Genomic DNA, 72,089 nt, shown 5'->3' on the forward strand with positions numbered 1-72,089 from the left:
CGACGCATCTACTTCCACTTCAAAAGGCTTCGTGAAATCGGGTAGACTCAAAACAGGACTAGAAGCCAATGCAGCCTTGAGATATTTTAAGGCATTATCAGCTTCGGGACCCCACTTGAAAGCATATTTTTTTAGCAGGTCTTTAAGTGGAGTTGCAATGTCAGCAAATCCTTTAATAAAGCAATGATAATAACCAGCTAACCCAAGGAACCCCCGCAATTGTTTGGCGTTCATCGGCACTGGCCAAGAGAGAATTGCTTCAATTTTTTTGGGATCCATTTGAAGCTGCCCCTGATGAATGATGTGCCCAAGATATGTGATAGAATCTCGACCGAAATCACATTTGGATAACTTCAAATAAAAATGATTAGTTTGCAAACAACGGAACACCTCACGCACATGTGCAACGTGATCCCCCATTGATGAGCTATAAATCAATATATCGTCAAAAAAGACAATTGCAAATTTCCGCAGGAAGGGACCCAAGATAGAATTCATGGCTACTTGAAAAGTAGATGGCGCATTCGTGAGACCAAAGGGCATGACCAAGAATTCATAATGCCCTTCGTGAGTGCGGAATGCCTCTGGGTTGCCAACGATTTTCTTCTTGAATGGTAGGAGGTCTTGGGTTCCCGCGGTAGGTCGTGCGACATTCAGCCATTAATTCATTATAGCGAGCTTCATGAGCTTTGGCCAACTCGAAAGCTGCTAGAATGGACCTTGGTTTGGTTAATAATAACTCCTTTCGTATGTTCGGTTTCAGCCCTCCAATGACATAGGAAACCAATTGAGTCTCCGACACTCCTGTCACCTTGTTGAGTAATTTCTCAAACGCCGCTTGGAAGTCTACTACAGTTCCTGTCTGCATAAGTTTGGCTAGTTCGGCCAGAGGATCTTCAAAATGCGTGGTACCAAATCGGAGTTCAACCTTTTCCAGGAAATCGTGCCACCCAAAAATCATGCGATTTCATTTCATCCAACGAAACCACTTCGAGGCATCTCCCTCCAAGCAGAACCCAGCAATTTGCAACCGTTGGGTCTCCGGAGTTTGGTGGAAATTGAAATATTCCTGTATGTTGAAGATCCATTGTTATGGGTCAGCTCCTCCAAATTTTGGGATATCAAGCCTCATGCTACTGTGTTTCTGTACGAAGGCATTACCCTCCGAAGAACCTTCATCAGTAGGGGTGGTCCCAGGAGTTGCCCGGAATATTTGGTGACGTTGGGAGTGTGGTGTGGACGCCTCAAACTCTTGCTCCTGCACTGCTTTAGCTTTCTCATGTTGAGCTTGTGACTTTGCTTCCATCGAGCCCATGAAGGATTGGAATTGGTCCTTCCATTGGCATTTCATCAAACATCTGCTTAAGATTTTGCATGGTTACTGGAAGATCAGATGATTCTGACATCCTGCTTCGCTGTATCTCTCTCTCTCTCTCTCTCTCTCTCTCTCTCTCTCTCTCTTTTCACTAAGTATCGTACTTTTTATCCTCTCAACAAGAACACCAAATTGTAAGGGCGGTGTTTAATCCTCTCACCAAGAATAAACAAAGTACGCGTGCTGATAACGTGTTATAAATCATGTGATTGATCCTCGATAATGGGCATGATAATGGGCATTTATATAATAAGAGTTTTTTGCACTTTCTGTCTCACGACTATAGTGTCACTAACAACTTTGATCCACGACTTTTAAAACTTGTAGAATTGGTCCACGATTATGACTTTATTAGAAAATTTGGTCCTTCCGATGCATTTTTTGTTCAATTTTTGCCAAAAAATTTTACTCCTCATTTTAACATGGGTAATATTATCTTTTCTATCATACAAACTAATGAAATAAATAAATAAATAATTAAACACCGCCAATGGCACGGACAATTTTAGTCCTCTATAAAAAAAATTTGCCAATTTATGGCCACACTTATGGTAGACAATATTTATCCTCCCTCAAAATTTTCGTCTGTTAACCGTTTGAGAAGGGATATTTGCGTCAATTCAACCTATCTCCTTCTATATATTATATCTCTGCGTGTTTTGTTCTTGATTTCAATAAAAAAAAAAAATCTGATAATAAGAAGATTTATATTATAAATTGAAATCCCTAATTAATCTCTTTGGTTCTCTGATTTCTCTCATCGTCTCCATTTTCTGAAGGTGTCGGGGATTTTCTTGGGGTTGTCGAGTCAACGAAAACAATGACATTTTTGGTAGTCTGGGGGTTGACAGCGAGAGATAGAGCTTCGGTGGGGGACGTGGGGCGTTGGGAGTAGCGGAGGGCAGATTCAATGGAATAGCGGGTGAACTCGACGGTGGCGATGGCCTGAGTCCGGGGGACAGAGGCGGAGTCGACGTTGGAGCCGGAGTTTGTGGATAAGGTTTGAATTCCAGGTATGAACTGCAGATCTTGTCGGTTGTTAAAGTAGGCCGCCGCAGAGGTGGAGGTGGAGATGTGGGTGAGCGACGAGTCTTGAGTCTCTGTTTGGCTGTCGGAGTAGCTAACCAACACTGCCGCCGAGGAAATCCTCTAGCTGCTGGTGCGGATGTACATTATAATATGGATTAAAAGTAAAATAATATAGAGATTCTGGCTTGGAGTTGGGAGATATGGACTGTGTTGTACGTGCAAGTTTATGCTGACTTTCCATCTGTGGGCGAGTAGTATCCACCACAACACCCTGCAGAGTTGGGTGTTCATCTCTGTGTCTCTCAGCAGGCCTTTCCATTCCCTTTTATGGCGGGATCTTGGTCTGTCAGATTCAAACTTCACAGCATGCTCCACACTGGCAGGTCTTTCTTTGACCGATCACTCCATCAAGATGGGCTTCCTGTTGTTGAATGTACAAGTTTAAATTTGAACTAAGATGATCCCACAGCCTTTAACAAGATAATAAAACCATCAATGAGAATATAGTATTCAATAAGCAAGCATTGGAAATTACAAAGCTTTCATATATACAAAGCTCCTATATCTGTGTGTCATAGACTCGCCCGTACCTATTTCATATATACAAAGCTTTCAATATTATATGCAGTTGTTAAAATGGAGGAAACACTCCCTTAATTACATTGAATTTTTTGCCTTCATTTTTGAAAGGGTTGCATTATGTGAGGGGATCAAACTCTCAAGAATCACTTGTTTATTTTGCGAAGGAAGTCGGTTGTGACACACTAATTATTTTCTACAACGCACTTTCTTCTGCGCTTGAGAAATAACACATTAAATGACAGAAATGTCCTTCATTTAGACCGTCAACAGATGAAAATTTTTACGAAAGATCAAAATTGTCCTCGTCACAATAAGTATGGCAAAAAATTAATAATATTTGTTATGGAGAATTAAAATTGTCTAGTCCTATAAGTATAGGACAAAAAATATCTTTTACTGTTAAACATTTAGGGGACGTTTGGTTCAGGTTATATAACATAACCAAGGGAATGTGACATTCCAAAGTTCACATTCCGGTGTTTGGTTCATATTATCTTAGGGAATCTAACATTCCCAAGGAATGTCACATTCCCTCCACATAGGATTTTAAAGGGAATGTGATTCCCTTCAAAATCTTAGGTAATGTAAGATAACATTGGTTATGTTGGTTTATATATATATATATATATATATATATATATATATATATATTTGTAATTATATATATATTTTTTATTATTTTATGTTAGCATATAAAATAGTTTTATTTCTCAAGTTCAAGATTTTAGTTAATATTTTAAAATCATGTAATTATATATGATATCGTTATCTTATTTATTTATTTTAATTTTTAAATTTATTAAAATATATAAAAATATGTTAAGGATATTATAGTGTGTATAAAAGATAACCTAAACCAAACATGATTATATTACATACCCCAATTTTAACTAAACATTCCCAGCCATCTAACATTCACAGCCATCTAACATTCGCTAAGGTAATCTGAGATTCTGTGAACCAAACGACCCCTTAATATACAATGGAGAAACATTTATGATTTATTAATTATTAGTACTCTCACTTCCATTTCACAGATTAGTATATTTAGTCCGTACGACTGAGCAGCGAAAACGTTATTACGCTTCAAAGCTTTGAGGAAATCGCCGTTTAAGCCTTCAAATCCCCTTCAAAGTTCAAACCCAAGCACTCTCACTCAACTCATCTACAATGGCGGCTACCTTTTATCAGCCGCCATCTTCACTGAATCTCAATAGACTGAACCCCTCTATCTCTATCTCTTCTACAAGACATCCCAACCCTCCGCTTTGTTTACCCGCTCTTAATATTAGCCGATGCGGCCCACTGTTTTCTGCAGTTACTTCTTCCACCCTCGCCGTTTCTGACCCAGAACCGGTTTACGCCTCCGTCAAGTCTTTTGCTCCGGCCACCGTCGCTAATCTTGGCCCCGGCTTCGACTTCCTCGGTTGCGCCGTCGATGGCATCGGCGATTTCGTCACCGTCCGCGTTGATCCGGACGTTCCTCCCGGGCAAGTGTCCATTTCTGAAATCTCCGGGGCGGGGAATAAGCTCAGCAAGAATCCGCTCTGGAACTGTGCCGGTATTGCCGCCATTGCTGTTATGAAGATGCTTCGCATCCAATCCGTAGGGCTCTCCCTCTCCCTTGAGAAGGGGTTGCCCTTGGGGAGTGGATTAGGGTCCAGCGCCGCCAGCGCTGCCGCGGCCGCCGTCGCAGTGAATGAGCTATTCGGCAGCCGATTGTCCGTCTCGGACCTTGTCTTCGCGGGTCTAGAATCGGAATCCAAGGTCTCCGGGTACCACGCGGATAATGTGGCGCCGTCTATCATGGGAGGGTTTGTGCTCATTCGTAGCTACGACCCGTTGGAGCTGATCCAATTAAAGTTCCCCCAAGAAAAGAGCCTCTTCTTCGTCCTGGTGAACCCGGAATTCGAAGCTCCGACGAAGAAGATGAGGGCGGCGCTGCCGGCGGAGATAACGATGTCGAGCCACGTGTGGAACTGCAGTCAGGCCGGGGCTCTGGTGGCGTCTGTGTTGCAAGGAGACTTGCCGGGCCTGGGGAAGGCGCTTTCATCGGATAAGATCGTGGAGCCGAGAAGAGCTCCGTTGATTCCTGGGATGGAGGCCGTGAAGAAGGCGGCTATTCAGGCCGGAGCCTTCGGGTGCACCATCAGCGGTGCGGGACCCACTGCAGTCGCGGTTACGGATGATGAGGAAAAGGGAATGGAGATTGGTAAAAGAATGGTAGAAGCCTTTATCCAGGAAGGGAATCTCAAGGCCTTGGCTATGGTGAAAAGGCTTGATAGGGTTGGTGCTAGGCTGGTCAGCAAGAATGGATCCATTTGTAATTGATTCTTTTTCCAATTCAAGAATCTAATGTTCTTTCCACTTTCAAATTCCAGCAATGGATATGAGAGAGATCCCCACCTACCTTCCTCTAGTCCTTTATTGGGGATTTGTTAGTGTATTAGATGATTGGTAAATCCTCCTCATTCAGAAGCTGGACAAATAAATTCATGCCATGTTCTTTGTGTATGTCTCTCCTTTTTAACTTGCATTGTTTTTACTGTCAATCTTTACTATTTGCTATTATACTGGATTTCATGTAATTGAATCACTTTGAGCTAATCACCCAGACCTAGAGAAGTTCTTAAGATAGCTTTTCTAATTGCTGTTTATTATCATGTCTACCATTTTTTATGGTTGATGAGGGAAACCACAGTCACTACCCGAGGGTGTGTACTGGGTAAATCCCGCCTTGTGACCCTAGCCAGGACCACAAAGAGATAAACCAGCTATGAGATGGTGTTTACTGGGTAAACCCCGCCTTATGACTCTAGCCGACAAAGTACCACAAGGAGGTAAACCAGCCTAGATTGCCCAAAGGACTACAAGGAGGTAAACCAGCCTAGATTGCCCATAGCTGATCGGCTCTATGGCCTTGTGGTTACGAGTTTGTATGCTTAGCCATTTTGGCTGGGGTTACCCCATGTCTACCATTTTATATCATATAGGATAGGATTGTCTAAACTTGAATTCAAGGAATTGGGACTGTGACCTTGGGGTTCCTATACCTAGACAGAAATGCTGAAATTGAGAGACAACTGAGAAAATATGCTCTGGGAAATGAATCAAAGTCAATGGCAGGCAGTTCTGTTGTGACAAATTGCTTGATTTCTTTCTGCTGATTGCTGGGAAGCATTATAAATGATTGTAGTATTGCTACTTAGTTCTCTTTGTAGTTTGGGAGATAAAAGCTGTTCTTGATGTTGCAACAAATATCAAGCATTTAATTCTATTGTCAGGAACACTTTCTTTATCAAGGTTGTGTGAATTTTAGATAGTTCTATTTTAGCTCTGGTTTCTAAGTGCTTAAACCCTGTCATTTCTTTCCCATTCTTCAAGATCAATCTATCCGGTTTCCTGTAACTGTTGTCCTTATTGGGTATACTGTAAGTCTTCTACTTTTAATTTACATCCAAGTTGAATGTTTTCCCAGGTGCTATATGACATATTTCATCAGATAAATATGCTATGGTAACTTTCTGTCTTTGCTGTAATAGATTTATTTATTATTTTAATTATGAAGCTCTTTTTCCCTGCCCATTCTTTTTGATAATACATGATTTTTCAAGGCCAGGTTTATTTGGAAAGACTAAGGGTGTGTTTGGTTCGCACATAGGAATCGGAATCGGAATGGGTATCAAATACTCGGTAATGGTAATGGGTTTTGGTGAAAATATTTAACATGTTTGGTAATAGGGTGGAATGGGAATGGTTATTAATGGTAGTGCTTGAGAATGAATAAGGGAATGAAACCCTTATTTTATTTGGGTATGGGTTTTTTAATTGATGGGGTATTCGAAACCCATAGCAGTGTTCAAAAAATCTATCAACCAAACAACAACAATCACTTTCATACCCATTTCTATGGGCAAAACCCACCAACCAAATTTGCAAAGACTTACTGCTCTGTCGAACTTGTTCAAGGTTACCAGGGTAAGGCTTTCAATGAAGTAATTACAAAATACTCTCTATTTCTCTACAAATTTCTTTTCAATTAATCTGACCCTGTACTCTATGATTGGCATAATAAAGTGCTGATGAAGTTTGTTGGCAGAGCCTGAATAGAAGTTTGATCAACAATGAACGGGAAATATGCGCCACACAGGAAGTAAGGGTTGGGCAACAAATTACCTTACATGGTTTGTACTTCTACCCTTGCAGTGTTGGAAGATTATTTTGCAGTTGGAAACTGGTTTTTACCTAAAGTTGTCATGTTTTTTTTTTTTTTGGGTGTAGCTCAGGGTTTCTACCATCGGACAAAGTGACTAATCCCCTCGCTGAATTGTAGGCACCTCTATTAGGTGGGTCAGCTGGCCTGGAGATTTAAGGCTGCTCGATACCCAAATCCAAGGATCGAACTCTTGACCTTTGGTTAAGGATGAATGAGTCTCTTCCACTCAACCACACCCAGGCCCCAGGTTACCTAAAGTTGTCATGTTAATGTGTAGGGACTTTGTCATTTTATTATCTGTTACTCTATCATACAATGGTCATCTCTTATCTCTTATCTCTTATACTAATAAAGCTACAGGATTTTGCCAATAGAAATGATCTGTTTTCCCGCTCAACTAAACACTATTAACAAATATGTATTCAAATTTTTTTGGGCGATATTTTCCTTAAAGCATTAGGTTTGTTATCATTGGTTGGTTGGATTTTGCTTACCGATTTTCCAACTTCAAGCTGCAGTAAGTAGACATCTTTTAGAAGTTAAACAAGTTTTTTTTTTTTTTGAATGCTACTAGCTCTATTACATTGTAGTATCTGTTCATATACTTTCTCAACCTACTGAAACACAACGAGCTAATAACGCCTCCATTGAGGCTCGAACTTACAACCTTCCAAATGGAAGTCCAACCCGGGTACCATTAGACCACATAGTCCTGGTAGAAGTTAAACAAGTTAAATAGGTTGTAATCATTCAATTTACTACTAGGTCTTATCCTATTTGTTAGAGCATCTACATTAGAAGTTATTTGGGGGTTTTAGTCAAAAAAACTTGAATGGAGTTATTTAGAAATGTGGGTGGAGTTATTTGTGGAGTTATTTCTCCTGCAAAGGGTGATAGAATTGTGGGGTCCACACTAAAATAAAAATAAAAAGAAAGCCTTGGTGTCTCCGCGTGAAGAAAACGCAAGAGGCCACTCGGGCGCGTGCAGTGCACGTGCCCGAGTGGCGCACCTGATGCATTACCGTTTCATTTTCTTTTTAGAAAAAAAAAAGTTTTTTTGTTTGTTTTTTTTTTTTTTATATCTTTTTTCTCCCCCCTCCTACATTCTCTTTCCTAACCATTCTTAGGTCTACACTTAATCCCATTCGTCTATATATTTATTTATGAGACAGTAATTATGATACCGTCTCTTCGTTTTCATACATAGCTATTGTGTATGTTTATCATCCTAAGGCCATCTCCAATAGGGGAATTTTGCACAGATTTTAAGAAAAAAATGATGAGTTGGAAGAGAGAGGAGAGAGAGGGATGGGGTTGTTATGTTATTTAGGGGATTTTGGGGGGTTTTGGTGTGGGGGGTTTCAGTTTTTAATTTAATTTTTTTTTCTTTTTTTTTTTTCACTCATTTCTCTTTTCAAATCATACCTGCAAAATCTCTTCAAAATCCTACCACTATTGAGGATGGCAAATTATGCTATTCATCGATTCTGGAATTTTAGTTCATATGTTGTTGCTGGAAATCGAACCTGAATTTTTTTTTTTCGGTTCTAGTAGTTTGTTCAAAATTCAAAACTAAGCCGAATACAAATTTCAACATTAAATTTTCACTTCCGGAAATTACTAATTTATACATTACATTTCATTTCCGAAAATTACTAAACTAAAAAATAAATATATGAATAAACTTGGGCCGTAGAGTTACCATTTCTGAATAAACTAAATTACACGAATGACTTTGGAAGTGGAATCAAGTGTGAGTTGGGAAGCAAGAATGAACTGTCCGGCCATTGTAAATCCTCAAAAGGTTTAGGGTAAACTGATGTAAAAGTGAATGGGCTGTCTTACTTGCATGTATTAGTAGGCATGCTCTGTTTATTTATTTATTTATTTGGTATATCCAGGATTTTCACCATCAAACACAGTGACTAATCTCGTCGTTAGATTGTATGCACCTCTTTTAGATGAGACAGCTGGCCTGGAGATTTAAAGATGCTCAATTCCCAAAACTAAGGATCTAACCCTTGACCTTTGGTTAGGAGTAGGCATGCTCTGTAAGTAATCATGACAGCGCTGCAAAAATGAAAACATTATTAGGGCATCCTCAATGAGTAGTTATGCTGTGCATCCGTATGCACCATGCATGGTGCATACGGATGCAAAAACGACGTCGTTTTATTAAAAACGCGCGTCTCCCCTTAAAAAATAAAAATTTCGGTTCGATTCCCGGCAACAGCATTATGATGTGCATCCGTATGCATGGTGCATATGGATGCAAAAACGACGTCGTTTTATTAAAAACGCGCGTCTCCCCTTTCGGTGTAAACCACACACTGTGGTCCGGGTCTTTCTCTGTCCGTTTAACGGTCCAGGTCCACCCGGTTCGCTCCGAAAAAACATGATGTATACCGTACTTTTGTAATTTCCGGAAATGAAATTGTAATCTATCAGTTTCTATTCCATTTTGTAATAAAAAAGATGACAAAGCAAAAAGGCTCAATATATGTTTATTCTAGCTATATCCAATTGGTATCAATTTCGTGATCCAAGTAAAGCGACCATATCAACTTAAACGTATGATAAGGTTAACTTGAGTTGAAAGCAACCATTTTGTGAAGTTAGTTTAGTAATACTAAGTCCAACAAAATTATGTAAAGTCTCAAAACACCAATTTCTCATTCCTTAAAATCTGATGTAGGGGAAGGTTACGTCTCCACAATTAGCTTCCATGTAAAGCAAAACGTCATAACATGTATGTTCAAATGGAATTTCACAAAAATTTTATGCCAAAACATTTCTCCAAAAACTATGTGCAAAAACTGTTGAGAAAAACATGGTTCAACACATTTCAAGTCCTTACATTCTCTACAAAGGATTGTGTTCTCTGTGATTCTTCTCCTTTACTTTCCATACATACATGAAGTAAAAGACACAAGTGGTGCCTTTCTCGTACAAAGACACAAGTTGGCTCGGGTCACGCAAGTGGGAGCAGGGCTGTTTCAATAAAAATTGACAAATTATATCGTGCACCCGGGTGCATAATCGATTATGCACCGAGTTTGAAAATGACGTCGTTTAGTTTAATGAAAAGAAACGGCACCCATTTTGCGTCGTTCCACAAAAAATAACTCTATTATTCAGTTTCATTTTGTACATACTGCAGTGTCAGTTCAACACAACTACAGTTTCATTCGATATTTATAAACTCAAATATGTGAAAATGCTATTTAATTTTATTTTATATACACTATAGTTTCATTAAAACACAATTACATGATCATTTCGATATAATTACAGCTTCGTTGAACAAAATCCACTAAAATATGTGAAATGCTTTTCAGTTTAATTTTATATACACTGAAGTTTCATTTCACCACAACTACAGTATCATTTTGATATAACTGCAGTTTCATTTGATAATATATAAAATAATACGCGAGGCAACGTCGGTTTAGATACATTGTACTATTAGTTTAGATACACTGTAGTTTCAGTTGGTAATTAACACACCAAAAAATGCGCGCTCCGTTAATAGTAACGGTGCGCCTTTTCTTTACTTAAAGAAACGGCGCCGTTTTGACCGTGGCGCACGTGCACCGCGGTCCACGATATAACGACTGATAAAATTAGGGCCCTGTGTAATATCTTACTTTGGGGCCTTTTAAAAAAAAAAACTAATTTCTATATATAAATAATAATTGTTCAAAAAGTTGTATCAAAATATAAATATTGTATAAAAAATACATCTAAAATTCTGTTGTAATGAATTTCTCAAGAGCCCCCTTTTGAGATTGAGTTAATTGTTCAATTTTTTTTTAACGCTTCTTAGACCCTTATGAATATTTTCTAGAAGACATAATTATAAAATCCTAAAGAAAAAAAATATTTATTTAGAAACTCTATGAATAAATAATTAATCAAGAAACAAATTCTTGAATATATTATTCTGAAATCGGAATTATTAATTCATGTCAATAAATTGTGAAAAATACGTAATTTTAATTACCTGTTAAGAGAGTTGAAGAACTTGAGAGTTTGTGTAATCAAGAAGAATTGAGGAATCAGTTGAGCTACCGTGTGCGATCTGCCGAGCTGCGTTTGCCATTTGCGTGCTGCACTGGGAATTGCTTTAGTGTACTGTGTAGCCGTGTTGACTACAAAGAGAGCAAAAGGAGAACATGCTTTATAGAGAATAATAGATTAATATTGGAACTGCTAAACTATCAATTGCTAATTGAGAATTGGGATTTGCTTATTGAGATTTGAGAATTGAATTAAAAACTAAAACTAATGATAATTGCAAAGTAGTAGAAGATTCTGGTCGAAAATGCTAATTGTTATTTGAGATTTTGAATTGGGAATTGTCATTCTTAATTAACAATGATACTTGCCAATTGAGATTTAGGAATTGGGAACCGCTAGGAAAGTGAATCAAGGGATTAAAATATATATATATATATATATATATATATATATATATATATATATATATATATATATATATATATATATATGTAGCGAATCAAGAAAGAAGTACATCAAGGAGAATACTACAATGACTAATTTGTATAGGCGTGATGGATGAAAGTTTGATGAATAAATCCCAACAAGGTCTTAGGTTCGAAACTCACTCTCTACAATTTTATATATATGTAGGGATGGGTTCAGGTGCGGGAATGGCTTCCCGTGTGGTTGGACGCAGTCACACACCTTAATCATTTACATGGCGCATCTTAAATACACAAATCACTCACCTTAAGTACAAAACTCAAGCACATTAAGCACAAAACAAAGCACTTTGAGCACAAAACTCACACACTTAAGATTTTAAAATGTCTCACATTAAGTAAAAACCCACGCACATTAAGCACAAAACCCACGCACTTTAAGTATTAACTCACAGACCTCAAGTTTCAACAACTACTGGCATTAATCACTAACCTCACACACATTAAGCACAAACCCTACGCACATTAAGCACAAACTTCACTCACATTAAGAACAAATCTCACACACATTAAGCACAAAAGTCCACACTTTAAGTTTTAACAACTACTCACATTAAGCACAACCCCACGCACATTAAGCACATAACTCACGCACAAGACTCATGCATCTTATATACAAAACTCACGCACATTAATCACAACACCGCTCACCTTAATTTTGACCTAGATACAAAAATTACAAAATTGCCACCACGTTTTTTTTTAAAAAAAAATTGATAATCCTGGACGTTGATTTAAGCGAGATGAATGACCCAGATTAAACCGCACAACCGCACCACTTTTCTAACTCTTAATCATAAATCTAAACCACAATTATAATAAGCTAAGTAGCGGAATTAATAGCTAAAAAGATAATTAGTGGGAATGTCGCCGCCACAACGACCACTCCGTAGTAATTGCACAGGCTAGGGGGTAGAACTAGAAATAAAATAAATATCTAACATCCATAAAAAATATTGAAAATCATATGGGGGAAAAAGTCACCCCAAAAGTCTACATCATCAAAGTCTACAAATCATCATAAGTCTAAAATCTGGATAATAAGGTCATTAACAAAACATAAGAGTTTAGACAATCTCAAGGTACGTACAAGACTAATCTAACTCGATCACTTCTCACTGCTGGGCTCACCTGAAAGGGGTTTTGCAAGCAACACATAGACAAATAGGAAAACATCTGTTAGCACGCAACTAAGTATAACCACACTCAACCCTATAAAGTACTATAGAGTATACTTTGAAAACATTTGATTTCACTCGTAAACAACAAACTCATCTCATAGACAGCTTTAGATCTATCACATACTTTCTAGATGCTTGCAACCTATAATATCAACAGACATGCTTCGATAGATAAGACTTAACAACTTAGATACTTCAACATGTAAACTTCACAATAAACTTAACAAGCAACTCATGCTTACAAGTAGCATCATGCTAATAAACCATACAACATGTATTCTCATGCTCTCAAATTCTCATCACATAAACTCGATATACAAGGCTTCAAATGTAACTAAACAATCATACTTGATAAACAATCTTAAATCAACATTCTCGTTATGCAATCTCATGCGATACTCTACTCAAATGCAAAATTGTGCAATACCATACTCATATGCAATCATGTGCAATACTATACTCATATGCAATCTCGTGCAATACTATACTCATATGCAATCTCGTGCAATACTATACTCATATGCAATCTCGTGTAATACTATAAATATACTCATATACAATCTCGTGCAATACTATACTCATATGCAATCTCGTGCAATACTATAAATATACTCATACACTCATTGTAAAAATAGAGTACTTTCTGTGGAGGTCTCATTGAGTCATAAACGACTTGCTTTCTTTCTTTCTTTCTTTAGAGTCGCAATGACTCACTTCTTTCTCTTTGGAGTCGCAATGACTCATACTTTCTCTTTGGAGTCGCAATGACTCATACTTTCTCTTTAAATGAACGAGGTAGGAACTTCATCATAGTGTGAATGAACCTATCTGGGCACGACGTCTAGCCGACCTAATACTCTACTCGTCCACCGAACCACTATCTTCGTTCTATACTCATACTCTGTAGAATCAGGTATCGAACTTTTAGTGTGCACACCCCCTGACTAGGATTCCAAGACTGGTGGGCAGTTTCCAACCTCGTAACGTGGGAATACGCCGCGTTACATATACTGGGACCGCAATGTCCATAAAATCATCAGAGAGGACATAGTCCAAACGGGATCCTCCAAAACCTCACCGATTTAGATGATACATAAATATCTCTCTCATGCATCAATCTCATGTATGCAACAACTCTACTACTTCTCAATACATCAAAGAATGATATACCACATGCTTATGGCTTTTTGAAAATAATACTTGGGCTCACGTTGGCCCCTTATGCATTTTTGAAATATGACATATGTAAGATGCAAAATACTCTGTAACATGCTTCTAAACCATGTATATAAACCATAAAATACTCAAGGATATAATATCATACTCGGTTTGCAATATAGCAAATTCTATACATTTCTATCAACAAGATATGCTTCAATTCTCATTGAACAAATATCACATCTTAGTCAGGCTTTCATAACAAATCATACTCTCAAATGATCATGCTTCTCTACTCAATACAAAAATATCATCAGATCACATAGGCAAAACATTTCTTCTTCACAGTGAACTTAACAATATATGTATTGTGTAGCAATTTCTTCAATAAATCCCTCATAATATACTCATTTTTTATCAAAATTCAACGAAGTCAAAGCCAAAACGTGCGTCGAGACAATCCCGAGGTACCGAGCCACAAGGGCCCGTGACACCTGGCCCGAAATGACACGTAGCTGAGCCACAAGGGCCCGACCACTACACAAAAACTTCTCAGATTAATACTCAGGGACCTGGGGCAGGACTCCTCATGAGCCGCCCCATGAATCCCATTACTATGCCGGGCCTAGGCAGCGGCCCTCTCCTAGGGCCGTGCCCTAGGTTCGGGTAACCCCGGCTCTAGCTGGCAGTCCTCCTGATGGGCCGCGGCTAGGGCTGCTGGTCTGATCTAGTGCACACTGTGTACCAGATGGCATTTTCATCTGCAAAATCTATCCAAACAAGTTCAAAACATTTTCAACAACTCAAAGACAATTACTAGATCACTTCCAAGTATAAAGACAACAAAATCTCATAATTTCTACTCAGTATCAAAGGCTTCACAAAGCCAAAAATCAAGAGGCCGGGAGTCCATGGGGTTATACCTCTTGAAGCTTCTTCTTCTTGTATGGATCTCTACCTCCTCTCTACTCAAACACCACCTCCTTCACCACCTAAACATCTCAAACACAAGCCAAGACTAAGAAACCTCAGAGATTGAAAGCTAAGAGGAGAGGAAACCTTAAGATGAATGGAAATGAAGGGGAAAGCTTACTGCAATGTTCTCTTGCTTCTATCAGACAAAGCTTGGGGAGAGGCAAGGTTGGAGATCAAAGAATCACAAATGAATAGTGTTATTTATATAGGGTGCAAGACGCTAGGTAGAAAGCAAATGATTGGGTGAGGGCAAAATGGTAAAAGCTTGGCTAGATTATGTTCTCAGGCAAATGCTTCTTGGAATGATATGGTTCACCTAGCATCATGAACCAAGGGCTAGAAATGTTATTTTAAATACTTTGGGGTTGGAAATGAATTTTCTCAAAAAGTTATCTAGATGAACCCTTGTTTAAAGTCTTTTTGAATTCTCCCGGTTTCACTCAGATTTATTTCTCAATTTAAAACTTGATACGCGAAGTACCCGAAAATTTAGGATTTTGGAATAAAATAAGTTTTAGTGTCGAATTAATTTAAAATGTGACTAAAATAATTTATTCAAACACCAATTGATCGCAAAAATTTTTAATGGAGTGAAAATGGCTATTTTCGGAATTTCTTAAAATTGGTTTTATAAAATAAAATTTTGGGTTATTACACTCTATCCCCCTTAAAAGAAGTTTCGTCCCGAAACTTAGAAGAAACGAGTGGATCAAGTTCTCGAAGAGTAAGGTAGATATAACCAAAAGGTTGAGAATTTTCTGTTGGGATACTTTGGAAGGTTTAGGAATCTCTGAGTTTTCGCCTAACCTAGCAAAAGTCTAAACACCTATACAAACGAAACTATTATCTGAACTCAAAAGCTTAACTGGTTACCTAAATCAAAGCCTCCCGATGAACCACCTGGCAGCATGTAACTTGGATCCCACCCATAGGGATTCCATCTTTGTACATTCTCAATCCCCATTCTTTGTTCCATGACCACTGCCCGTTGATCAAAGTTGGCAAATCCATAGTTCACGTGGGCACTCAGATTGTCGAAACGGTTGTTGATCATGGCGTATAAGTCCTTGTAAGTAGGTCCTTGGGGTCTACTCATATAACCCTGTGGTGCTCCCAACGGGGTAGCTGTAACTGGTGCTCCCTCATAACTCATTCCAACTCCTGGATCGGTTCCCATTGCAATCCCTTCGCCACTAGCCTCAGCTATGTGCCCAGCTATATTTTAAATTTGATTAGAAAACAAGCACACATTTCTAAATTTATAGAGAGTTTGCAATTGTTTGGTGGAAACATGCTAAAGATCATTGATTTGGTCGAAAAAGCACCACCAATGATTGTAGACAATGAACTTATGAAGGCCTTGCAGTCTGTGGCTCACATAATACTTGGTGTTGGGAAAGAGGTGCTGCAACGATCTCTTTCACAAGAAGATGTTGAAGGAATGAGCAGCCACGACACATGGTGGGGAAATCCAAAGAATCTTGCTTCCAATGACCTTACTATACCAAGGAGGCAAGAGTATAGCAAGGAGGTATCTGTTATGCCAAGTTTCATCCTTGGATTGACTCCAACTCCATCAGGGGTTAGGCCTCGTCCTTGGGATGACATCATAGACATTGTTGCTCATGACAGTCCTGATAATGATGATTAACAGACTGCTGCAAAGAAGAACGAGAAAGGGAAAGTTGTTGCTGAAGAACATGAAGTTTCTATTGCAGAAGTTGTAGTACCTGCCCAAATGCAACATCATATTGAAAGTAGCAAGGCAACAGAAGTTGAAGTAGCTGCCCATGCCCTTGTTCAAGTGTGAAGCTGTAGCACAACATTAACCTGAAATGTGAAGGTAGTAAAAGTAGCAACAGCCCTAGTACAATAGCAGCCTGCCATGGTGTAAAATCCTGATGACTCAAGCACAACAGCTGTAGCCACACTACAAAAGCAACCTTTTGACTCCAGCAAGGACACTAGAGCTTAAAAAATATGAATCCAAAAAGGGTGCAAAAGCTCAAGCACCACCCCTTCAAGTGTAAGGACAGAAAGAAGTGACACGTAGATCAATAGGAATTTCAGAACCAAACAAATCTCCGTTTGTATCAAGACAAGTGAATATTTCTCAAGAATTCATAGCGACTGAGAGGGTTGTAAGCATTGGATTTTTGAAAGCAAGGATTTCGATGTGCAAGTTTTACTTAAAGTGCCTATCTGTTTTATGTTAAATGTACTTGTTAAGTGCACATTTTATTACTTTATTTTACACGTTTAAATGAATATTGTAGGACTGAGAATGTTTTTAAATTTGGGGAGAAATCGTTGATCATGGACCAGCTGCTGTCCTTGAAGTCGAATCAATATGTGGGTGCTGGTGTGCTGGATGTCTAGTCTGTGATTTTAAATCACATGGAGAAGTACAGACAAACAACTTCTCCTGTGAGAATCTTTTTTACAACATACTTAGTTGTAATTCATTTTTTAAGACACATTAAGTGTTAAAGCAACGCACATTAAGATATAGTTTCACGCACCTTAAGGCATATCTTCACGCACCTAAGGCATTCCTGTTGTAATTTCCAACTTGTTCCTGCAAGGCTTTTTAGATTTATTTTAACTCACCTTAAGCTCTAAAACAACGTACTTTAAGGTATAGTTTCACGCACCTTAAGCCCTATCTTCACGCACCTAATGATTTGTTGTTGTAATTTTCAACTTGTTACTGCAAGGCTTTTTAGATTTATTTTAACTCACCTTAAACGTTAAAACAACGCACCTTAAGGTATATTTTCACGCACCTTAAGGCCTATCTTTAAACACTTAAGGTCTTGCTTTTGTAATTTTCAACTTGTTCCTGCAAGGCTTTTTAGATTTATTTTAACTCACCTTATGCTTTAAAACAACGCACCTTAAGGCATAGTTTCATGCACCTAAGTCCATAAAATAGCATGAATTATTAATTAATTGTATAATTAATGCCTAATGGTATTTTATTTTTGTAGAGTTTTACTGTGGTGGATCTATTAGGCTCTAAGCAGAGAAGGTATGAGTGGTTTGAAAGAAGGCTTGATGACGAGATTGACAGCGTTATAAATACACTATACAGTGTTCAGGAATACACCATTGGTGTGTTTCCCTGTGGTGTGTTTTATTACACTATTGGTGCATGTTGTCAACACTGTTGGTGTATTTCTGGAACCCGGCCGCTATAAATGGCCACTGTAATTACCATAATACCCCCACTTACCAAAACGCGTTAAAAACCTCAAATCCTCAGTAATTAGCCACTGCCGTTAGATTAAACTGATCCAACGACACAGATACGACCACACCGCCACACCTAATGACATGACCACACATGAGCTCTCTTCTATATCAACTATACTAATAAGAGCCCAAGAGAGTTAGTCCTATAATGGGTAGAGAAAATGGCAGTCAAATTTTTTAATCAAATGAATGGCTCAGATGGATCAGATTTTAATTTTTCCTTAAGATTTCTTAATTTATCCTTAATGAATATGATTATCCGTTAACTTTTCCGTTAAATATTATCTTTTCCGTTAATTTCTGTTAGTTCACCTTTAACTTACTCATTGATTTCAATAAGAAAGGTCTTAGGTTCGAACCCCATCCCAATCAAAGTTGGCATAATTAGTACTCTATTTTACTCTTATCTATCTATACTAATATAAAAACAAAATCTTGAACTTTAACTTCCCGCCCAATTCCTAAAAAATCTCGCTTACTAATAAAATATATTGTTTTCTACTTTTCTATTCGTACTATAATTCTATGTTAAAATTCATATTCTAATCTATACCATCCATATCCATACTATATATAAAAACAAAATCCTAAATCTTTAACTTCCCGCCCAATTCTTAAAAAATCTCGCTTACTAATAAAATATATTGTTTTCTACTTTTCTATTCGTACTATAATTCTAGGTTAAAATTCCTATTCTAATCTATACCATCTATACTATTTATACTATATATAAAAACAAAGTTCTGAACCTTTAACTTCCTGCCCAATTCCTAAAAATCTCGCTTTCTAATAAATTATATTGTTTTCTACTTTCCTATTCGTACTATAATTTTTTTTAGGTTAAAATTCTTATTCTAATATTATAAAATAGTGTAATATAATTCCTATGTAATAATCTAATCTATACTATTATTAAAAACCAAATCATAATAACAATAATAATATGATTAATACTAATAATCTATACTATGTATAAAAACAAAATCCTAAACTTTAACTTCCCGCCTAATTCCTAAAAAATCTCGCTTTCTAATAAAATATATTGTTTTCTACTTTTCTATTCGTATATAATTCTACGTTAAAATTCCTATTCTAATCTATACTATATATAAAAATAAAATCCTGAACTTTAACTTCGCGCCCAATTCCTAAAATGTCTCGCTTTCTAATAAAATATATTGTTTTCTACTTTCCTATTCGTACTATACTTCTAGGTTAAAATTTCTATTCTAATATTATAAAATAGCGTAATACAATTCTTATGTAATAATCTAATCTATACTATTATTAAAAACAAAATAACAATAATATGATTAATACTAATAAATGAAATAATAAAAAAGTTAGCAGTACAAAATAAAAATAACAAAAAGTATCCCTAATTCACTAAAAATTATCCATTATCAATAAATTAAATAAGAGAAATAATTTCATTAATTATATTGTCTTTATTTTTCTCCAATATAAAAATTCTTTACATTCAAATTCATCAATTGAGTATTATTAACTAATTAGCTCTCTCTCTAGCGACGACTAGGGTTCCGATTTCTTCTCTAGGGTAAAGCTAGGGTTTCGACGTCTTCCGGTGGTTTTCTTTGGCGGTTTACGTCGACGGTTCATTGGCTTCGGCAGCGACAGCTGTGTTCGAACGACATGGCGGTGGCAGAGGCAGGCAGCGAGGTGGAAAGGCTGATGGAGAGGTGGGGCGATTTGGATTTGGAGGATGAGAACGACGAGTTCGTGCCGGAAGGAGAGGGTGTCGGCGTGCTTAATGATGATGATGAGGAGACCTGGACGGTTGTAGGACGTTTTCTAACGACCAAATTGGTCAAGTTAGAGTTCATGAAGCAAGTAATGACGTCCGTATGGCAGCCGGTGAGAGGTGTACAGGTTACGGAGATTCAACCGGGGCTATTTTTGTTTGTCTTCTATCATAAGACAGACGTTGATTATGTCTTAGAAGGGGGACCATGGGGTTTCGAAAAAAATACCTTGGTCTGCCGAGAGGTGGTGGCGGGAGCCGTGCCTGGGGAGGTGGAGTTGAACTCGGTTGATATGTGGGTTCAGTTGCATGGATTGCCTATGGGGTATACGTCTGACACGGTGCTGGAGCAGGCCGGGAATTTCATAGGAACGTTTGTGAAGCATGATGAGAAGTTTACGGGAGCCCCATGGCTCACGTTCTACCGAGTCCGGGTGTCTATTGCGGTTGGTAAACCGCTACGGCGTGGTATGAAATTGGTAAAGCGAGATAAGACGGTGTGTTGGATAACCTTTCGGTATGAACGATTACACAAGCACTGTTCTTTTTGTGGCATGATGGGCCACGTCCATATGTTTTGTTTGAAGGCACGAGAGAATCTGATGCCGGTGGAGTTGCACCCTTTTGTGGGGTTGCGGGCTGGGGACAATCGGGGTGCGTTGAGGGCGGTGGGGGAGAATTGACTGGTGCCAGTTGGGGGAAAGCCGAAGTCGTTGGTGAGGGAGGTGAGGGGTGGTGTGGCAGTGTGTAACACCCCGTGTTACGACCCCTAAAACCAATTAATCATCTAATCATTTACCCAAAAGAAAGAATTAAATTCCAGTAATTAATTAAGAAAGGTCCACCATGGTCCATTAGCCCTTAACCCAAAAACCAATCCCCTAGTCCTATAGGAAATAGAATTAGCAAACCCATACCACTTGGACCCTAATTAGGGCTCTTATATATATATATATATATATATATATATATATATATATATAGGGGGCCTAGGAGGCACTTAGAACCCACACCACAATAATCTCTCACCACACAAGAAGTTCCAAGAAATCCCCTCGGAGAAATCAAGAAAGAAGGAATCTTAAAGAAAGACCCTTCATAGCCAAGGAAATTAATTAAGGCTAAGAGGTAACCCATGTCTCAACAAAACCTATTTTCCTTGCTATAATTATCTTCTTTGGCCTCCTCTCTATACTTGTGTCTTGATGAATCGTTTATGATATTGATGATATGTTCTTGAGGATTGTGAGATGATTTTATGTGTGATCTTGATAATATTGATGATGATAAGAGGTTCTTGATGATTATGTGATGTTCTTGATGAATCTTGATGTTTTGGTAATTAAAAGGGGAACTATGATTTTATCGATTTGAATATGATTAGAGGCCTAGGTTAAAATTGGGAATTTCGTATTGTGTTATTCTTGATATAATTGGGTGGTATTTCGCATGTTCGGGTGTTGATTATGTTTTGAAGTCATGATAGGATATGTGCTATATGATTCTTGCTTTTGATCCGTTAAATTGTCTACGTGGTGTCATCAATTGCGTTAAAAAGTGTCTAAGCATGGTTTCGGGTTCCACAACGGTTCTCGGGACGTTTATTTTGATAAAGAGTCAGTGGGGGGTAGGGGGACCCGCCACCTACCCGCTGCCCGAGAAGGGCGTTGTCGGTAGCGGGCAGGCGACTGCCCGCCGGGCACCCACTGCCCGGAGACTGGTTGCCGACGGGCAGCCGACGGGTGGTCTTCCACCCACCGGCTACCCGCTGAAAATTGTCCACCTCGGGACTCCGGCTTCCCCGTTTGATTTTTTCCCGACCCTCGTGGTGTCCCAACGGACTCCGTTTATCGTGCCTAAGTCTAGTTTGATGTTTCGGGTACCGTTCGTAGGATAAGTGAGTCTTATATATCGCATGCTAGTGAATTGGTATCCCGTTGGCCGAGGTGGAAGAAGTATGAACCCCTTAGGATTATTCCTAGTATGTGGATGACCACGCACAGGTTTCATTATACGTTTTCTCCCCTTTCCCAATGTGTTAATATGGGTTGCATGTGCTTGCTATGTGTTATGTGTGCATGATACCCCAATTTGGTTGCGATCAAATTGGTTATTCCTGAGCTGCGGTTCAGAAGCTGGCTGCGGTCAGAATTACACTCTCGGGCTGCGGTCCACCGTTTGGTTGCGATCAAACGTTTTACATGAGCTGCGGTTCATATTCCTGGCTGCGGTCAGATGACTACTCTTGGGCTGCGGTCCACTGTTTGGTTGCGATCAAACATTATGATGAGCTGCGGTTCATCGGTCGGTTGCGATCGACCCCTTCGTATTGCGATATGAGGCAGGGTGCTGCGGGGCCGTGTCAGAGCTATATGCGCTGACCCTCATGTATGGGCATGCGATTGGTCCTGTGGCGCCACCAAAGTGTGCTTGTGTGTGATGAGATACGAATTGGAATGATGATATGAATGAGATAAAGTGAATCAGTGACCATAGGATATATGCTAGTATCCTTATATACTTGATTATAACTGTTGAATGTGCTTATCCCTATCTATCGAGTCTATTCTTGGTTTTAAAACTAGTGTCTCTTAAGTATATATCTTCCTGCTTCAAAATGGTTTTCGTATATATATATATATATATATATAATGTATTTCAACGCGTTGGAGTGGGTTACTGGCATCTCTCGCTGAACAGATATATTTGGCTTTCAGGCACAGATGAGTAGACACTGGAGCGCGCTAGAGACTTGGAGCATAGAGTAGATAGTTTCCCTTTCGACCTGCGTGTCATGCTTACGTATTGACATTATTGTGGATTTTAGTTAGTTAGCCTGTGCACCTGTGTCCTCTAGCTCAGGTGTGGCATAGCACCCCGTACTCTTATGTTATGTTTTTAATGAGAATTTACCTTTATCCTATAAATCTTAAAAGTTTTAAAATTTTGGGGTATTACAGTTGGTATCAGAGCCTAAGTTTGACCCTAGGATAAGACCTCGAAGATCGGACTTTAAGACATTAGGCTTGAACTCTAGGTATTTAAGTACATAGGACTTAGGAGACTTAAGACGCGTGGTGAGATTGTGAGTATACCCACCATCGCATATTTCCCCTCACTCTTGTTTAGATTAAAAGAACTTCCCCTCCGCTTATCGCACCAAGGTAAGGGTACAAAACTCTAACTCAACATTACTATAAAGATTGGCCCAGTAAAACAGCAGCATGGCGCCAAACAGAAGACAATCAAGGACTCCGGAACCCACCACACACGACCCCCTGACTCAAACTCTACAGCAACTAACACAAGTCGCCCAAACACTAAGCGACGTAGCTCTCCGCAACAACAGACTCCCACTACCTCCGTCAAACACGAACTTGGAAGTCGCCCGACAAGTTTCACGTCATCGACCACCCACGTTCTCAGGGGAAGAAGATCCCGTGATCCTTGAAGAATGGATCCGGACCTTCGACAAGATTCTAGGATTGGTAGAATGCCCAGAGGAACGTCGTGTAGAGATAGCCTCATCCTATTTCGGACACGATGCAGACCTTTGGTGGATCCACGAGGGGCCCACTTACAGGCAGGAACCAGGGTTCAACTGGGAAAACCTCAAAACACGACTACGAGAACGATTCTATCCAACACACGTAAAAGCATCCATGCACGAAGAGTTCCTCCACTTGAAACAAGGAACGACCACCGTCATGGAATACCATAAACGATTCCTCGAACTAGCACGCTTCGCACCAGAACTAGTCCCCACTGAGCCAACCAAAATAGAAAGGTTTGTATCGGGTCTCAACTTCGAAGCCCGAAAAGCACTAGTAGTAAGCAGACCCCGGACCCTCAACGAGGCTTACTCCAGTGCCGCAAATCTCTATCGGATCCAATTACTGCAACGTGGGGTCCAGGAACAAATTCGAAAAAGGAACACAGGAGGTGGAGCACCACCTATAAAAAGAACGAGAAACGACGCCAACAAAAGGCCAAGCAATCCAGTCGGCCAGAGGCCACCCCTAGGAAACAATGAAACTAACGCAAGGAGCTTCCCTTGCCCAAAATGCAACAAAAACCATAGAGGCAAAGATTGCATGGGCAACCCCTGGCGATGCTTCAACTGCGGGGAAGAAGGGCACAAGGCCTTCCAGTGCACTCAACCCCAGAAATCACGCCCCACAACCATGGGCCAACACGGGGGCACGAATCATCAAGGAAACTACGGTGCCCCCGGAAAGGTGTTCATCATAAGCCGCACCCAGGCCGAACTCGAGAACGAAAGCAACCTCGAGGAAGGAGACATGGCTCCAGGGGACGAGGACCACGCCAACCCACCAGAAGAAAACCAAGGAGATGAATTCTGTTTAGGATAACTGGCAAATCCCTTGTAACCACCCTCGTAGTAGAATTACTTGCTTAGATTAGCTATTTCGGAGTTATTATAAATAAAGAGCTAAATCAAAATTTATTTTAGCATAAGGGAAAAAGACTAGATTATGCACGTCAACAACAAAAGGAGACAAAACCAAATCTTCTACCACTAGAAGACGAAAGAAGGAAAAAGACAAGGAATACACAATAAGGAAGACTAATGTCTTCAAGGGGAATTGAACTCAAGACCTCCAATTTGTAAGCCCACGCACTTAACCACTACGCCATGAGTATTTCTTAAAACCTTAAGGGAACACTCCCTTCTTAAAGCCCTTGCAATCCCTAAAAATTCTCAAAAACCCCCAAATCAAAAACCCTTCTTCTTCTTCTCCCAATCACCCAAACTCTCTCTCCCCTTCCCTCCTAAGCCGCCATCACCACCCTCACCTCCACAACCCACCGTCGCACCACCATCCGCCGCCCACGACCGACGCTACGCCCCGCCAACACAACCAACCGGCGGCACCCCATTCACACGCCACCACCACAGCCGGCAGCCACCCGCAGCTCGCCCACACCGCACCCGGCCGCAACCCGCTGCTACACGACGCCGACAGCATAGCCAACCGCCGCCGCACGACGCCCCCCCCCCCCCCCCCCCTCGCCGTCCAAACCCAGCAAGAGCACCGCCCCATCGCCAGAAACTTTCACCGAGGCCTCGCCGGAGACTCGCCGGAAAACACCACCTAGACGAAAACCCAAAATGCCAAAAAAATCCCTCGGAATCTGCACCCCGAAATGGAGCAACGCCGATTACACCGTGATCGAAGGTAAAATCCTCGAACTCGATCAATTCTCTCCGGAATTGGTCGATATGCTTAATCACCAAGGGCTACATACCTCACCATTAAAGGGGATACGTACCCCGAATTGGTGAAGGAATTCTATCAACATTTGGTAGCCATCAAACGAGGTGATAAACTAGAAATCACCACTAAGGTCCAAGGCAAAGAAATCATACTTTCCGAAGGCCGCTTGGCCAAACTCTTGATATTGACCACCACGGGTGTGTCAAACTATGACCGGAAAGGGTGGATTGATACCCAAAATACGGGGTACAAGGACTACCTCGGGTACCTACTCGGAAAAGAGGAAGGGTTTACCTCGGCCACACGATCGAATAGGAAATGGCTAACCGTGGAGCAAAAGATATTGGTTATGATTGTGACTGACAGCCTTTTGCCCACAAATAATAAAAGCAAGGACGTGGGGAGTTTAGAGTGCACTTTCGCCTATCTCTTGAAACACAAAATCAAGTTCAACCTACCGGCCCTCATGTTGAAACACATGGAATTTTGCAAAACTAGCAACCGGCTTAGCCTACCCTACGGGATGATCCTAAGTTGGATCATGGAGAAGAAGGGGGTGAATCTGAGCCACACGGAGGTCAAGACCGCAAATGACATGGTTTTTAATGCCCAGAACCTCCATCGCAATGATATCTACTACACCGAAGGGGGACAGTACATCACCCTCGAAGAGATTTGCCTGAAACCCGACGAGGAGCGAAGAAAATTGGTTGACCGATTGGACATCTCCAACAAAAAACTTAAACGAGCAATGCAAGATTGTGGGGGACTAGAGGAAAGTGAGGAACAGGAAGAGGATAGCGAGCCTAACCCACCGGCACCCGCACGAACAGGAGGAAGCCCAAGGGGACAAAATGAAGAATCTGTCAATGAGCGCATCCTAGCACAGCTCACTCGGCAAAACCAAATCATGGACGAAGGGTTCTCGTCCTTAATCCACGCGACACGCGCTTTAGATCAGAGGGTGGCAGCAATCGAGACCATCCTGGGCACTCGCGGGGCATCCAGTTCCGGAGCAGGAAACCAAGGTAGACGCGAACTTTCCAATCACCACGTCACCAGAAATCTAGTCTACCCCAGCAAGGACAACACGTGGGGCCACGTTCCTAACCAGGAGGCCAAAAACACAAGGTGTCCAGGGGTGAAAGAATGGATTAACACACCGGCTTCGGGGACGAAGCCTCTTGTAAGGGGGGGAGAGTGTAACACCCTGTGTTACGACCCCTAAAACCAATTAATCATCTAATCATTTACCTAAAAGAAAGAATTAAATTCCAGTAATTAATTAAGAAAGGTCCACCATGGTCCATGGGCCTTTATCCCAAAAACCAATCCTCTAGTCCTATAGGAAATAGAATTAGCAAACCCATACCACTTGTACCCTAATTAGGACTCTTAAATAAATAAATAAATAAATAAATATATATATATATATATATATATATATATATATATATATATATATATATATATATATATATATATATATATATATATATATATATATATATATATATATATATATATATATATAGGGGGGGGGGGGGGGGGGGGGGGGACTAGGAGGCACTTAGAACCCACACCACAATAATCTCTCACCACACAAGAAGTTCCAAGAAATCCCCTAGGAGAAATCAAGAAAGAAGGAATCTTAAAGAAAGAACCTTTGTAGCCAAGGAAATATATATATATACATACATACATATATATATATATATATATATATATATATATATATATATATATATATATATATATATATATATATATATATATATATATATATAGGGGGCCTAGGAGGCACTTAGAACCCACACCACAATAATCTCTCACCACACAAGAAGTTCCAAGAAATCCCCTAGGAGAAATCAAGAAAGAAGGAATCTTAAAGAAAGAACCTTCGTAGCCAAGGAAATTAATTAAGGCTAAGAGGTAACCCATGTCTCAACAAAACCTATTTTCCTTGCTATAATTATCTTCTTTGGCCTCCTCTCTATACTTGTGTCTTGATGAATCGTTTATGATATTGATGATATGTTCTTGAGGATTGTGAGATGATTTTATGTGTGATCTTGATAATCTTGATGATGATAAGAGGTTCTTGATGATTATGTGATGTTCTTGATGAATCTTGATGTTTTGGTAATTATAAGGGGAACTATGATTTTATCGATTTGAATATGATTAGAGGCCTAGTTTAAAATTGGGAATTTCGTATTGTGTTATTCTTGATATAATTGGGTGGGATTTCGCATGTTCGGGTGTTGATTATGTTTAGAAGTCATGATAGGATATGTGCTATATGATTCTTGCTTTTGATCCATTAAATTGTCTACATGGTGTCATCAATTGCGCTTAAATGTGTCTACCCCTTCGTATTGCGATACGAGGCAGGGTGCTGCGGGGCCGTGTCAGAGCTATATATATGCGCTGACCCTCATGTATGGGCATGCGATTGGTCCTGTGGCGCCACCAAAGTGTGCTTGTGTTTGATGAGATACGAATTGGAATGATGATATGAATGAGATAAAGTGAATCTGTGACCATAGGATATATGCTAGTATCCTTATATACTTGATTATAACTGTTGAATGTGTTTATCCCTATCTGTCGAGTCTATTCTTGGTTTTAAAACTAGTGTCTCATAAGTATATATCTTCCTGCTTCAAAATGGTTTTCGCATATATATATATATATATATATATATATATAATGTATTTCAACGCGTTGGAGTGGGTTACCGGCATCTCTCGCTGAACAGATATATTTGGCTTTCAGGCACAGATGAGTAGACACTGGAGCGCGCTAGAGACTTGGAGCGTAGAGTAGATAGTTTCCCTTTCGGCCTGCGTGCCATGCTTACGTATTGACATTATTGTGGATTTTAGTTAGTTAGCCTGTGCACCTGAGTCCTCTAGCTCAGGTGTGGCATAGCACCCCGTACTCTTATGTTATGTTTTTAATGAGAATTTACCTTTATCCTATAAGTCTTAAAAGTTTTTAAATTTCGGGGTGTTACACAGTGGGTGGAGCAGGGGGGCGGGATGAGGGAGACGGGAGAAGGGGCAGTGTGGCGGACGGGGTAGAGCCGGGGGAGGAGGGGGTGGTGGCGAATTCCAAACGCTGCCGGTGGGTGTCGGGTGGAGTGGAGGGGGAGAGTTCGGAGGATGTGGTTATGACCGATGTGTCAAAAAACTTACGAGCGGCGGGAACTGGTACCCAGTCCCGCCCGTCATTATGAGTACGATAACTTGGAACTGTCGTGGCTTGGGCAATCCACGAACAGTTCGAGAGATTGTGGGCCTTGTGTCCGATAAGAAGCCAAATTTTGTGTTTTTAATGGAGACAATGGTGGAGCGAGTGCATGCGGAGAGGCTCCGCGTATGGATAAGGTATGAAGGGCTGTTTTATGTGGATAATGTGGGGACTGGTGGGGGGTTGGCGTTGCTTTGGAGAAGGAATAATAGAGCTACACTCCTGAGCTATTCTAAGAACCACGTGGATATTGAGGTACGAATGCCAGCAGGGGAAGTGTGGCGTATGACGTGCTTCTATGGTTTTTCGAAGCGTAACCAAAGACAGGATTCGTGGGAGTTGCTTAAATCACTGTCTGGGAAGTCCCAGCTTCCTTGGGTTGTAATAGGGGATTTAATGATTTCTTGTTCCAGCATGAAAAAAGAGGGAACAACCCGCATCCGGAGAGCCTCCTCCGTGGGTTCAGCGAAGTAGTAGATGAGTGCGGGCTAAGACAGCTACCTATGAGAGGGCATCGATATACATGGGAGAAAGCCAGTGGTACGGATCGCTGGTTGGAGGAAAGGTTGGATAGGGTGTTGGCAACAATGGATTGGTGTGATGTGAATGGAAGGGCCGAGGTTGAGAATATTCTTACTCGTAATTCGGACCACTCAGCTTTGTTTCTTGATATTAATGCAAACAACGGGCGGAGGGTTAGGGTCCCGAGGGCCTTCAGGTTTGAGATGGCATAGCTGCTTGATGAGGGGTGTAGGGAGGTGGTGGAGAATGACTGGCATGATGGGAGGGCAGAGGGGTTGCTGAATTGTCAGCAACATTGTGGGGATAGGTTTATGCGATTTGGGGGGGGGGGGGGGGGGGAGACCAATTCCATAAGTTTGGTGAACGCATCCGGCAGCTGCGAAAGGACCATGGACAGATCCGTGATAGGAGGGATCCGGCTACTTTAACTGAATTTTAGCTTTTGAATGATAAGATTTCTCAATTAGAGGCCCAGGAGGATGTGTTTTGGAGGCAGCGAGCGAAGCAACATTGGCTTTGTGGAGCTGATGCCAACACGAAGTTCTACCACAGGTATGCCTCTGCTAGAAAGAAAAAGAACTTTGTTGTTAAATTAAAGAATGATGAGGGGGTGTAGGTGGAGGGACAAGATATGAATGTTGTTGTCTTGAATTATTTCAATATGATTTTGCCACTAGTCATTCTGTGTGTGAGGACCCGCTTTTTGATAAATGTATTCCCCGAGTGACAAATGACCAGAATGATGCACTTTTACGCCCGTATGATATGGCTGAGGTCAAGACTGCTTTGTTTGCCATGTTTCCTGACAAGGCACCAGGCCCGGATGGAATGAATCCAGGCATTTATCAGCAGTTTTGGAATGTAGTAGGGGAAGATGTGGCTTCCTTTGTTGTTAACTGTCTGCATACAAGTGAGTTTCCTGCTGGTTTAAACGACACTAATATTGTTTTGATCCCGAAGAAAAATGATCCCCAGACTGTGGCGGATATGAGGCCTATTGCCTTGGGGAATGTGCTGTATAGGGTTATGGCGAAGATGATTGCTAACAGGTTGAAGCAATTTATGGGTGATTTGATCTCGAAATCCCAGAGTGCGTTTATCCCTGGTAGGCTTATAACGGATAACATTTTAGTGGCGGCTGAGGTGGGCCACTTTCTGAACCGTAAGCAGTGTGGGTTGACAGGATGGGGAGCCCTTAAATTGGATATGGCAAAGGCATATGATAGAATGGAATGACCGTTCCTGAGAAGGATGATGGAGGTTATGGGTTTTGATGAACGGTGGATTAAGCTAATAATGACATGTGTCACCACGGTGTCGTATAATGTTATGGTAAATGGCGTGAGTGGTGGCCGTGTTCAACCAACAAGGGGCCTCAGACAGGGAGATCCGCTTCCTCCATTCTTATTCATTATTTGCGTTGAAGGATTGTCTATGCTTTTACAGAAAGCGCTGATAGCAGGGTCTATTCATAGGTGCAGGGTGGCTAGGGGGGCACCTCCTATCTCACATCTGTTCTTTGCGGATGATAGTTTGCTGTTCTTTAAAGCAAATATTCAAGAGGCTAGTGTGGTGAAACAATGTTTAGCAAGATACGAGGAGTTGTCTGGTCAGTTGGTGAACTATCATAAATCAAATATTTGTTTTAGTAGAAATACTGGGGAGGCTATGAGGGAGGAGGTGGCGGCGTGTTTGGGCGTGGATCAGGCGCGGAATTTTGGGAAATATCTGGGGCTACCTTCTTTTATAGGGAGGAATAAAAGAGTTGTGTTCTCATATGTGGAGGACAAAATCAGGCAGAGAGTGACTTCGTGGAATAAGAAATTGCTATTGCAGGCTGGTAAAAAAGTTTTCTTGAAAAGTGTGGCCCAATCTATGCCAACTTTTTCAATGAGTGTTTTTTTTGCTCCCCGAATCGGTCTGCATATCTATACAGAGAACAATGAACAGGTATTGGTGGGGGAAAGGCCCAGACAAACGAATTGATTGGAAGGCATGGGACAAGTTATGTGTCCCTAAAAAGTTTGGTGGTTTGGGTTTTAAGGATCTACGGGCATTCAATCTTGCAATGCTGGGAAAACAAGCGTGGTGTTTTCTTACTGATCCAGGATCCCTCGCAGCAAGGGTGTATAAAGCACGGTATTACCCTAAAACCTCTGTTGATGCAACGATATGACATAATCCCAGTTTTTGCTGGCGGAGTATTATGGCTGCCCATGATCTAGTTTGTGCTGGTGTCCGGAGAAGAATCGGGAATGGTGCGACTACTCTTATCTGGGGACACCCGTGGTTGTAGGATAATCCTAGTCCGCTTGTTCAAACAATAATGCCTGATGCTTTACGAGATGCAGTAGTTGCAGGGCTGGTGGACCAGCAGACTAAAACGTGGGATCCTCATATTTTGACTGATCTGTTCAAGCCGGGTGATGTGGATCGTATTCTAAAGATACCAATCAATCCAGATTATAAGGATACATGGTATTGGCTCAATGACCCAAAGGGCCTTTACACTATTAAAGATGCCTATAGACGCCTAATGGGGGAATTTCAACATGGCCTTTACACTGTTAAAGATGCCTATAGACGCCTAATGGGGGAATTTCAACATACTACTGGGGAATTTGATAAATGGGTAGCATTATGGAAAATGAGAGTCCCACCCAAATGGAAAACTTTTTTGTGGAGAGCTGTGTGTGATATACTCCCTACCACAACCAATTTGATTATAAAGAGAGTTGATGTGGACCCAACATGCACAATGTGTGGCCTCACACACGAGAATGTTATGCACTCATTAGTATTATGTGATTATTCTAGAGCTGTGTGGAATGTTTCGGGGCTGCCCATTATGAATATTGTTACTCATTCTTTTGCAACTTGGCTTATGGCTGCTATGGATATACTCACAGGCGAACAGGTCCGGCATCTTGTAGCACTCCTCTACTACTTGTGGGCGGCAAGAAACGAAGCCGTGTGGGAGGGGGCATTGAGGAGGCCGGTAGTGGTCTGGAATCGCGCTGTCTTGTCGGAGGCAAGCTACACGGCAGTCCATGCTTGCGCATCTCGGGCAGCGCCCGCTGTCGCGGTGCCGGTTGCGGCCAGTCGGCCGAAATGCCACTTCGACGCTGGGTACGATCCGGTATCCGGCCAGGCAACGTACGGGGCTGTATTGATCGATCACGATGCATGTTCAGAGCTGCGGCCAACGGGAAGCTTCCGTGATGTTTTTCGCCACTCATGGCGGAGGCACTGGCCTGGAAAGAAGTCTTGTCCTGGCTTAAAAACCGAAACGAGGTTGAGGTGGATGTTCTGACGGATTGTCTTGTATTGAAGAATGTCATTTGCTCGGTATCTACGCCGAATTTATCTTATGTTGGGATCGTGGTAGACCAATGTAAGGCAGCTATCAGTAGTTTTGATTATTGTTCGCTCAGTTTTATTACTAGAACGCTTAATTTACATGCGCATGCACTAGCTAGATTAGCTTATGATCAGGATCACTCTATGTATTGGGACTTCATCCCTTCTGACTCTATCGTTCAGTTCTTGACTTAATATATTGGCCAAGCCATTTTTTTTAAAAAAATAAAAAATTCATCAATTGATTATATTCGCTACAATGTCCCTACAATGTCTTTATTAAAAAAAAAAAGTATTCATTATCAATAAATTAATTAAGAGAAGTAATTTTATTAGTTATATTGTCTTTATTTTTCTCCAATGTAAAAATTCTTTACATTCAAATTCATCAATTTATTATATTCACTACATTGTCTATTATCTTTTTTTGTGCACTGTTCTTTTAATTAAATATCAAAGTTATAATACAAAACAATGCTATATATTTATTTACCAAGTATTTTATTAATACCATTAAAAATTAAAAAAAATATATAATTAATAAAGCCAATCATATTAACTATTTGAGGGATTTTTTGACAAATAGAGTATTCAAATCACACAACAAATTGAAGTGATAACTATCTCGCAATGTCCTTGTTTGACGATCATCAATTAGCGGTTAGCGTTAGCGGATTATATTAGCGGATTTGACTAGCGAATTATATTAACGGTTGGTAAAAAGATATTTGAAAAAATTAGCTATTTAGATTAACATGTAAAATGACCTAAGGGTATAATAATAATAATAATAATAATAATAATAATAATAATAATAATAATAATAATAATAATAATAATAATAATAATAATAATAATAATAATAATAATAATAATAGTAATAGTAATAATAGTAGTAATATTAGTAATAGTAGTAATAGTAATAATAATAGTAATAATAGTAGTAATAATAGTAATAGAGTAAATACCACCTATGGTCCCTCCAGTTTGGTGGTATCGCCATCAATGGTCCCTAACTTCCGTAATTACCATCCGTCATCCTCCGAGTTGTCAAAAGTTACCTTCTAGCGTCCTTCCGTTACTTCCTCCCGTCTCAGCCGTCAAAATGGAGGGTAATATTATCATTTGACTTATACGAAAAGAGTTAATACCAGCCAAGGTCCCTCGAGTTTGGTGGTTTGGCCATCTTTAGTCCCAAGTTTCCATATTCCATTATTTTAATTCTTTCATATTCTCTTCTTCAAATGTATTATTATTACTATTATTTATAGTTATTATTAAATTCTTATTATTATTACTATTATTTAAAGTTATTATTGTTATTATTAAATTATTATTATTATTGTTATTGTTATTATTATATTATTAGCATTAAATTATTATGATTATTATTATTGTTATTATTATTATTATAATTATAATATTCATATTCATATTATTATTATTATTATTATTATTATTATTATTATTATTATTGTTATTGTTATTATTAAATTATTATTATTATTATTATTTATTGTTATTATTATTTTTTAAAATTATTATAACTATTATTATTGTTGTTGTTGTTGTTGTTGTTGTTGTTGTTTTTGTTGTTGTAGAAATGTACAAATGCTATTATTATTATTATTATTATTATTATTATTATTATTATTATTATTATTATTATTATTGTTATTGTTATTGTTATTGTTATTATTATTAAATTCTTCTTATTATTATTATTATTTATTGTTATTATTATTATTATTAAATTATTAAATTATTATTATTGTTGTTGTTGTTGTTGTTGTAGAAATGTGCAAATTCTATATAAGATGAGTGTATTTAATAAAATCAGAAAATTAGAGAAATAAAAATCTGGAGGAATGAAAAAATGGAAAACTGAAAAAATGGAGAAGGAAAACTGAAAAAATGGAGAAAGAAAACTGGATAAATGGATAAATGAAAAACTGGAAATGGAAAAATAGATAAATGAAGTAAACGACCCCTATACATTTGTAAATTTTCTTTAATATTGTATAGGAGAAGAGGGAGTTCGGGTTGGAAGTTGAGAAACCACCAACTTTCTTTAATATTGTTTGGCCATGTTTGGGACTAAAGATGGCCAAACCACCAATAATAATAATAATAATAATAATAATAATAATAATAATAATAATAATAATAATAATAATAATAATAATAATAATAATAATAATAATTTAACGCTAATAATATAATAATAACAATAAAAATAATAATAATAATTTAATAATAATAATAATAATTTTATAATAGTACGTAATAATAATACATTTGAAGAAGAGAATATGAAAGAAGGAAAATAATGGAATATGGAAACTTGGGACTAAAGATGGCCAAACCACCAAACTCGAGGGACCTTGGCTGGTATTAACTCTTTTCGTATAAGTCAAATGACAATATTACCCTCCATTTTGACGGCTGAGATGGGAGGAAGTAACGGAAGGACGCTAGAAGGTAACTTTTGACAACTCGGAGGATGACGGATGGTAATTACGGAAGTTAGGGACCATTGATGGCGATGCCACCAAACTCGATGGACCATAGGTGGTATTTACTCAATAGTAATAATAGTAATAATAGTAATAATAATAATAATAATAATAATAATAATAATAATAATAATAATAATAATAATAATAATAATAATAATAATAATAATAATAAAACCTACTATATAATAAAGCCATAAGAATTCAGCCAATCACATGGCTTCAATTTCACGCCCAAACAAAACTGTGCCGTTTTGGCTATGTAAACATTGCAGTTCAATTTTTCAGATTTATTGGCTAATAGAATCTAATAAATAAATGTGTTTGTATTTGAATTGAATACTAAAGCTATAATGAGAAACCCTTTTGGAGTCCCAATTTTCTTGAAATCTGTTTAACTGTCTATGATATAAATGTTACTCACAAAGCATACAAATATTAATAAAGCATACATATACATACATACAAATACAACTATTAATAAAGCATACAAATATATGGATAGATATATACATATATACATATAATATACATATATCAATTCAAATCTATTTTCAGCTTTTCAGATGTGTCGTTTCTTCTTCCCATGTACAATCATAATGTATCTGCAAACATGCAAGCACGATTGATTTAAATCTTCTGAATTTGCCTCTATAAATACTGGGTACGAATTCACCATTTCTCTAGCACCATTCCCCCTTTAAAGCTAGGTTTTATACAACTTTCTTTCATATTTACTCATTTTAAAAATCTACAAATGGCTCCACTTTTCATTCAAGGTAAAGACATAGGGATATCTACGTACAAAAAAGCAATAAGATTAAGGTTGGTGTATACCTATACTGTACCAGAAGGTCGCAATTCAAACTGCATCAAAAGCCAAGAATGTTTGTTTCATGACAGTGAGGTAAACTCTTTTTATATTGCAACTGAAAATAAAAAAATATTTATTGTTAGTAAAATCATTTTTCTTTCATGATAGGGCACATATATTCATGGAAATATTCCAAAAGATTGTGTCCAATAGTATTCTAAACTGTTAAAAGAAGGCAAGGTTTATGCTATAAAAGATTTTGCAATATTCTCACACTACTATCAGTACAAAACCACTGATCACACATACATGATTAGAGTCAGTCATGAAACTCATGTAGAGAGACGCAGACGAAAGGGTTTTCCCAACCTCATGTTTCGGCTTAAGTCTTTTTTGGACTTAATGTCTGGCAGTGTATCTGACAAGCACTTGATGGTATGATTTCTATTATTTCTATTATTTGTTTTCTCTATCTTATATATCTTATGTTTTAGTTTTGCACTTTATTCCTTTTTAATGGTCTTATTTTCATTATAGATGTAATTTGTAGAGTTGTGGAGTTCTACACTCCAAAAGAAATGGTTATAGCTGGATATCCTTCCAAACTTGTGGATTTTCTGATAGAAGATGGCCAGTAAGTTTCCTTACTTTTCTAATTTTATCTGTTTATTTTAAACCTACTGATTTAATGAAAAGAAACCTATTGATTTATACCCTATATAAACCTACTGATATTCTGATAAAATGGCCATATAAACCTACTGCTTTTCTGTTATTCATTTTACTGAAATTTGCTCTATTTTAATGAAATCTGCTTCACAAAAATACATTAAACCTAAACCCTAAAGCACATCGCATTGTACCAAACTAGCGTTGAATATGTACCACTTTATTCTATAGAATGTAACTTAGAAATTGTATGTTTACATATTCAAGTGCTTGTCAGATGCACTGCCAAACATTAAGTCCAAAAAAGACTTAAGCCGAAACATGAGGTTGGGAAAACCCTTTCGTTTGTGTCTCTCTACATGAGTTTCATGACTGAATCTAATCATGTATGTGTGATCAGTGGTTTTGTACTGATAGTTACTGCAAAATCTTTTATAGCACAAACATTGCCTTCTTTTAACAGTTTAAAAAACTGTTGGACACAATCATTTGGAATATTTTCATGAATATATGTGCCCTATCATAAAAGATAAAATGATTTTACTAACAATAAATATTTTTTTATTTTCAGTTGCAATATAAAAAGAGCTTACCTAACTATCATGAAACAAACATTATTGGCTTTTGATCAAGTCTGAATGGCGACCTTCTAGTACAGTATAGGTACGAACCAACCTTAATCTTATTTTTTTTTTTGTACGTAGATATCCCTATGTCTTTACCTTGAATGAAAAGTGGAGCCATTTGCAGATTTTCAAAATGAGTAAATATGAAAGAAAGTTATATCAAGCCTAACTTCAAAAGGAGAATGGAGCTAGAGAAATGGTGAATTCGTACCCAGTATTTATAGAGGCAAATTCAGAAGATTTAAATCAAACATGCTTACATGTATGCAGATACATTATGATTGTACATGAGAAGAAGAAACGACACATCTGAAAAGCTGAAAATAGATTTGAATTGATATATGTATATTATATGTATATATGTATATATATCTATTCATATTTGTATGCTTTATTAATAGTTGTATTCGTATGTATGTATATATATGTTTTATAATATTTGTATGCTTTGTCAGCAGCATTTATATCGGCTGAATAGATTCAAGAAAATTGGGACTCCAAAAGGGTTTCTAATTATAGCTTTAGTATTCAATTCAAATACAAATACATTTATTTGTTAGATTCTGTTAGCCAATAAATCTGAAAAATTGAACTGCAATGTTTACATAGCCAAAATTGCACAGCTTTATTTGGGCGGGAAATTGAAGCCATGTGATTGGCTGAATTCTTATAGCTTTATTATATAGTTGGATTATCATCATCATCATCATCATCATCATCATCATCATCATCATCATCATCATCATCATCATCATCATCATCATCATCATCATCATCATCATCATCATCATCATCATCATCATCATTATTATTATTATTATTATTATTATTATTATTATTATTATTATAAAGACCTATATAGGCTATAGAAGGTTGTCTGCTTAAATTTACCAGTTATATTATTGATGAATATCAATATTGACTAATATTCAATTTTATTTTAATATGGAAGAAAAGGCAGTTTGCTATTAATATTCAATTTTAGTTTTTGAAATGTTTTGATGTTCACAATTTTATAATTTTGAACATATGATTTGCTCTGATATCAATACACAAATTCTGCTATGATACCAAGCCAAAATTAATATTGACACAACTTTTACTCTGATACCAAACCAAATTTAATTCGAACAAATTTTTGCTCTAATACCACCAGTGTACAACTTAGAGTCTCCGAAATTGAATATTAAAGGATCTTCTCCACCACGTAGTTGCTTATTTTTTAACAGCAAAAAATCAGCAAGATTTTTAACCGATTTTTCCCCAATTCATGTATACAAATACTAGTTATAAAGACTATAGTTTTCTCCAATTCGCATTTATTCAAATACGACTTTACACATGTTCCTTTGCTATCAAAACTTCGCAATTGATGGAGGAAGGCAATCCTTGGGATTTTGACGATGATTATTCAGAAGTTCTCCCATTCGGGGTTGCGAATCCCTCCGCCCTCCGACAGTGCAGGCATAGTTTTCCAAATCGGGGTTGCCCACCTCCCTCCAACGGAGGTGGTGTAGGCACAGTTCCCCAAATCAGGCCTCTCTTTCCGACGGTGCAGGGGCAGTTCCTCAAATTCAGGGGCCTCGGAAAATTAAGGTTCATCATCACGGGGGTGTATTGAAAATCCTTTTTGCAGTGGACGCAACACTTAGGGATTTAAGGAATGTCGTCGTAGTTCGAAGGCATGCTATAACGAAAGATTTCTTGAAATTTTATTACTTTGATAAAGGCGCTGATTTTGTGTTGATAGCCTGTGACGATGATTTGAAAGAAATTTTCCAGTTTTTCGGCGCAGATACAGTGATTCTATGGTTGCGTTCATATCATTGAGCTCGTTTAGTATTTCAACTACGATAGAAAGTGAGGCAGGAGACCACAATAATATTAGACTTTGAACTATGGTTTCAAAAAATGAAAGCAAAATGGAGCTGTAATTGTAGATCTTGTTCTCACTATTGCATATTTTCATTTTCTATCAAATAAAAATACATCATTTTCTATCCGAAAAAAAAAATATCTTCCTCTTGGCATTTGATAGGGGCGGCAAACAGGGAAGAGCAATGCAATAACATTTGGAACTCCATTTGGATTAGAAGTAGAGGTAGGGCCGGGATATGTGATGTAGAGAGACGGCCGGATTGAGAAAAGTATCGAGAATGAAGAGAAAGGAGATTGGAAGTATCGTAGTAGATGAGTGTTAAGTTAAGAGCAGCGATAAAGTGAACTAACAGTACACGCTGGCCTCTATTTATGAATCATAACTAGCTAGCTAGGAGCATAGGACGGGGCAACCATTGCATTAATTTCAAAGTTCTATTACATTTACTCTGATACCAAACCAAATTTAATTCGAACAAATTTTTGCTCTGATACCACCAGTGTACGACTTAGATTTTCTGAAATTGAATATTAAAGGATCTTCTCCACCACGCAGTTGCTTATTTTTTAACAATCAAGAATCAGCCAAGATTCTTAACTGGTTTTTCCCAATTCATGTATACATTCTTAACTGGTTTTTTCTCTATTTTTAGCTCATATGTTTACTTTATTTGCTACATTTACCTGTATTTATGGTTCTGCAAGTGCTTAATCTAGATAATAGAGCTTTGGAGATTTGAAACTTCAATCCAGATAATAGAGCTTTTGCCCAGATGTTTCAGAGGTGAAAAATTTTGGAGTGCTATCTAAATTTTTTGAATGTTATCCAATTTGAAAAAAATTCGTAAGAATTACCTTTGAGGAAGATCCTCCCAGCTATTGCACTACTCTCAGATCTTCTGGATTTCTTGTCTCCCTCTCACCGCAGCCTAAAATCGAGAGAATGGAGTGAGTGACAAGGGGGGAATTTGACAGTTAGAAAAAATTCAAGGAACAAACTTACCCTTTTGTTTAAAGATGATGGTAAGAGAGAGAGAGCGATTAGTGAAATTTTAGGGTTTTATTGTGCATTTGCAGATGCCGCCGAATTCGAAAATTTTACAATACAATATGCACAGTGTTCAATTACTAATTAAATTTAAAAAGATAAATAATTGTAGAATGTAAATTTTTAATATTAAATTATCAAAATATAAAAACTTAAATATAATAATTACAATTCATGTATACAATCACTCCGCCCTCAGGCAGTGCAGGCGCAGTTTTCCAAATCAGGGTTGCCCCACCTCCCTCCAGTGCAAGCACAGTTCCCCAAATCGGGCCTCTTTACGACGGTGCAAGGGCAGTTCCTCAAAGGCAGGAGTCTCGGAAAATTAAGGTTCATCATCATGGGGATGTATTGAAAATCCTTTTAGCGGCGGAGGCAACACTTAGGGATTTAAGGGATGTCGTCGTAGCTTGAAGGCCTGCTATACCGAACGATTTCTTGAAATTTTATTACTTTGATGAAGGCGCTGATTTTGTGTAGATTTTCTGTGACGATGATTTGAAAGAAATTTTCCAATTTTTCGGAGCAGATACAGTGATTCTATGGTTGCGTTCATATCATTGAGCTCGTTTAGTGTTTGAACTACGATGGAAAGTGATGCAGGAGACCACAATAATATTAGACTTTGAAGTATGTTTCCATAAAATGAAAAGCATATGGGAGCTGTAATTGTAGATTTGGAACATGCATGGCTATTGGAACTGCAAATATGTGTTGATAGTTACACAATTGTTCTATAATTGTAGATCTTGTTCTGGTTATTCCATATTTTTATTTTCTATCAAATGAAAATACATCATTTTCTATCCAAAAAAAAAAGATCTTCTCAACGGCGTCTTATAACGGCGTCGATTGGAAGTAGATGCTGGGCTGGGGATATGTGATGTAGAGAGACGGTCTGATCAATAAAAGTAGCGAGAATGAAAAGAATGGAGATGCGTCTTATAGCACCGTCGATTGGAAGTAGATGCTGGGCTGGGGATATGTGATGTAGAGAGATGGCCGGATCAATAAAAGTAGCGAGAATGAAAAGAATGGAGATTTGAAGTATCGTAGTACATGGGTGTTAAGTTAAGATTAGCAATGAAGTGAACTAACAATACATGCTGGCCTCTATTTATAGATCATAGCTAGCTAGCTAGGACCTTAGGACGGAGCAACCATTGAATTAATTTCAGAGTTCTATTACATGTACTCTGTTACCAAACCAAATTTAATTCGAATAAATTTTTGCTCTGATACCACCAGTGTTCGGCCAAGATTCTTAACCGATTTTTCCCCCAATTCATGTATACAAATACTAGTTGCTAAGACTTTAGAGTTTTCTTAACTTCACATTTATTCAAATACGATTTTACGCTTGTTCCTTTGCTATCAAAACTTCGCAATCGATGGAGGAAAGCAATGCATGGGATTTCGACTATGACTATTAAGAAGTTCTCCCATTCGGGGTTGCAAATCCCCCTCTACCCTCCAGCAGTGCAGGCGCAGTTTTCAAAATCGGGGTTGCCCCACCTCCCTTCAGCAGAGGCGGTTCAGGCACACTTCCCCAAATAGGGTCTCTCTCCGACGGTGCAATTGCAGTTCCCCAATCGCAGGGGCCTCGGAAAATTAAGGTCATCATCATGGGGATGTATTGAAAATCCTTTTAGCGACGGAGGCAACACTTAGGGATTTAACGGATGCCGTCGTAGCTCGAAGGCCTGATATACCGAAAGATTTCTAGAAATTTTATTACTTTGATGAAGGCGCTGATTTTGTGTTAATAGCCTGTGACGATGATTTGAAAGAAAGTTTCCAGTCTTTCGGAGCAGATACAGTGATTCTATGGTTGCGTTCATATCATTGAGCTCGTTTAGTGTTTGAACTACGATGGAAAGTGATGCAGGAGACCACAATAATATTAGACTTTGAAGTATGGTTCCAAAAAATGACAGCATAAGGGAGCTGTAATTGTAGATTTAGAGCATGCATGGCTATTGGAACTACAAATATGTGTTGATACTTACACGATTGTTCTATAGTTGTAGATCTTGTTCTGGCTATTTCATGTTTTTATTTTCTATCAAATGAAAATACATCATTTTCTATCAGAAAAAAAAAAAGATCTTCTCTACGGCGTCTGATAGCGGCGTCGATTGGAAGTAGAAACTGGGCCGAGGATATGTGATGTAGAGAGATGGTCGGATCAATAAAAGTAGCGAGAATGAAGAGAATTGAGATTTGAAGTATCGTAGTAGATGGTGTTAAGTTAAAATCAGTGATGAAGTGAACTACCAGTACATGCTGGCATCTATTTATGGATCATAGCTAGCTAGCTATGACCTTAGGACAGAGCAACCATTGAATTAATTTCAGAGTTCTATTACATGTACTCTGATACCAAACCAAATTTAATTCGAATAAATTTTTGCTCTGATACCACCAGTGTACGACATAGAGTCTCCGAAATTGAAAATTAACTGATATTCTCCACCACGAAGTTGCCTATTTTTTAACAGCCAAGAATCGGGCAAGATTCTTAACCGATTCCCCCCAATAAATGTATACAAATACTAGTTTCTAAGAATCTAGAGTTTTCTTCAGTTCGCATTTATTCAAATACGATTTTACGCTCATTCCTTTGCTATCAAAACTTCGCAATCGATGGAGGAAGGCAATGCGTGGGATTTTGACTAAGACTATTCAGAAGTTCTCCCATTCGGGGTTGCGATTCCCCTCTACCTTCCGGCGGTGCAGGCGCAGTTTTCCAAATCGGGGTTGCCCCACCTCCCTCCAGCGGAGGCAGTTTAGGCACAGTTCCCCAAATCGAGCCTCTCTCCGATGGTGCAAGGGCAGTTCCCCAAACGCAAGGGCCTCAGAAAATTAAGGTTCAACATCATGGGGATGTATAGAAAATCCTTTAAGCGGCGGAGGCAACACTTAAGGATTTATGGGATGCCGTCGTAGCACGAAGGTCTGCTATACCGAAAGATTTCTTGAAATTTTATTACATTGATGAAGGCGCTGATTTTGTGTTGATAGCCTGTGACAGTGATTTGAAAGAAAGTTTCCAGTTTTTCGGCGCAGATACAGTGATTCTATGGTTGTGTTCATATCATTGAGCTCGTTTAGTGTTTGAACTACGTTGGAAAGTGATGCAGGAGACCACAATAATATTAGACTTTGAAGTATGTTTCCAGAAAATGAAAGCATAACGGAGCTATAATTGAAGATTTGGAGCATGCATGGCTATTGGAACTGCAAATATGTGTTGATACTTACACAATTGTTTTGTAATTGTAGATCTTGTTCTGAATATTGAATATTTTCATTTTCTATCAAATGAAAATACATCATTTCTATCAAAAGTAAAAAAAGATCTTCTTCACGGCATCTGATAGCGGCGGCAAAAAGGGGAGAGCAAAGAAATAACATTTGGAAATTCATTTGAATTGGATGTAAAGGCAAGGCCAGGGATATTTGATGTAGAGAGATGGTCGGATCAAGAAAAGTTGCGAGAATGAAGAGAAGGGAGATTGGAAGTATGGTAGTAGATTGGTGTTAAGTTAAGAGCAGCGATGAAGTGAACTAACAGTACACGTTGGCCTCTATTTATGGATCATAACTAGCTAGCTAGGAGCCTAGGACGGGGCAACCATTGAATTAATTTTAGAGTTCTATTACATGTACTCTGATACCAAACCAAAATTAATTCGAGCAAATGTTTGATCTGATACCACTAGTGTACCACTTAGAGTCTCCGAAATTGAATACTAAAGGATCTTCCCCACCACGTAGTTGCCTAATTTTTAACAGCCAAGAATCTGCCAAGATTTATAACCGATTTTTCCCACAATTCATGTATACAAATATTAGTTGCCAAGACTCTAGAGTTTTTTTCAGTTCGCATTTATTCAAATACGATTTTACGCTCTTTCCTTTGCAATCGATGGTGGAATTCAATATGTGGGATTTTGACTTAAACTATTCAGAAGTTCTCATTCGGGGTTGCGAATCCCCCTCCGCCCTCCGACAGTGCAGGAGCGGTTTTCCAAAAAGGGGTTGTCCCACCTCCCTGCCACGGAGGCGGTGCAAGCATAGTTCCCCAACTCGGGCCTCCCTCCGACGGTGCAGGGGCAGTTCCCCAAACGCAGGTACCTCGGAAAATTAAGGTTCATTATCATGGGGATGTATTGAAAATCCTTTTAGCCGCAGAGGCAACACTTAGGGACTTAAGGGATGCCGTCGTAGCTCGAAGGCCTGCTATACTGAAAGATTTCTTGAAATTCTATTACTTTGATGAAGACGCTGATTTTGTGTTGATAGCTTGTGACGATGATTTGAAAGAAAGTTTCCAGTTTTTCGTCGCAGATGCATTGATTCTATGGTTGCGTTCATATCATTGAGCTCGTTTAGTGTTTCAACTACGATGGAAAGTGATGCAGGAGACCACAATAATATTAAACTTTTAATTATGGTTTCCGAAAATAAAAGCATAAAGGAGCTGTAATTGTAGATTTTGAGCATGTATGGCTATTGGAACTGCAAATATGTGTTGATACTTACACGATTGTTCTGTAATTGTAGATCTTGTTCTGACTATTGCATATTTTCATTTTCTATCAAATGAAAATACATCATTTTCTATCAAAAAAAGAAAAGAAAGAAAAAGATCTTCTTCACGCCGTCTGATAGCGGCGGCAAAAAGGGGAGAGCAAAGCAATAACATTTTGAACTCCATTTGGATTGGAAGTAGTGGTCAGGCTGGGGATATGTGTTGTAGAGAGATGGCCGGATCCAAAAAAAGTAGCGAGAAATGAAGAGAATGGAGATTGGAACTATCGTAGTAGATGGGTGTTAAGTTAAGATCAGCAATGAAGTGAACTAACAGTACACGTTGGCCTCTATTTATGGATCATAGCTAGCTAGGAGCCTAGGACGGGGCAACCATTGAATTAATTTCAAAGTTTTATTACATGTACTCCCAAATTTTAGTCCCCCACTCTTACTCCACGATGTGGCAAACAAGGATAGGATAATTTCATCACCTGGGTCCCAAGAAAAAGTGTCTACATAAAGGATTTGCATGAGGTTGTATAAGTTTGGGGTAAAAAGTGGGAGTGCACGTAGTATTTTCCTATCAGAATATTTTGAAGTAACTAAAGTGGAATATTAAATGCTTGTATATATATAAAGCTACAAGTTTCCCATGTATGGAGCATCTTAGAATTCCTCTTCAAGTGCCATATATATATATGGGAGGGAATGATGAATTAAATGACAATACTATCTTAGAATTAATCATTTAATTTAGTTATTATTAAGGCGAGGTAGATTTAGGGCGAATTCTTATATAATCTATTAAAGGTAGATCAAAAAAATCTCTTCCATATTCAATCTTATTCAACCTAATTTTCTAATAACATATTTGAGGGATTGATAGCGTTTATTATGTGTCAAAAAATAGGAGCGTTTATTAAATAATTGTTAGTTGATTGCGTTAATGGGTTCGACTAGTATCAAAGGTGCCAGTCAAATATGCTCTTAGAAGCATAACTGTCCAAGTCCCAACATGCTGGGAAAATCATCCTAAACAAATGGTGTCATAGGAATGAGATTTCAAATTTCAAGGAGCATTAAATGACTGGTACCTTCTTGGCAGTACTAGAAGACAAAAAGGTAGTTTACTTTTTGAAGACAACGGCTACATAGTACAAACCGTATTAATTGCTCCTTACCCAGCGGACAATATGATAAGCCTCAAAATATGCTAGGTTTCCAGTAGTTTTTGTAAGGAGTTGTGCACTAGTTTTGACTTAGAAGTCGTGTTTTATGAGTAAAATATCTTTAAAGTACAGTTTAGCACAGAAAGACCTTCCCGATTTTATTTCATCTATTTTCAGGTATTTATGGACAGAAAACGTGGTGAAAAGGCCAAAATAAGCAAAGCCGAGGAAAGCGCGTGAACGAGGACCAAACACACCGGGACTACGCACGAGAAGAAGGGCAAAATGGGAATTACTTCCCATTAACACCCCTCCTCACGGCGTGAGGACCCCGTGAACGGGAAATAGAAGCGGCCGAGAAAGCTTCAATACGAAAGGCTTATAGCCTATTCACGCCGGCCTCACGGCGTTTGGCCGTGCGTGAATAGGGTGGCGAATATAAAAGGCAAAAATTCAGATTTGGTGGAGGGGGGCTTAACAATTTTTAGCTTAGAGTTCAACATTTTCTACAGAGAAGCTTTAGATTAGGGTTAGATTTTATTTTCTCTTTCTAGGATTTTAGCGAAGATCTAGATGTCTTGCAATGAAGCTTGAAGATTTGGAGAGCTTGTAGCTTGGATATTCGCCTTCTACAAACATTGGAAGGGATCTAGCTTCGTATTGGGTGAAATCTAATCTTTGATCTTTATTGTTTAAATCTTGTTCATCCATTTCATAGTTGTTAGATCTTGCTCAGTATCATGTTTGGCTAAAGTTCTAGGGGCTTGGATTGATGTGTATACTACTTTGTTTGATTTGATTTGCGTTTTGTGATTCCTATTTGTTGTTGGCTTATTTGTCTTGTTGGAAGTGAGTTTTTGTATACTAGTGTGTGAGGTGCGCAACTCATCCATTAGAGCTAGGATGAGTGCATTGGCAAGAGATTGTGATGCACTCTAGCCCTACCACTGGCATTTCCTGTCTTGCGATCCGAGAGGGACAAGCCCGGAAAGGGATGTAGGCAAGATGATTGATGTAGTGCCTCTTAGAGAACAAGAGTTCCTTCAAGTGGCGTTTAGACCGAATCAGCTATGCATTAGCAGTACCATCCCTCTTGACTAGAGTTTCTAACACGTTGAATTCACTTAACCTTTGGTATGGCCAACCACGCAAAGCAATCGAAGCACAATCTGAGCCCGTTTTCCTTTTCCTTGTTCTACCCTTCTTATTTCTCTTTCACGTTGCTCTCTCATTCTACCACAACCTGTTAATGCGATCTCTTAACCAAGGACCTCAAGTTCAAATACCCTTACATAACACTCTCTCAAAACTTTCAAGTTATCACTCCTTGAGTACGACACTCGGGGTAGTTCTCACTCACCCCGTTTTAACTCATTACATCTTAGATCTTTACACGACCATATCACATCTAATCTTTTGACCACACTTCCTAAAAGGGAACCGTAACCTACAAGCGTATCTCGTTGTGTCAAAATGGCGCCATTGCCAGGGAGTGGTAAACGGTATAGTAGTTTGTTGAGTTTGTAATATAGTAAGGAAATTTGATGTTTTGAATCTTGAGTTAAGTTTTCTTTTGTTTTATTGTTTTAATATCACTTGTTTATCTTGTGTCCACCAAAAGTTTTTCCAAATTTTGTGATCACAGGAAACTTGAAACGATGAATTCTCGATATCACAATTTTGGAAATCCTTCCCATTACTCCTACCAAGCTTACACTGTACTCTTTTCACATGAATACACCCCACCATCTTCTCAAACATATTTTCAAAGCAATTTTCCCCATGACCCCTATTATCAGGATTATCAATACACCCCACCACCTTCATTCTTATATGAACTCCAAGGCTATAGTCCACTAAATGATTACGGTTGTTGGAATGAGTCGATCTACGCCACTTAACCATCATTTGTGTATGAAGAAGAGTATGATTGCTTCGACAAAAGGATTGATAATATTATACACGAAGCAAAACACGATATGGAAATCCTTGGAGATTCTATAAGAAAAGAAATGAAAGATGAAATGGCGGCCTACCACGAAGAAACGATACAACCATTAAGACGAATGGAGGCCACACTCGCTAGTCTGATCGAAGAAGTTACAAAGAGGAACCAACTAGAGGCACAAATAGTTGTATCGCACGATGTAAATATGCCTCCGGTTCCCGTTTCAACTGACGAGGTCATTTCAAACAAAGGAGTGGAGGATGTGTCACAAACTGATGAGGACGGAAGGCCCAGTACTCTAGCAGATGTTCAACATAATGAGCCCATATCCGAACATCAACCCCAAATTCTTCAATACCAAAAGGGCAAGGAAAATGTTTGTTTACTAGATCTAATATTATGATTCATATCTCTTTCACTGATAGATCTCCTACACTTCTAGTGTCAAGGAGTATCAATAGATATATTTGGTCCAAGTTTGGGGAAGGCATATGTGACCTAGTCACTCTTTTTATGATCAGTATGATCAATATATATATTTGGCAAATTATTTGCTAATTTTCGCAAATAGATTATCTTCTGAACTTCCAGTCCAGTCTAACTAACACGTAGATTTAAATAGTGAAGATCTTTTCATTTTATGAAGTTCTTGTCATTCTATTAAATTTGGGTTAATATCACCCCCTAATGCCGTGAACCGATCTTCATAAAGTATGCAGTCAGCGTACCTTAGTTTATTACTTATTAACCCCCTATCATGGGCTTTGAGTATATAGGTAACAGGCGGAGATTGATATAATCAACATAGCCCTAGATGTACGCTATGGTGGTGAACTGGTGATACAAGAAATCAAACTGCATAGTAATATTAAAACGCAGATAGGGAAATGGTAGATTTTAGACCACGTACTTGGTGTATGGGGAGAAAAAATATGATATGCAGTGAGTAAGATTTGGACTCAAAAATATAGTATATGAAATTGAATGTCCCCAAAAAATAGATCATTTAAAAATTTGCTTCAGGCTAACTAACATGATGTGATTCACTTCTAAACTTTCAAGCAAATTTTATGTAAAATAATAATTATATCATGTAATCACATCGCGACAATATTATAAACTATTTTTGATAGAATAGCATATCACTAAAGATAGGAAGTTAAAGACTTCTTCCATGAGTTATGAGTCATGAGTCATCAGTCATCCAAAGATTATATAATCCTCTTATGAGGTCTTCTAGACCTTTATTAGGAGAACAGTCCAATTACAAGTCACATTGTCAAATAGAGAAGGCTAAGAACTAGTATATTCCCACATAACTAAGTTTTAGATGTATCTTTCAAAATGCAATGACACTCAAAACTTAGTATAGTTTTGTTATGTACTACTACTGGAGTACAAGATGACTAGCCTTGAAGAGAATGAGACTTACACTAGTGCTATGAATTCACCTTCAGGGCAAAACTATAGTCAATATTCATACTAGATATCACGTACAATATTCAGACTCATATAATCTAATTGATATCACAAGATTAAACTAAGGTTTAGCAACGACAAGTGCAACCTAACAATGAAAATCGTATTGAGAATTCATGCTATTGTCTCACTTATAAGTTGTGTGATAAATCACAATAGCTATGGCCTATAGCAAATAATTAATTGCCAACAAGAGAAATAACAATTTCTCTTATATGAGCCTAATGTGATATAATTTTCCCTTATGTCTTGGACACCAAAATCTCAATTGAGCCATGCACATCCATTAAATAAAGAGTATCATGTTTGGTACACATAAGGCATGACATGACAAGAGATATTCTATTAGTTTATAAATTAGAAAATAAAATGAGAGAAGTATCGTTTGCCGAAGGATAATTAGCACATGTTCGCTGCCAGACCCATTCATTCCTATTTCGGGGAGTCAAAAACAGCACTTTCCAAGCAAGCTCTCATTTTATCTCATAGTTTCATACAAACATCAAAACAACACAAAATAGCAAGATATAAACGCTAAACTGAAACTGGCAGAAAATTTCAGAATTTTGACCTGGATTGCAAGATTTACTGTGGAAAAAAGGTAACACATTTTGACACAAAATTTTGCAGATATGTAGTTCAGCAAGTTTAGAACCTACATAATAATTTTCAAGTGAATCTAAGGTCTAGAAGTATTTTTCGCGAAATTTTTCCCAAAACCGCTCCAGACAGAAAATTAACTGGCAGCATATTGCCAAAAGTTTACAGAATTTTCTGGGATAACTGGAGCATATTTTCAACAAAATATTTTTACAGAACTCAAATATCACAAGTCTAGGTTCTCTAGGAAAAAATTCAGGCCAAAAGGAGTTCAATCGGTATTTTTCACGAATTTAGTTTACGCCAATCAAAATTTCCAGGCAGTGATTACTATGTGTAAAAAAAATTTATTCAAAATTTGTTTGCTTCATGCAAACCAGCATGATGTGAGTCAATTTTAGCTTTCATGAGTCATTAGTCACCCAAATACTCATAATTGAGGTTTTAATCCAAAATGAGTGACATAAAAATTAAAGGATTAGTGCTCTTAATTTACCTTCTAGTAAAACTATATTAAAAATTAAACACTATTACTTTGTTTAAATACTCGGATTTAAGATTTATTCTAATGCCCAAGACTCATGTGAAATAATTGCTATAGCAAATTAGCACCATCAATTAACTTTTAAAACAATACAAAGTCAATTTTACATTGGGGAAACCGCCATAGTGTTGTTATTTCTAATTTTTGCTATGACTTGTTGCCTTCTGGGCAATGCTATGTTTAGAATTTCGGCTATAATCACTTGTTGATCAAGACGATCCTTCAAGGATGGTCATATAATAAGTGCTTCATTTCTAGGCAAATACTACATGCATTTATGCAAGTTCCCATTAAGATTTAAGAAAAATCTCATCATCAAATATGGCCTATAGCAAATAATATTCAGTTTAATATAACAAATTTCTTTTGGTAATAGGTAAGTTCAAAGAATGCACAGCTCAAGCAAAATAAAGCATTAACTTTGACTAATCTGCAATCAAGGTGGCAAATAGCAAGTTCATAACAAAGTGCACCTTTTACGATATGATTATCAATGACAAATTGAGGTAACTCATATATATTGATAGGTAATGACAACAAAAGCCTTATCAACTGACATATTTGCATAACTATTGAGAAAATATTTAGATTTAGTGCATGCAAAAATTCTGGGAATAATGCTTGAATATTTAAGTCCATGCATAAATTGAAAACATCAGCAAAGCATAGCAATTATCTTAGCATTTAAAAAAATGGGGAATTGAGAAAAAGGACCTGATTAACAAAGGAAGAAGATGAGGTTGTACTTTGTAAAGCATCCTCTGTTCTGTTTGCACGTATTCAACATTATAATCGGTGTCGCTCCAAGCCGGCGATGAGGATTCTCGAAGGTCTAATGTGGTCGCCAACACCGAGGGAAAAAAAATTTACACGCAGATGTAGAGAGTAAAGTGCTGATAACGTGTTGTAAAAATAATTATTATTAGTAGTAGTAGTATCTTACATGAAATATTGTGTGACTTATGACTTAGCCCCTTAAATGAAAAATTTTAAGGTTAGGGTCAAAAAAACATTTATCTCAACCAAAAATCAGTCTGATGCTCCGAATAAAGTAGCTTGATAACCCGAGCCACTTAAACAACTATCCTTTCTTTCATAATTGAAGTGGAACAAAGTATACGGAGAGTATATATGTAAGCTCATATTTAATATTTTTTTTAAAAAATGTGTAAATAAAATTATAATAAATTTATTTCAAAATAATATTTTTAATTGATTAGCTTAATTGATACCCCTAATTGCATGGATGCATATGGGAATATATTGAAACAACTAAAGTCGATATATATTAAATACTTATATATATATATATATATATATATATATATATATATATATATATATATATATATAAGATCATATGAGAACACTTGCTTAGGTGAGAACGTAAGATCAAATCGTGTGCATCCATCTAATATTTTTTAATGGTCTAGATTAGATTAAGTGTGTGCGAACGCGATTAAGTGTGTGCGAACGCGATTAAGTGCGTTTGCACACATTTAATTTGCGTTTGCACACACTTAATCTAATCTAAACAATTAGATGGATGCACACGATTTGTTCTCACGTTCTCACATAAACAAGTGTTCTCATTGAAACCCTAAAGCAGCCATGCAAGTTTCCCATATAGGGAGTAGCTTAGCATATGTTTAGGATTCCTCTTCAAAGTCATGTATATATATATATATATATATATATATATATATATATATATATGGGATGGATGGGTGCTATCCTAGAACTAACCATTTAATTTTGTTATTATTAAAGGCAAGAATTTTTAGAGAAAATTCTTATATTATTTATTAAACGTGGATTAGAAAAATTCTTTCTCGTATTTGCTAGTGGGGTTAATTCAACTTAATTCGGTAATAACATATTTAACGAATTGGATGGATATGAATCGAATGGAAAAATTTAAATTTATAAAATAAAAAATAACAATAACAAAGCACAAATCTATTTAAAATTACTAGTAATTCACTCGCGCGATGCACGGAAAAAAATTATGTTATTATAAATATAAATAAAAAAATAGAAAAACTAAATTATTTTAAATTATTTAATATAATAATATTTTTGAGCTTCCATTGGTCAAGTATTTATTATTTTTATAGAATACAAATTTACAATTAAAATTAAAATTAAAATTAAAATTATAATTTTGTATGGTTAATATAATCTCTAATTATGTGCATATTCAAATAAACTTATAGAGATAATTTACATAATTAGATTGATTTATTCTTAATTGTATTTCATCTATATTATAATTTTCACAATACAAATAATAACTAAGATAATTACATTTGGAAAGCAAATTTCAAATTTTGTATGTGTAAATTTAAACTCTAATTGAACATATTTTTTATATGATTATATAATATATAACTATTTTATTTTTCAAAAGTATATTTTTTATATAATTATATAATATATAGCTATTTTATTTTTTAAATGTTGTTTTTTTTTTTTTAATAAAGAATGTTGTGGCATTAATTGTAACATTAATTATTTTCCAAACCATATAGCTTTATTATATAAAGGATTATCCATGGTATTCGTTATGTGTCAAAAAAGTTAAATATTTACCTAGACATGCCAATAATTTCATAAATAGTAAAAATTTAGCTCATAAAAGGAGTGGGTAGTTTTTTTTTTTTTTTAATAATAATAATAATAAACATATATAGCCTTATTAATAAGCATTTTAAAGATATTTATGATTCTAATAATTTTATAACTTACGTTTATTATTATTATTATTATTATTATTATTATTATTATTATTATTATTAGTAATAATGTATTTAATATTTAATTATACACTCTTAAATCGTAATTGACCCAGCATCATCTAATCCTGGCTCCGCCCCTGTCTGGGAGGCATCCCATGGAAAAGACTACCCAATTCACCATTAAATTCAGAAAAGAGATTCAATGAATCAACAAGAAAAGTGCGCAGAACTCAATTGACAACCGCTAATGACTTAGCTTGATTGAATTCTCAGTTTGGTGAACTAGCTTGCTATCTCCCGATCTTCAGAATTGAGGCTCCCCTTCAATTGCACCTTACTTTGACTCCCGTCAATTCCATGTGAATTATCCGCCCTTGACCAATAAAGGTGTTGGAGATAATGAACCACAATCGATTTAATATCCGTAAAATAATATTTATATATATACACACGAAATATATATAAAATATTATTGGATATATATATCCGAAATATATATATACACACAAATATATATAAGACGGACCCAACGGTTATATATAAATGTATATCTACGAAAAAGATATACCAATATATATCAACCAAAAGAAAATATAATCCTTAGATTATAATTCCAATTTAACAAGAAAGAACGGATTTTTGCTTAAAAGCATAATCCAAAACAAGAAAGAAGGAGAAGAAAGAAAGAAATGTACGAGTTAGGCAAAGTGCCTGTCTTTCCTTAAAACCTTATTTGCCACCTCCCAAAAGTGCTAGGAGCGTTGTGGCCTAGGTTTCCCAGGATAAAACGTACAACGGTTCGACGTTTGAGCACCCAAACGAACGAACCTTGCAAACTAGAGCACGGGCAAAACACAGTAGCAAGAAAGGTGTAGGAGCAGAGTTTTGGAGCTTGGAAAAATAGAATTTTCTGTGTTGTGTGTGTTGTTCTCCCGTGTAGAAACACTGTTGCTACCCTCCTTCTTATATAGGGACGTAGGACATCAAATAGCATTTAACTAGGCCATTAACACCAGCCTTGTAACATCTGAAACAGCTGGTCTTTAGTGCAGATTTAATTCAAAAATCAAATATAGAAATTAATTCTGTAACGGATGAATTAAATCTCCAACTGTCCAGAGACGTATCTGGTAGACCGAAGTTTCAACCTCGCGCTGCGCACGAGAGCAACTCTCGAGTTGCTCTCGGCCAAGTGAGCACGCAAGCAAGTAGAGACTTGCTCTCCGTGCGCACTCAGCTGTCAAGTGGCTTAGAGTTGGGAAAACTGATACCGAAAGTTGGCATAACTTAGCCCGCAAGGCCAGCCAATTTTCGGACGACATTCGTGCCCGCAGGTGCCAGCGCACACGAGCTCGGGCTTGAATCAAGCCTTTTGATCTCGTTTCTAGTTGGAATTTGATTTGCACCCCCCCCCCCCACCCCGCGCGCGCGCGAGAGAGCCTCTATGCTATACAATTCTACAAGCTCTAAAAAAGCTCTTGTATAAAAGGGGGGTCAAATCCTCTTTCCAAACCAATGTAGGATAAAAACTCACTTTTTCCCTTCATTTTTCCAACTCAATGGGTCTACTTTGAGAATCAATATCTCATTCACCCAATATCCGTTTTGAGCGTACAATATATCAATCTCTTCGTCTCACTACGAAGAATCCGAATCCACTTTGACCCGATCCAAATCGGAAGTGGACTCCACTGATAATTGTACCACAAAATAGCCACTTAACATGTCATTATATGCCATTTTAATGCTATTTTTTCCAACAATCCCCCACATGAATAAAAAATTGATTTTCAGGGTATTTTAAAACCGGAAACAAACTGTGTTCAATGGTCGATCCCTGCATAGGATAGGTAGGGATCACTATACCCTTTGAACCTTCCCTTGTAAAGATATGTTTACTCTACTGGCTGTACGGTAGAACGCGATGTCTTTGAACCGACTGCCGTTTGTGTAGACGATGACATATCTCACACAGGAACCTCCCAACCATGCTCTGTTTTCATGAGTATGCCCATTTTGGTCGTGGGTCACCGTCCAAGTTCTGCAAGAGTTTGTGAAGAATTGTGCCCATCAATTCTCCTTTGAAGCGACCCTCACTTCTCTCTCACATAGGTGATTCTTTCCGAGTATCCTGCATACTCACACATGTCAACCGACATTCGAATCATTAAAGCATCAACATGCTGACCTTGCGCGGGAGTCACTGTTTCTAACGTGGAGTGGTAGGGAGTCTGAGACCCCCACAGTGACACGCTCCGTTCCATAATTTAGTTGTCCCATTGAACCTAGGTACCAGCTAGGTTGGGTATCCACTATAGAACTTTTAGTCCAAGGGCTTTAGACCAATTCCTCGTTCCAACTTCTCCACAACTATTTGCTTACCCTCGGGTTAGCGAGTTAGCGGCCGCTACGTTATCTTTTGACATCACGTAGTCAATCGAGATAACCCCGTTGTGAGAAATTGTTTAATGGTATTATGTCTATGACTTATAAGTCTAGACTCACCATTCCACATCTAACTCTGTACTTGGCCAATTTTGGCTTGACTATCGCAATGCACACAAATTGGAGGTATGAGCTTACCACTAGGAACATTTTCAAAATAATGGCATAGCCATTCGGCCTACTCGTTCGCGACACGAGTGTAAAGCTCTCAGCTTAGATCCCGTCGGATCTTAGCTATCACAAATCATTTCGAGAATTTCCATTCAACCGACTGCACTGGCCTATGTAAAGACGTAGCCTTTAATGGATTTATCATCCTTTGATATCCCGTTAATGTGATATACTTTCCAAGTACAACTAGATATCTACACGTAGTGCAGTCCAAAGTCACGAGCATACCTCAAGTATCTCATAACTCTCACTATTGCCTTCTAGTGCGCATCACTAGGGTTACTCGGATGTCTACCAAGTTCGTTAACCGCAAAGGCAATATCTGGCTTAGTACAACCCATTTGATACAATTAAACTACTAATAACCTGAATGTATTCTCCACGAGAATTACAATCTCCATGATTATTGGCTAGTTGTACATTAGTATCTAACGGTGTCCAAGCCACTTGATTATCATCCTTGAAAGGATTCAATTAAGTCAATGAGATTGGCTTATCACGAGACCATACGGTCTTCTCACAATTTTAATCTCAAAGATTAAATTTGCCAAGCCCCCATCTTTGATCGCATGTCAAATCTCAAATTTAACATGTTCTCGGTAGAATTGATCATATGATCGTCACTACTCACGTTGAGTTTATCGTGTATAGACAAATAGTGATAACCTCGTCTATCGTACGCATTACGTAGACATTTATCACATTTGTTTATACTAAACTCGTGACACATCATTGTATGATAAAACTTACATGCCAAGTACTAAGGCAATTGTTTCTTCAAACCAAACAATGATCTGACCAGTTACACACTTTCTTTCCATAGCGCGGAACCACGAAACCCTCGGGTTGTTGCATGTCTATTAAGAAAGCGACACATCCATTTCGATGAACTTCCAAGTCTCGCTAAACAGCTCCTTGGCAAGTATCATTCTAATGGATTCCATTCTCATCACAAGAATATATATCGAAGTAACCGTGGCACTCGCATTACATGTAACCTACAATTACAAGTCCGGCCATTTTACTTCAATATAACCAAAACCGGTTTTATCTTCCGACTAGTGATCCACTTAGGATCCAAAGGTTTTACAACCTGAAAGAAGATCAACCAGATCAAAGTATGATTCTCTAAGATAGAATCTACTTCACTTTCGGTAGCCTCTCTCGGGTTGGTCCCTTTGTAAAAGTCACTACTTCTACATATGTTCGAGGCTCGTTTTCTAACAACCTTGTCAGAAAATCCAAATTATTTTCTAGTAAGCAAGTTAGAATATGCGCATCACATTCTAACACGTACGTCAGAAAATATGGACCAAAGGATTTTTCAATCCTAGCTCTCTTGCTACGTTTAGCTTTGAGCTCGGGTTCTCTTTCATACCCTTCAACCATAGCTACGTCGAAATTTCATTTCAACGTGCTAGGTCCGATATTGAACCTTCTCAGAAATGCATCTTCTAAAGAACGATGAATTTCTTGATTCAATTTATTGTGTTCTTATGTACATCCAAACCATAGGATTCGTGTACTAAGAACCAATACACACATTTGGCAAGACACCCCCACATTTCAGGCATTAGTAGGAAAGCTTCCTACGTATCCACAATTCGTAAGAATTTCGTGCGGGTAACCTTATTTAAAAGGTACTTACTTGTCCAAAGTATTGTCTTACCCCTCACACTTTGAGGTAGACCCGAACATATCAACGTCTTGATATTTATGTTCGGCAACAACGTTTGATTGAGGTGAATATCGTACCGTACTCTCGAGTACAATACCAACGCTTGCGCCGAAATCACCAATAGGTGTTTCACGTTCACCACATCGATCGTTCATAACCGCATTAATTCACAATTAATTTGGTTATCCCTTTTATTCATAAAGAATAATCATGTGTTACACGTTAACACATCTCGTAGAAGCTAACAGATTAGCCTTTACATATCCATTCGGTTTTTGACCGAAAGGCCACAAACCCGAATCAGTGCTTCCGAAGTTAAAGCACGAATCAGTGCTTAGTAGTGAAGCACGAAACATGCTACACAAAGCACGAATCATTGTTGCCAAACTAACGCACCGATTCCAAAGCAATCCCTATTGCTTTATAAACTCATAGCAACCTTCGGTTGCTTAATTTATAATTCCAGTGCTACTTAGCACTAGGATTATTAGTTAATTACACAATTAACCAAACCTCCTTTCGTGCTAATCACATAACACTTTTACAACGCTAAATTTAATTAGCCACATACGAAAGGTTTAAGCTAAGTAGATTAGCATTAAGACCAATCATAATCTAGCACCTTTATTGCTATTACCAAAGCACCAAATGCTTAAGTTTTCAACACCTAAAGGTGCAGCCACCAAGTGGCCGAAAGTGCCTAATTAAGCACTCTACCTAGTGCTTAATAGCACTATTGCAGTGTTTTAATTTGCACTTCAAAATGTCAAATTAAATTGCACTTTCCATTAGTGCTACAAAAGCACTATTCACCAAAACACAATTTGTCTCAAATTAAATATACTAGTATAATTTGGAATTTTTGATCAAGTTAATTATAACACAATTAACAAGAACAAATCAACCAAATTTTCGACTAGTTGAATCAAACTTATATAATCGTTCTCAAAATATTAATTAAAATATTCAACAATTGAGCTGTGACGCTCACGATTATATGGCTATCTCAATTTTTGACAAATTGATCCTTGAAATCCTCATCGTTCTACATGAACCAGGACCGTAGTCCTTTTACGGGATTTCAAACATGTAACACGATTGTTACATTTCGTTCCGGCTGTTAAGCCATTTTAGCATTTTTCACATAATGCTCCGTGATGCACTACGCACCCTTATTGAATCTTATATATATTAAAAATATCACACAAGAATATTTTAAAATATACAAAGTTCAAAACACACAAATGGAACAATTCATTTTATTCAACAATAAAATATATCACAAGGATACTACAACATTTATTTAACAAATAAATAAATAGGAAAATTACATTGGAAATTAATTTCCATTATTCCTATTTCGTAGTAATCCTTCAACCCGTGTGCCTTGTTCCATTCTCAACCGTCCACTCCACAAAGGGTGGTCCATAGCGCACAGCGGGGGTACCTCGGTTGTGACCTCACTCGTCCAACCATCCACATGTCTTAAACATAGCGAAGTTGTCCTCAACCTTTTCACCAGGATGACGGTTCGCTTCATAGTGGCATTTTTCCTTCTTCTCGTAATCTTCTTGAAAGATAAGCTTCCGCTTGAGTTTCCTTCGATTACGGTTGAAGTCATTGGTAACACTACCATAGTCCTCAGACCATGTAGTCATTACACCATCATAGGATCCTTCGTGGCTTTTAGCCGATCCGTTAGGCAACACAATAGGTACCAATTGTGTGCCATTAGCCACTCGTCTACCGGATCGTGAACCAAAGTTCTCCGGAGCACCATCGTGTGTCTTTGCAACTCCCATGGAAATATTATTTCCAACGTTGCTGCCATCAACTAGCATCACGGAATGTGCAACATCGGTGCCGTTCCGACCATTTGAATGTGCACCTCCGGCAACATTCACGGATCCAATACTCTTGGAATCCAACGATTTGTTCATTATCAAAAAGAAATAAGGTTTTAAGATTGTTGGAGATAATGAACCACAATCGATTTAATATCCGTAAAATAATATTTATATATATACACACGAAATATATATAAAATATTATTGGATATATATATCCGAAATATATATATACACACAAATATATATAAGACGGACCCAACGGTTATATATAAATGTATATCTACGAAAAAGATATACCAATATATATCAACCAAAAGAAAATATAATCCTTAGATTATAATTCCAATTTAACAAGAAAGAACGGATTTTTGCTTAAAAGCATAATCCAAAACAAGAAAGAAGGAGAAGAAAGAAAGAAATGTACGAGTTAGGCAAAGTGCCTGTCTTTCCTTAAAACCTTATTTGCCACCTCCCAAAAGTGCTAGGAGCGTTGTGGCCTAGGTTTCCCAGGATAAAACGTACAACGGTTCGACGTTTGAGCACCCAAACGAACGAACCCTGCAAACTAGAGCACGGGCAAAACACAATAGCAAGAAAGGTGTAAGAGCAGAGTTTTGGAGCTTGGAAAAATAGAATTTTCTGTGTTGTGTGTGTTGTTCTCCCGTGTAGAAACACTGCTGCTACCCTCCTTCTTATATAGGGACGTAGGACATCAAATAGCATTTAACTAGGCCATTAACACCAGCCTTGTAACATCTGAAACAGCTGGTCTTTAGTGCAGATTTAATTCAAAAATCAAATACAGAAATTAATTCTGTAACGGATGAATTAAATCTCCAACTGTCCAGAGACGTATCTGGTAGACCGAAGTTTCAACCTCGCGCTGCGCACGAGAGCAACTCTCGTGTTGCTCTCGGCCACCTAGCTGTCAAGTGGCTTAGAGTTGGGAAAACTGATACCTCTCGGCCACCTAGCTGTCAAGTGGCTTAGAGTTGGGAAAACTGATACCGAAAGTTGGCATAACTTAGCTGGCACGACATTCGTGCCCGCAGGTGCCGGCGCGCACACGAGCTCGGGCTTGAATCAAGCCTTTTGATCTCGTTTCTAGTTGGAATTTGATTTGCACCCCCCCCCCCCCCCCCAACTTAGCTGGCACGACATTCGTGCCCGCAGGTGCCGGCGCGCACACGAGCTCGGGCTTGAATCAAGCCTTTTGATCTTGTTTCTAGTTGGAATTTGATTTGCACCCCACCCCCCCCCCCCCCCCGCGCGCGCGCGCGCGAAAGAGCCTCTATGCTATACAATTCTACAAGCTCTAAAAAAGCTCTTGTATAAAAGGGGGGTCAAATCCTCTTTCCAAACCAATGTGGGATAAAAACTCACTTTTTCCCTTCATTTTTCCAACTCAATGGGTCTACTTTGAGAATCAATATCTCATTCACCCAATATCCGTTTTGAGCGTACAATATATCAATCTCTTCGTCTCACTACGAAGAATCCGAATCCACTTTGACCCGATCCAAATCGGAAGTGGACTCCACTGATAATTGTACCAAAAAATAGCCACTTAACATGTCATTATATGCCATTTTAATGCTATTTTTTCCAACAAAAGGTTGATGTGATTAACTTGATATGATTCCTAATCAACTCGATCCAATGAATTATGATCAAGTCCTCTGTAAATTCTCGATACACTTGAAGAAGAATAAGATGGCCTTTATATAGATGACTAGTTTTACACGCGCATTGCGCGAATGAGTTAATGCCCATTGTTTATAATTAAATAAATATTTGAAAGTATATCAATGCAAGATTATAAATGAGAAGTTCATACATAAGTAATTTAATGTCGAATTTGTTTATTTAAATATGTAACTCATAATATATGAATACAATGTAATATAGGAGATTCATTATAATTGTTACTAAACTTTTTTTAAATAGTAATCAAGTATTTTTGTTGTAAAGGGTTATAATATATTTAATGAATGCACATATATACATGATCGATGAATAAATCAACAGTACCAGTCCTTTAGATGTTTTGCTCAGTGTTCATTAAGTTCAACCATTATTATTGAATAAATTATTATGGATAAAGAAATTCATAATTTAAGGAATTTAGATGAAATAGTAAAAATTTAAAATTTTTAATTATAATGTAACTCAAACATATATATTGGACGATTGGGAAATATGATGTAACCCAAAGATCAAAATGCTAAAGAAAGTGTTTGGTTATTCAACAGTTTGAAGCAACAATTTGTTCCAAGCCACTGAAAATACAAACGTTGAAATTTACAACATTTTCACTTAGCGTTTTTTAGAATGATTTTCCCAAAACACATCTATATTAAAAAAAAAAAAAAAATGGGTGAAGTGTCAAATAGCACCATGAACCAATATGTCATGCCGCACCCTAATCTTACATAAGTGATTATTCGATTCACAAACCAAAAAAAAAAAAAAAAAATTGTCCACCTAGCCTTTTTTACAGGTTTCCCTGTTGCCTTGATGACATGGCACAGGTAATGTGCTGATGTGGATTTTTTTTTTTAATCGGTCTTTGCTTGGTCAAATAAGCTTACTCAGATCAAGAAGCTTAATTTTTCAAGACTGTCGTCCAAGCTTCTTATCTCTGCAAGCCGTCGACTTAGCCATCGAATTGCTGGGCCCCGCTGGTGATAAGCTCTTGTAGTCCCGGATGAGAACGGTAGAGCCACGCCGTCATCGGGGGCGATGTACACCATCGCCGGCATATCCTCATCGTCGGCTTCTGACAGGACCAAGAAATGCAATCAATTTTCCGGCGGGTCATCGATGGTGATCACTGAGAAATCCTCCCCGAGTTTGGGGCACTCCTCGCCGGAATCTTTATCTTTTCTACGTACAGAGACTGGGTAATAAAAACAATGATCACCGTAAAAAAAAACCCACTGCCATTCTTGCTCCAGTAAGTCAGTAACTTGACTTGGCATGAAAAGAAACACCAACCCAATTCCCAAACCATACGATTCAATATCTTCCCAAAATTTCTCAGAATGAGGGATGTTTCAACTTACGGTACATTCTCTATACTTTATACTGCTTATTAATTTAGTATAGATATGTTAAATTGTTCCCAAGGATGTGCGAAACATTGGTTTCCAAAATGTTTGCATTATTTTTTGTTGAAATGCAGAGTTATGGTCTAAGAATAAACATAATATAGAGTTTGATCACACTACCTTCTGCATCTCCTCGACTTCAGAATCCTCAGACAACTTATGGCTAATCGGTAGTAGACTTACAACATAGAACCAAAAACCTCAGCCAAATGTAGATCTCCAAATTCTGGGTTTTTAAGAGACTGAAATCAACACACCAATTGGCTGAGGTTATGATAGTCGATAACAAACTAAGGACGGCGATCACAATTCTGAGGTCGCAAGAGGTGTTCGCCGTCGTTCTGAGCATTGTCGCCATCCTCCGATCGTCGGGGCACCGCCGGCTGCGCAATAGAGTCCACAAATTCTGGAACACTCCGATCAACAATCCGAGCAGGGGAGGTTGATCTAGACGCATTCCTAACCCCATCTATCGCCTCCGATCGTCCATGCATGGACTCAAACACCGGAAAAACCTCCCGCAACGAAGACCGGTTCGCGACTTGCGACTTCGCTGATGGTTGCCGATCGCCAAACTGATGGTGGCGATCACGTTGCTGGGAGTGGGAGACTGCTCTGGAGGGTCGCGAAAGATCATCGCTGGCCTGGAGCCTCTTGATCGCCGACTTCGAGTTTGACGAAGATCAGCCAGAATATCACAGAAGGGTATAAGAGTAGGTTAATTTATATATTTAATATAAATGGTGAAAGGGCTGCCAACTAAATACCTCCACATCAGCAAAAACAAAAAATTACCTCCACATCATCAAGTTATAACCTGTTAGTTGGAGGCAACCTGCTAAAAAGGCTAGGTGGACAAATTTTTTTAGTTTGTTAATTGAATAATCACTTATGTAAGTTCAAGGTGCGGCATGACATATCACAATTGGTTCATGGTGCGATTTGACACTTGAGCCAAAAAAAAATTAAAATTACTGTAGAGCTATTTTGACTCCTTGAATAACAAGAGCCATTTTCGCTGCCTCATTATGTAACAACCTAAAATTTTATTTTATAAATCCAGTATTAAGAAATCTCAAAGTAGCTTTTTCACCCCATTAAAAAATTTTGCGATCAATCGGTGTTTGAATAAAATAATTTTGCTCCATTTTAAAATTAATTCGACACCGAAGAAATGTATTTCATTCGAAAATTCCAAAGGTTTCGGGTACTTCACGTACCAAGATTTAAGTCAAGAATTTTAACCGAGTGAGACCGGGAGAATTCAAAAGGGAATTTGGAACAAGTGTTCATCCATATAGCTTATAGAACCATCTTTTAATTAATGGTAAAACGACGTCGTTTCATACCCTCCGTGCATAATCGATCATGCACTGCGGTGCATGATATAATTTGCGTTGTTTAACAGTTATGGAATCAATTTTAAAATTCGAATTTAAAAGTCTCACATAATGTAATTAATTCGAATTTAAGTCTCACATTATGGGTTTACTGTTTCAGGTGTTACAAAATTAGCTTTATATCATTTCATCGAATTTAAGTCTCACATAGTGGGCTTGCTGTTTCAGGTGTTACAAAATTGGCTTTATATCATTTCATAATGGGTTTGTTGTTTCAGGTGTTACAAAATTGGCTTTATATTAGTGTTTGTTAGTAATATAAATAATTGTATTTATTTTATACTATATAGTTTGTATTTGTGGTAGAGACTTAGTCTGATTAGCTTTAGCCTACAGAGTAGGAGTATTGTGTATAGGACTCTCATTCCATGTCTGAGTTGAATTGAATTGGTTCTCACATTCCCATAATCTAATCTGGTATCAAAGCCGAAAGTTAGATCCTCTTTTTTTTCTTTCACCATACACTCTCCCCGCAACATCCTATGGCGTCTTCATCCAGTGAACGCACCATTACCACCACCTCCTGCGTACCTCCGGTGACCATCAACTCTCTCACGGCGGCTCATCATTTTGTGTCAACACGGCTGACAATGAGGAACTACTTGTTTTGGCGCACTCAATTAGTGTCGTTCCTCCGCGGCCAAGGCTTATTAGGCTATATCGACGGGAGAATTTCGTGTCCACCGGCGACCGTCGTTGTTTCCTCCACCACCGGCGACTCCACCATGACGACAACCACTACCACTGCTAACCCGGCGTATGAAGCATGGATCCAGTAGGACCAAGCGATCCTCTCCACGATCGTCTCATCCTTATCCGACGAGGTTATGCACCTCGTCGTCGGCCGGCAGACGTCTCGGGAGGTCTGGGATGCGATCGGGTCGACGTGCTCCTCCTCCACCCGTGCTCGCTGCTTGAGCCTGCTCGGGCAGTTTCAGACCCTTCGTCAAGGTCCTAGATCTCCGGCCGAATACTTGGGCAAATGCCAGATGATCGCTGAAGCTCTGTCTCTCGCCGGCAGGCCTCTCTCGCCGGACGAACAAATTCTGTACGTTCTCCGGGGGCTCAGACCGGAGTTCCGTACTATGGCCAATTCCCTCACCGCATCTGGAGCGACGGTCTCGTTGTCGCAGCTCTCCGACTTCCTCCAGGCGCAGGAATTCATCCATGAGGATGATTTTGCCATCGCAGATACGGCGACTGGCAGCAGCTCCCCGGCGGTGTTCTATGCTAGACGAGGAAGACACGGCGGTGATCAGTCGCAGGGGCGTCACTCCGGTGGTCGTGGTGGCCGGCAGAATCGCGGAAGGGGCAATCAGGGCCGGCAAGGCCGGGGTGGCGGTCCGAGGTGTCAGATTTGTAGATCGCACGGTCACACGGCCGTGTACTGCTACAAACGGTACAATGAACGTCCGGCCGATCACGCCAATGTAGCGGTCTCCGGCGAGAATTCGGCACACGTGACACTTGATGTGTGGTATCCGGATGCCGGGGCTACATCCCACGCGATTCTGGATGAACAGATGATGGGCCACTCTAAAGCCTACACTGGTGGGGACGTTCTCAAAATCGGAAATGGTACAGGTTTGGATGTTTCACGTGTAGGCCACACCGTAATCCCATCTCGGTCAAAAAGTTTGTTAATGTCACAAATTCTACATGTTCCAAATTTAACGTTACCATTATTGTCAGTTTATCGCTTTACTAACGACAACGATGTTTATTTTGAATTTCACAAAAATTTGTTTCTTGTGAAGGATTGCAACACTCCGGCGGTTCTTCTTAAAGGTTTCACATCCGGCGGCCTATACAAGTTATTGGTCCCACCATCTCTGTGTGCTTTTCTTACCTCTCGGGCATCCTCCGAGGTGTGGCATCAACGTCTAGGTCACCCCCATAATCAAGCTCTACAACGCGCCTTAAAACACTGTCCCGTCACTAAAAATAAAGCCAGTTTATCAAAGTTGTGTACCGCATGTCAACTCGGGAAATCAGCTCGCTTTCATTTAGATAGGGTTCCTAGCACTAGTAATAATGTTTTAGACTTGTTATATACGGACATCTAGGGTCCGTCTCCTGTAATTAGTGCTACTGGCTACCGTTATTTCGTATTTTTTGTAGATGACCACTCGTGTTATTGCTGGTTTTACCCATTACGGTTAAAATCAGATATATATAAAATATTTGATGTGTTCCGGGCGATGGTAGAACGACGCTTTTCGCGTTCTATCAAAGCCATACAGTCTGATTTAGGGGGTGAATACTGTCGCCTTCATAAAGCCTTCGAAAATTTAGGCATTATACACAGACAATCGTGTGCCTATACCCATGAACAAAACGACCGGGTCGAACGTCGGAATAGACATATAGTCGAAACCGGCTTGGCACTTCTAGCTGAAAGCTCAACCCCACAAATATATTGGGATTATGCCTTTGAAACAGCCACCTATTTAATCAACTGTCTACCATCCTCCGCTATAAACTATGAAAGTCCTCATTATCGTGTCTATAAAACACAACCTCCGTACACTTTTTTTCGTGTTTTCGGGTGTCGCTGTTACCCATATCTTCGTCCTTACAATCGGCACAAGATAGAGTATCGGTCAACACCCTGTGTCTTCCTAGGTTACCCTATCTCTTTTAGGGGATATCGGTGTATGGACCCTATCTCGGGGAAGATCTTTATCTGCCGCCATGTTCGGTTTGATGAGTCCATTTTTCCTTTTGCTATACACGCATCTGTTCAGACTCCCATAAGTTCCGCTACAACACCCTGGGGAGCCGGGCCAGTTGTAGTTGCCACTCAGTCAACACCCCTAGCCATGGAGTTACTTATGGCACAAGAACCGGGCCCACCAGCCATAACAGCTCCACCGGAAACTCGTGTCACCACGGGACCACCTGCTACGGCCCGTAGGGGCCGGGGACGGGGCAAGCCTAATGTCCCGCATACTATGCGCACTCGGCACAAGACAGAAGGTCGTGATGAAGAGTTTCTTGCTCTTACTGCGACTACTGATCCGACCTGCTACTCCCAGGCCGTGGGGCACCCATAGTGGCGGGATGCCATGGATTAGGAATTTAATGCCCTTTTACATAACAACACCTGGGAACTCACCCAGGCGACACCGCAAATGAACATCATTGGCTGCAAATGGATTTTTCGCACCAAACGCAAAGCCGATGGTTCAGTGGAGCGCTATAAGGCGCATCTAGTAGCCAAAGGGTTCAATCAGGTTGCGGGTGAAGATTTCTTTGACACCTTCAGTCCGGTGGTCAAACCGACCATCGTCCGCAAACTTTTTTCTCTTGCTATTTCTAACAGGTGGACCCTACGGCAGCTGGATGTTCACAACGCTTTTTTAAATGGACATCTCACTGAAACCGTATATATGAAGCAACCACCGGGTTATGATGACCCAGCTAGGCCGAATCATGTTTGTCACCTCCAACGGTCCCTTTACGGACTAAAACAAGCACCACGTGCGTGGTTTAAACGGCTACATGATTTTTTGATCTCCACAGGGTTCTTGGCGTCCAAAACAGATGTCTCACTTTTCCATTATACTTTTGGAGATTCACGCGTCTTTTTATTAGTCTACGTCGACGACATTATAATGATGGAGAATGATACGAGCTTGGTTACCACCTTACTACACCGTTTAGCCACGACTTTCAAGATGCGAGATTTGGGAACACCGAGTTTCTTCTTAGGGATCGAGACTCTCACAATTGGCGATAGCTTTCTTCTCTCTCAGCGCCAGTATATGCAGGATATACTATCTCGCTCAGGCATGACGGATTGCAAGGCCTTGGCTACACCGGCTTCAGTTACGCAACCGGTAACTCCGTCTACCTTTCCGTTTGAGAATCCCATGCAGTACCGTCGTATTGTTGGGGCTTTACAGTACCTCACCATTACTCGACCAGATCTTGCATATTCAGTTAACAGGTTGTGTCAGTTTATGCATTCTCCCGCAGATGATCATTGGAGTCTCCTTAAGAGGGTTCTTCGGTATATCAAGGGGACTCAGGACTACGGTCTACGTTTTCGTCCGTCAGCAACGTCTGATTTGCATGCCTTCTCCGACACCGACTGGGCTGGTTGTCCGATTGATCGGAAGTCCACCAGTGGGTATGCGGTCTTCCTCGGGGACAACCAGGTTTCTTGGGTTTCCCGCAAGCAGCGCACCGTGGCTAGATCGTCGACTGAAACAGAGTACAAAGGTCTGGCAGATGTTGCAGTCGAGGTCACTTGGGTTGTCTCTTTGCTACGTGAACTTGGACTCCACTCGGGCAAGCCGGCAACACTATGGTGTGACAATCTTGGGGCTACATATTTGGCTGCCAATCCAGTATTCCACGCCCGAACGAAGCATGTTGAGATCGATTACCACTTTGTTCGAGACAAAGTCGCATCTGGGGATTTTATTGTCAGTTTTGTTTCAACGAAGGAGCAGCTAGCTGATATCTTCACCAAGCCTCTACCAGGACCGCGTTTTCAATTACTTCGAGGCAAGCTCAATGTTGTCACCCTCCAACCTTGTGCTTGAGGGGGTGTGTTTGTAAGACCCCAGATTTTCAAGACATTTAAAACTTATAAAATAAAGGTATTATCTCATTAAATTCCAAAACATAATACAAGTGTACGGGGTGCTATGCCACACCTGAGCTAGAGAACCCAGGTGCACAGGCTAACTAACTAATATCCTCAATAATGGAAATACATAATGTGGCGCGTAGGCCGAAAAGGGGACTATCTACTTCTACGTTCCGAGTTCTAGCGCGCTCCAGTGACTTATTCTTCTGTGCCTGAAAGCCAAATATATCTGTTCAGCGAGAGATGCTGGTAACCCACTCCAACGCGTTGAAATACAATACATATAGAGATATATACAGATATATGAAAAACCATTATGAGCATGAAGATATATCCTACGAACTCTAGCTTTTAAAACCGGGAATGACTCGACAGATAAGGCTAGACACGAGCAACAGTTATAACGAGCATATGTAGTTCACAACAGATAAGGCAGATAAGGCAAAGCATAAACAATAATCATAACCCAACATGAACAATCCCCAATGTAAATCCCTTAGTCACATCCCCCAAGACACTCATAATCACAACTCATCCATATCCCAACACATAACACACTTTGTTGGCGCCACAGGACCAATCGCATGCCCATACATGAGGGTCAGCGCATATAGCTCTGACACGGCCCCGCAGCACCATGCCCGTATCGCAACACGGGGAGGTCGATCGCAACCGACCGATGAACCGCAGCTCATCATAATGTTTGATCGCAACCAAACAGTGGACCGCAGCCCAAGAGAGTGTCATCTGACCGCAGCCAGGATAAAGGACGAACCGCAGCTCGTATAGAAACGTTTGATCGCAACCAAACGGTGGACCGCAGCCCGAGAGAATGTCATCTGACCGCGGCCAGGAAATGCCAATCTGACCGCAGCCAGCTTCTGAACCGCAGCTCAGGATAACCAATCCGATCGCAACCGAATTGGGGTAACACACACATAACACATAGCAAGCACATGCAACCCACATTACATATTAGGAAGGGGGAGAAAACGTATAACAAAACCTATGCGTGATCCATCACTTACTAAGAATAGTCCTAAGGGGTTCATACTTCTTCCACCTAGGTCAACGGGATACCAATTCAACTAGCATGCAATATAATAGACTCATAAACCTACGAACGGTACCCGAAACATCAAACTAGACATAGGCACGACAAACGGGGTCCGTTGGGACACCACGGGGATCGGGGAAACATCAAACGGGGAAACCGGGAGCCCGAGGTAGTGTAATTTCCAGCGGGTAGCCGGTGGGTGGGGGTCCACCCGCCGGCTGCCACTGTTCCGGGCAGCGGGTGCCCGGCGGGCAGCTGCCCGCCCGCCGGCTGCCCGCTGCCGGAGCTGCCCGAGAATGCCACGGGTAGGTGGCGGGTCCCCTACCCCCCACCTACCCCCCACTGACTCTTTTCATCACTTTTCGCCCCGGGAATCGTTGTGGAACCCGAAACCATGCTTAGACACTTTACAACGCAATTAACAACAACAAGTAGACAATTAACGGATCAAATTCGGGAAACGAACGGCACATGGCCTATCATGCTTTTCTAACCATAATCAACACCCAAACATGCGATTTCCCACCCGATAATCCAAGAATCAAAGCATACGGTACAACCTAGGGTTCTAATCACTTTTATATCAACAAGAATACGATTCGTCTTTTAATTGCAAGATTCGGTAGGAACAACACATAATCATCAAGGATACCAATTAATCATCAAGAACATCATTATCATCAAGAACAACACATAATCATCAAGGATCCCAATTAATCATCAAGAACATCACAATTATCAAGAAACTCCCAATATCAAGATTATCAAGATTCCCCATGGAATCATTAAATCAACATTAATAATAATCATAGTAATTCGCCATTCACAATCATACGGGGGAAACCCTAAGGGGAAATCATAGCTATGAAAATAGGTTTTGTTGAGACATGGGTTACCTCTTAGCCTTAATTAATTCCTTGGCTATGAAGGATCTTTCTTTAAGCTTTCTTGCTTTCTTGATTTCTTCTAAGGGAATTCTTGGAGCTCTCCTGGGGTGGTGGGGCGTCTAGGCGTGTGGGGGTTCTAGGTGCTCCCTAAGTTCCCTATTTATAGATCCAAGGGTTTATTTAGAGTTTAATCCTATTGGGGTTAGGGGTTGGGTTTATATATTTGGGCCCATGGGCTATGGTGGCCTTTTTCCCTAGTTAATCATTATAATTTATTCTTTTTCCTGGGTTATTAATTAATTAATTAATCAGTTGGTTTTAGGATTCGTAACACGGGGTGTTACAGTGTTAGTAAGATAAATAATTGTATTTATTTTATACTATATAGTTTGTATTTGTGGTAGAGACTTAGTCTGATTAGCTTTAGCCTACAAAGTAGGAGTATTGTGTATAGGGCTCTCATTCCCTGTCTGAGTTGAATTGAATTGGTTCTCGCATTCCCATAATCTAATCGTTTTAAATACCATATTGAAGCTATTCACTCCTTCAATCCCTATATACACCGTGGGTATAGCAGAATTTTAGAACTACACAAAAAACAACACAAGAAAATCATTTTTCTCTCTCAAAATTTCTACTTCTACTCCTTTCTTGCTACTGTGTTCTAAGCTTTAGTCTAGTTCGCCGGGTTCTTTGTTTGGATGCTCAAACTATTGAACCGTAGTACGTTTTATCCTGGGAAACTTAGGCTACAACGCTCCTAGCACTTGTGGAGGTAGCAAATAAGGTTTTAAGGAAAGAGTGTTTCTCTCGACTCGTACTAAACATCTTCCCTTGGTATCCTTTTGTCCTTCCCACCATACCCGATCATCCTTCCCAAAAATTTCCATAAAAATAATAATCTTTTTTCGTAGAATTATTATTGAATTTTTACCAACAAATATTAGGCCACTGTTCTTATTTATTTACACACTTTTCTTACCCCAAAAATTTATACATGTAGCGAGAGCTATTTATCAATTTCCTTAAAAGAATGTTATTATATGTTTATCACATCAGCTTTTTCTCTTATCATGAGAAATCTAATTCCAATGGATCATCTTAGGTTAATTAGAATTGGAAAATGTTTTTTCCCTTCCTAAATTTTCCCTCCGGATGTGGCTTCTATGGATGCTCATGAATTAACTAACTCAACCACTAATTAAAAAGAGATTTTGGCCCTGTTTGGTAAAATGGTTGTTAGCTGATAGCTGTTAACTGTTAGTTGATTATGTTAATTAGAGGGTATAAATAGTTGATAACATTAGCTGATTGTAGAAAAGTGTTTGGTAAATTAGCTGTTAGCTTATAGCTATTTGGTATAATTTCTTTTCTCAAAAAGCTAATTGAAAAAGTTGTTTAGAGTAACTTTTTGAATTTTAGCCTTTTAGAGTTGCAAAAAGCTAATTAACCAAACATTTATATTGATATTTTAACTAAATCAAACAATTAATAGTGGTCAAATAAGTAAAAATTGGCCTATAGGCCAATTTTTTACCAAACAGGGCCTTTGTTGATTAGATAATGTAACGTCATGAGGGATGAATTGGAAGAACATTGCACACCTCAAATTCTCACTAGCGGCCGTAAGAGTTTTGCATCCTCTCAAATGCTATGTCGAGCCGGATTAGACACTATTGGAAATTATGGAATTTCCGACCACCTGAAAGTGATCTTAAATCAAATTGAAAAAGCAAAAAGTGGTCGAAAATAGCAGCAAAGGTTTTTCCAGATACCAAAAGTGGTCGGAAACCAGGCTTTCAACTTGATTTAAGATCACTTTCAGGTGGTCGGAAATTTCAGAATTTCCAATAGTGAGAATAAACATTGCAGACCTCAATTTTAATCGAGTAACATTTTAACATTTCC

The 72,089-nt window shown here is 38.7% G+C and overlaps 2 protein-coding genes and 1 long non-coding RNA gene across 3 annotated transcripts; all 3 read left to right on the forward strand.

Moving 5' to 3' along the window:
- The first annotated feature begins 4,030 nt into the window (after positions 1–4,030).
- On the forward strand, positions 4,031–5,619 carry LOC109174651 (homoserine kinase-like). Its single transcript, XM_019323931.1, has one exon. The coding sequence runs from the start codon at positions 4,157–4,159 to the stop codon at positions 5,315–5,317; it is 1,161 nt and encodes a 386-aa protein (XP_019179476.1). The 5' UTR covers positions 4,031–4,156; the 3' UTR covers positions 5,318–5,619.
- Positions 5,620–6,922: 1,303 nt separating this feature from the next.
- Positions 6,923–23,094, forward strand: LOC109174652. Its single transcript, XR_002053134.1, has 3 exons — positions 6,923–7,170; positions 15,929–15,931; positions 23,085–23,094. It is a non-coding gene; the product is annotated as an uncharacterized LOC109174652 (long non-coding RNA).
- A 7,215-nt stretch (positions 23,095–30,309) lies between these two features.
- On the forward strand, positions 30,310–31,231 carry LOC109174390. Its single transcript, XM_019323629.1, has 2 exons — positions 30,310–31,005; positions 31,100–31,231. Exons 1-2 carry the CDS (start codon positions 30,310–30,312, stop codon positions 31,229–31,231), a joined length of 828 nt encoding a protein of 275 aa, XP_019179174.1.
- The last annotated feature ends 40,858 nt before the right edge of the window (positions 31,232–72,089 follow it).

The sequence above is a fragment of the Ipomoea nil genome, unplaced genomic scaffold (assembly GCF_001879475.1).
Source record: "Ipomoea nil cultivar Tokyo-kokei standard unplaced genomic scaffold, Asagao_1.1 scaffold0642, whole genome shotgun sequence".
In the NCBI taxonomy this organism is placed as follows: Eukaryota; Viridiplantae; Streptophyta; class Magnoliopsida; order Solanales; family Convolvulaceae; genus Ipomoea; species Ipomoea nil.

Coding starts and splice junctions, on each gene's coding strand:
- LOC109174651 (XM_019323931.1), top strand. CDS start 4,157: ATGGCGGCTACCTTTTATCAGCCGCCATCTTCACTGAATCTCAATAGA.
- LOC109174390 (XM_019323629.1), top strand. CDS start 30,310: ATGGAGGTTATGGGTTTTGATGAACGGTGGATTAAGCTAATAATGACA. Junction 31,006..31,099: donor ATACAGAGAACAATGAACAG/GTATTGGTGGGG, acceptor TTGGGTTTTAAG/GATCTACGGGCATTCAATCT.